Source organism: Camellia sinensis, chromosome 2 (assembly GCF_055761805.1).
Source record: "Camellia sinensis isolate YWXY chromosome 2, ASM5576180v1, whole genome shotgun sequence".
Taxonomy (NCBI): Eukaryota; Viridiplantae; Streptophyta; class Magnoliopsida; order Ericales; family Theaceae; genus Camellia; species Camellia sinensis.
The window spans coordinates 106,098,093-106,170,181 of record NC_138962.1 but is presented as its reverse complement, the minus strand read 5'-3'; the positions used below and the strand labels follow the sequence as shown (position 1 = coordinate 106,170,181).

Here is a 72,089-nt window from a genome sequence, read left to right as displayed (position 1 = left end):
AAGCATATGAGCTCTGTCTACGGAGTTCATCCCCTATCTCCTCCCAATACCTATCCGGTTTAGAGGTACATCCCCTATCTTCCCCTAAACCGCGGAGTACATCCCCTATCTCCTCCTCTACACATAACGTATATAAACACATTGGTTCTATATACAATCACATAATACACACAATTAATGTATTCTATCAACCGTCAAGTTCCATGACACATTCCATTGATTAGTTTCCGTTTACCTAATCATCATGCATTGTCTACAACAATCACGACTATCCTCTACCGATAGCCCCAAAGCAGTTATTTCTAAACAGAAAATAAATGCACAATGGATATTCAATCAACATTTCATTCCTTCATTCCTCTCAATTAATTATCCCAATTAATTAAACAATGTAATTAGGTCAATTCCCATAATTAACATTTCAACCCTTAGGTCCCATTTTCATCAATGATTCAACATTAATTCCATTTTCCATGCCAAACATGCATCTAGGTTTATTATGAATAAAACCCCAACTTTTGTAAAATTACGCAAAAGTCCCAAACTTTCACCAAATTACCAAACCAAGCCCAACATCTCAAATTACCAAAATTTAAAGACAAAACCCATAGAGAGGAGTAGGTTATCCCTACCTCAAATTCGGAGTCCCAAAGGAGAAGACGACAAAACCCAACGTGCTCCAAAACCCGAGATTTTCAGATTAAAATGAAGCCCTCAACGATCAACAACTTTTTTGTAAAGGCCAAAGGTGAGTAAATCACTCCTACTAGATCAAAACCTAGAGAGAAGGTAGAGTCTAGAGTGAGAGGCTCAACAATGGTGATTTTGGAAAAGTAAGAGAGAGAAAAGAAAGTGAAAAAGTGATTTGAAAAGTCACAATTTCGGGACTTTAACCCAGGTCTTCCGCTCGAGCGTAAAACACCCCGCTCGAGCGGCCACTCACAGACTTCCGCTCGAGCGGCCAACCTCCCGCTCGAGCGCAGAATGCACTCGCTCAGCACTTGTGCAGAACCAGACCTCCGCTCGAGCTCCCAACCCTACGCTCGAGCTCACAACACTGCACAACAAGATACTGGATGGATGTAATCTACGCTCGAGCGCCAGCACCTCCGCTCGAGCGTACAGGCCAAAAATCTGGGCAACTAGTTTTGGTTTCTAAACTCAACCAACCTGTAACAAACCCGCTCAACACATCCTATAACTCAAATACAAAGTAAGAAAGGATGTAAACAAGATAATAAACAACCACCAACATCCACGGACACATGTCCGGATCACTATACAACAAGGGTAAACCCGGGATCGCTATATGTGTCCGTAGATGTTAGTAGTTGTTTATTATCTTGTTTACATCCTTTTTACTTCGTATTTGAATTATAGGATGTGTTGGGCGGATTTGTTTCAGGTTGGTTGAGTTTAGAAACCAAAACTAGTTGCCCAGATTTTTGGCCTGTCCGCTCGAGCGGAGATGTTAGCGCTCGAGCGGGGAATACACCCATCCAGTATTTGTTGTGCGGTGTTGTACGCTCGAGCGTAGGGTTGGGAGCTCGAGCGGAGGTCTGGTTCTGCAAAAGTGCTGAGCGAGTGCATTCTGCGCTCGAGCGGGAGGTTGACCGCTCGAGCGGAAGTCTGTGAGTGGCCGCTCGAGCGGGGTGTTTTACGCTCGAGCGGAGACCTGGGTTAAAGTCCCGAATTTGTGACTCTTCAAATCACTTTTTCACTTTCTCTTCTCTCTCTTACTTTTCCAAAAACACCATTGTTGAGTCCCTCTCTCTAGATACTACCTTCTCTCTAGGTTTTGATCTAGTAGGAGTGATTTGCTCACCTTTGGCCTTTACAAAAAAGTTGTTGATCGTCGAGGGCTACATTTTAATCTGAAAATCACGGGTTTTGGAGCACGTTGGGTTTTGTCGTCTTCTCCTTTGGGACTCCGAATTTGAGGTAGGGATATCCTACTCCTCTCTATGGATTTTGTCTTTAAATTTTGGTATTTTGAGATGTTGGGCTTGGCTTGGTAATTTTGTGAAAGTTTGGGACTTTTGTGCAATTTTACAAAAGTTGAGGTTTTATTCATAATAAACCTAGATGTATGTTTGGAATGGAGAAATGGAATTGATGATAAATCATTGATGAAAATGGGACCTAAGGGTTGAAATGGTAATTATGGAAAATGGCCTAATTACATTGTTTGATTAATTGGGATAATTAATTGAGAAAAATGAGGAAATGAAATGTTGACTGAATATCCATTTGTGCACTTATTTTCTGTTTAGAAATAACTGCTTTGGGCTATCGGTGGAGGATAGTCGTGATTGTTGTAGACAATGCATGTTGATTAGGCAAACTGAAACTAATCAATGAAATGTGTCATGGAACTTGACGGTTGATTGAATACATTAACTATATGTATTGAGTGATTGTATATAGAACCAATGTGTTTATATACGTTATGTGTAGAGGAGGAGATAGGGGATGTACTCCGCGGTTTAGGGGAAGATAGGGGATGTACCTCTAAACCGGATAGTGTTGGGAGAAGATAGGGGATGAACTCCGTAGATACAGCTCATATGCTTATCTAGTAGTGAAGATAGAGCTTATATGCTTATCTTTGTGAAGTATAGATAGAGCTTATATGCTTATCTTTGTGAAGTGTGGATATAGCTTATATGCATATCTGTGGATATTGTGGTTATACATATCTGTTGAGAATGTGGATATAGCTTATATGCTTATCTGAATGTGGGATATAGTTTTTATACATATCTGTGGAAATGATGATAGAGCTAGCATGCTTATCTGTTGAAAAAGGGAAAATGAAAGGTAACTTAAGACTCATAAGTTGTATGACATAAATGTGTAATTTATGTGATTGTATCAGTGTTGGCCATCTATCCATTGCTAATATTTTAGTCATTGTTCATGGTTGGTTTAGTGTATTTCTACTGGGCTGTGGCTCACCCTATATGGGAACATCATTTTCAGGTACAGGAAGCATGCCACCTCCAAGGACATAGCTGGGAGGCTAGAGGCGGACATATTTTTGTCGCTTAACTTTTGATGTATTACATGTGACTTCAAGCCAAGGGCTTAATATGTAAACGAGTTAGTACTCTTTGTTGTAACCAAGTGTTAACTTGGAAAGTTGTAAGCCCGTAGGGCATTTTTGTTTTGATGTTAACATGTAATACTTATGTAATGGAACTCTAATGTATAAAAGAATGTGGTTAGTTTATATATAAATGCATGTCTTATCGGATGAGTTTAATGTTATTTTTTTTTGAGGGCGTTACACAAAATAACGAAATATATAAAAGGGATTAACCCTTTTTACAACACATTGGCATTTTGCCTATATTTAGAAGGCCCCATTGTAACAACCCTCACTTCATCTTAGTCATGCTCTCATGCATTTATATGATTTTGTCTTGTTAAGCTTGCATTTCAAATCTTGTCTTTGTTTTGCTTAAGTGTTACTGTATGCTTTGTTCCTAGCTTGGTGTGAGTTTAGCCGAGGTCATCCTAAGCCTGCGTCGCACCTTTGAATCTTTTATACCTAGGACTATCTTGGAATCTTTTGGTCAACCTCCACTCGCACCTTGGCATATTGGCCGAGATGTCACTATCTAGGCCGAGGTGTTCATCACCAAGGCCGAGATGTGTGTTATCTAGGCCGAGATGTTACCCTTGCACCTAAGTGATCTTATTCCTGGATTGGTATGACCTAGACCGAGGTGTGGCACATCTAGGCTGAGGTGTGGCACAGCTAGGCCAAGTGTTATCCTTCCTAGCCGAGATCATTATAGCATTTCTAGCCGAAGCCTTGTATTAGCCGATGTCTTTTCTTGCCGAAGCTCTGTCCTTAGCCGAGATTATTACTTGCCGGAGTACCCTTGCCATCTAGCTTGTTGAACACGCTTTGTCATAGTCTTGTCTTGTCTTGTCTTTCAATCACCTTTTTTAGGAGAGCCAACCAACCGTTGCCACGTGTCCGAGCTGAATGTTAAATCAGCCGGCAGAGAGAGAAATGTATCATTTGTTATGTGTCTTTGTTCTTGAGGAGAGAGAAGCTCTAGAAGAGGGAGAAGGAGTTCTTAGAGGGGCAATAGATTTCCAAGCTTGATCTTTGGGTGCTTGAACCGTTAGATTCGAGTTTTGAGGTTAGAATCTTAATCTACTATTGTTGTTCTTATTGATCATCTCGCTGCATTGCATGATCGAACCTGATTTGCAAGTCATGCATCGATTTAAAGTTGGGTTTAGAAAGAGAAAGTGGCATTCATGTGTTCTTGAAGGAAAAGCCTTGTTTGATCCGAAAGGTTGCATTAAGATTCATGTTTTTGTGTTTATTTTCATAAAATCTTCGAGTATGGGTACCCAGGTCCATGTTTTTGAATTCATAGTATGAAATCTTATACTTTGTAATGATAAGTTATGATCTTTGCATCCATGTTCTTCATGTTCATGTTCTTCAAGAAAGGGAAACCCAGATTTTCCCGACTTCATTTCCTTGAATGTGGCCATCGGGGCCACACCTCGGCAAGGAGGTGAGGGACCTCGGCCAAGATCTGGTTGGTGCCCAGCAAGTTTTCCCCGAGATGAGAAACAATGTTTTGTTTTGGTTCGACTTAGTTTTGAAGGAATGCCGAAATCATTTGCATACATGTGGAGCTTGTTTGAAAGTGCATTCAATAGACTTTGCCATGTGTTTGTAGGACTTGGACTCTCGCTTGACCCGACGTTTGAAGAACTATGTGAATAGTATTTTTAATAAAGTTATGTTATAAAGTTTTGATAAAGCTTTGCTTCGTTTTGTAAAAGTATTTGACCAAGCATGAATGATTATCCCTATTTTGTGTATCAAGTATTAGCCTTGTTTTGGATGACAATCTTTGAAAGTCCGTACGTGCTAGGGGACTATAAGAATTTGTAGCACAAGTCCGTACGTGCTAGGGGACTATAAGCATTTGTAGCACAACCTTTGAAAGTCCGTACGTGCTAGGGGACTATAAGAATTTGTAGCACAACCTTTGAAAGTCCGTACGTGCTAGGGGACTATAAGCATTTGTAGCACAAGTCCGTATGTGCTAGGGGACTATAAGCATTTGTAGCACAACCTTTGAAGGTCCGTACGTGCTAGGGGACTATAAGCATTTGTAGCACAACCTTTGAAAGTCCGTACGTGCTAGGGGACTATAAGCATTTGTAGCACAAGTCCGTACGTGCTAGGGGACTATAAGCATTTGTAGCACAACCTTTGAAGGTCCGTACGTGCTAGGGGACTATAAGCATTTGTAGCACAACCTTTGAAAGTCTGTACGTGCTAGGGGACTATAAGCATTTGTAGCACAAGTCCGTACGTGCTAGAAGACTCTAAGCTTTTGTAGCACCTTTGTTAACGTCATCTCTTAGAACTTGGAAGCCTTGAAAGATTTGTTAGATGAACTTGTTTGTCTTTGAATTTGTGCAAGATATAATGTGTATCGCTTTGATAAAGATCTCGGATATTATTCATGCAAACCCTTTATTACTTGTACCATTCACTGAGTATCCAAGCTCACCCTCTCTATATATATGTAGGTGATGAGCAGGACGGCGGTGACGCCTAGATGTGCTTTGCAACTTGTTTTGGATTCGCATTTTGTAGCATCTTGATGATTATGCTTCTTAGCTTGTAATTCATCGTGTTTTGTATATGATGGCTTGAGAAGCCTTTTGGTCAAGATGTATTTTGTATTTCATTTTATTGTATCCAAGTTGTAAGACCTTGATAAGATGTATGACATTTCATTTGATATATGCACAACTCTTATGGACTTATTAGATTTAAATTTATTGCTTCCGTACATGTTAGCCCCATATGTATACTCTAATTGCGTGTGAATCCTTGTAAGTTGGCCTTTGGTAATCTCAGATTACTGGCCATCATGGCACCATTTTACTAGGGGCGGAATGGGGTCGTGACACCCATGGCCAACAATTAACATGATTCAAGTCTCGAGCAACTCTTCACTCCATACCTGAAAAATAATTAGCAACGTGGGATGAACATAAAGGTCCAGTAAGAATCCCAATAATCTTAAACAATAGCAACATATAGATAGCTAGAATTATGAATGCTCCACACACACACACACACACACACACATATATATAGGATATGTGACATTTCATCCTTCAAAATATACTTACATAAATACAATTTTTCAAAAGATTCTCTTTAAAATAACAAGAAACAAAGGCCAATTATTACCTTTCAAAACTTTTCATTTGCATTTAAAAGAAATCTCCACCATTCATCACATTACCATGATCTCCTAAGATCGATCTAAACAATATACTTGTCCTACATTCCAACTCATTATGGCTACAAAGGCAATTACTATATATTATGGTCTTAAGCACAAGTGTAAAATGAATTTTCACAAATACATATATAAGATGCCAAGTTTGGGAAATTAGGCTTCTTATATGATGTAGAAATTTGGTGGACGGATCTCTTTCAAGACTCATGTGGAAAATATTGTTGTTGAAAATGGTCGAGCTGTGGGTGTAAAGCAAAGAAGTGGTCAAAATATAAGCGAAGAACTTGATGTATGACTTCTTATCAGGAAAATCTCGAAGAAAGGGAAGGTTGCATAGCCTGAGCAGGGGTCAAATAATGGACTAGGAATCAAATTGCTTGGGTTAATATTTATGATTTGTTTTATACACTTCTTGTTTTGGAATATTAATCATCAAAAGAACAAATAACTAGAAATCAAATTGTAAAACTTTTCTGACTTAGTGGATTTTGGTGAGATGAACCACTAAGGATAATTATTGGGTAAGTGAGTTTTAAATCAATTTTTATGATGCTTATCAGTTACCAAAGGGAAGAAGTTGGTGAGAGCAAAATTTTGACTGGTAGAGATTAAAATCCGTCAAGATCGAAATTTGGATTTTTGGCTTGCTTCCTCTTCTAGCTTGAGGTAGGGATTTTCTTTGAGTTATATATATATTTTTGCAAGATCTAAATGATTTTAGAAATCATCATTTGATGTGTTTTGAAAAATGGATTGTTGATTCAAGAAGGTGAATGATTTTGAAAGTGGGTTTACTTTCTTTTTCCTTCTAAAAATAGAAATTTATATTTTTGAACTATGTTGATGAAAGAAAGATGTTTTTGGTGAGATCTTCTCAAATATTTGAAGATGAATGACTTTTGGTGAGAAAACCTAGAAATTGGGAATTTTTAAGAAGGATGTTGAAAATTTTTAGAAGTTGTTATATTTATTTTGTGTGCCAAAATAAATGACGTTTGAAAATTGTTTCTTTATTTACACATAAATGATGTTTTCATGGAATATGGGAATTGTTAAAGTTTTGGGAATTGTTGTTTAAAAGTATTAATATAGTCTTGAGATCACTAAATTGTTAAGATTGTTTGAATTGTGGGAATTATGCTATCCCTTGGATGAATTGAAATAAAAGTATTTATTCATCTTGTAAAATTGCATTGAAAGGAGAATTTTGATCACAATGGGAATATTGTGTGAGAGTATTGAAAGTGGAAGAAATATTGCATTGCATTTTTATCATGGCATTGACATATCAATTCATTTGATAATGAAGAGTTTTTAAAGTTGATTTGAAAACTTTACATTGAGAAAAGAATGTTGAGAAACAAGTTTTCATTAAATGGTTTTGGGATAAATACGGTGGTAAGTCTTGACAGGTAGTGTGGATTAAAGGTGTCCAGCCTTCCAGTTGCGATTAGTAAAAATGACAAATTGGTAGTACTTGTATAGTCTACTTACAGACACCAGCCTAGTGATTGATAAGTGGTGTAGATGATAGGTGTCGAGCCTTCCGGTTGCGATCGGTAAAAATGACAAATTGGTAGTACTTGTATAGTCTACTTGTAGACACTGACCTAGGGATTACCAAAGTTGTATTTACCGTCCCTTGAACAAAATTGATAAATGTGGAATAGTTGAAATTGCATGGCATTATTGAGCATGATGATTTTTGAATAAATGAAGATGTGTTCTTATTTTTCAAAAGAGCATGGCATGGCATATGCATCCACCTTTTAAGACTTGTATAAAATGTATATACTTTGTGAAGGATTTTCCTACTGGGCTTTATGCTCACCCTACGGGATTTTTGTGCAGGAAAAGATGTGGTGATCCTGCCTAACTGAGGGTGTGAAAGTGTGTGAAGAGAGCATAGTGTGCTCGTTTGCTGTGACTCTGATTGTAAGCCAAGGGCTTTATATATGTGGGTTTAAATAACCATTTTGTGTAACCAGGCTCAGGCCTTGGAACTTGTAAACCCTTGGGGGTATTTGTTGTTTAATTAATGGTTGTTGGATTAATTGTATTATCGTATGAAGACTATTTACATTATGTAATGCAAGTATGAGGATTTGTTATCAATTTTACTTTAAAGAGCCATGACTAGTGTATCACCATTTGGGCATGAAAATGGGGGCGTTACAGTCCCCGTCCTCGGCCCCGATCCCCGACTAGGAACCTATTACCGTCCCCGTCCCAGTCCCATAACGGGGATCGGGTTTCCCCGAACCCGAAAATTTTCCGGATAAAAAAAAAAAAAGTAGCAACAACAACAACGATTCAATTCTACAACAACATCCTCAACATCTACATCATCAACAACAATATCATCAAACAACATCAACAACACACAAATCTGAGTAGAGAGAGATAGATCTAAGTAGAGAGAGAGATAGATCTAAGCTGCAATCTAATATATATATACCACACAGAGAAAGAGAGATGGAAAGAGTCGGGCGGAGGAGATCGCGGAGGAGGGCGGTGAAGAAGATCGGCAGAGGAGAGCGGTGGAGGAGTGGCGCTGTGAGATCAGCGGAGGGGGGCGGTGAAGGAGATCAGCAGAGGAGGGCGCTGGAGGAGCGGCGCTGTGAAGCCGTCGTTTTGGACACTAGCAGCAGACACACAAATATATATAGACAGGGGTAGAATTGTAATTTTATTTCGGGGGAAAAACGGGGAGGGGGTCGAGGGTAGGGTGGGGTGGGGCAGGGCGGGGCGGGGCCGGGGACGAGACTGGGAAATGTATCACTGTCCCCGACTCGAACATCATCGGGGATTTATTTTTAAATACCATCTCCGGCCCGTCGGGGGTATTTTTCGGAAAAAAACCGCTCTAATCAGGGTCGGGGGGTCGGGTCCCCATCAGGTCGGGTTTAAATTGCCATCATTCCTTATTTTACCTTTGTTAAGAACTTCCCTCCCTTTCCACTTCAACTGCCACCCTCTTGCCCTTTTCCTAACACCATTTACACGAGTCTGAATCCTCTGCCGTAGGCCTCTACCGTGATTCTTGCGGTGCCCCAATCGTTTTGGGGCAAATTTTCACAAAAAAAAAAAACAAACAAACAGAACCCTTCCTCTGCATCTCTCTTCTTCTTCTTCTTCATTTCTCTCACTAAAACTCCCAACCCACCAACAACCCACCACCGCCACCCCCAAAGCCGCAAGCCCCATTCTCTCGCCACCACCTCGATCTTTTCTCCTCTTTTCTTTTCTCTCACAGCTCTCAAACCAAAGAGACGAGATGGATGGCGAGGCGACGATGGAGGAGGAAGTCGAGTGCCGCCGATGTACTGGAGGGAGTTCATCGGTCATTCTGGTTGCCAGTCATTGATTGTCTCCCTGGTTTCAACCTAGATCTGAAATGCAGAGAGATGGGTTTATGAAGAAAAGAAAATTTTCAAAACCTCTATGAAAGATTTGAGATCCAAAATTAAAAAAGAGAGGAAAAAATTTTAATTGTTTGTTCTTTGCTTTTATTTGTATTGATCTAATTTTTAGTCAATTTTAATTTATGATTTGGGATGTTCAAAGTGTTAATATGCATATATACATATATATATACACATCTCAAATTTTTTAAGCTCAAACTTTTATTTGAATGGTTGTTAATGTTGGTATTCTTTTGAGTAGTAGTGAGAATTGAGGGTTTTGGTCAGAAATCCTCTGCCGGTGCCATAGCGGCCAGAGGTCGTCAGCTGTGGGGTTCTTTCCCTCTTTCTTTTTTGCTGGTTCTGTTTTTTTTTTTTGGGTTAAATTTTATCCCAAAACGACGTCGTTTTGGACACTACATGAACCATCGCAGGAGATCATCGCAGAGGATTCGGACTCCCGTTTACACTAGTAACCACTTTGCTGTATCGCAGAGCGCTAACTAGAATTATTGCATTCAAAAGAAAAATATATATATTGGAGTCTATTTAGGCTTCATTTGGGAAGTGGGTTAACTTTTTAGTTTTTTGGTTTTTTTGACTTTTTTTTTGTGAGAGAAGAGTGTAATGATTATGGGTTGGATGTGATGTTTTGTTTGTTATGGCTAAAATAGTCTATTTTGTCTTTTGTGACTAAAATAGCCAAAAAAGCCCATAAACCAACTTGCCAAAGGTGGTGTTTGGTTTACATTTGGAATTACATTCTAATTAAAAACATTTAAAATTATTTTTAAAACTCATAACCAAATACAAAACTCAAAACTTAATTTAAAAATTATTTTCAAAACTCATAACCAAATACACAACTCCAAATTCAATTTAAATTTTTTTTCAAAACTCATAACCAAACTCTTTTCAAAACTCTATTTAAAAAAAAATTCAATTTTTTTATTTTGTTTTTTTAAAATTATTTTTTGAATCATGATTTGAGTGTGGAGTCATATTTTGAGTAATGAGTTTTGAGTTGAGTTTTTTTTTAAAATTTTTTTTTGTTTGGTTATGAGTTTTGATTTATTTTTTTAGGATAAATATTTAATGTTTATTTATTTATTTTAATGTGCATTGTATTTCATACATTTATGCTCTGTATTTTTTAAAAATATTTAAAATTTTAATTTTTTAATATATATTTTTTTTATTTATTATTTTAAACATTTAATTTAATTTTATAAATATCTTAATTTTTTGAAAAATTTTAATTTTTAAATTTTTTTGAAAAAAATTAGATCATATATATATATATATATATATATATCTCTAAATCATAACAAATTATTTGACCAATACTTCAAAAAACTAACAAAAATTATTTTTCGAATTAAGTACCAAAAATAAAAAATATGTTTTGAAAAAATAAAAATAAAAAAAAATATTTTTTCATGATAATATCAGATAAAAAATAATTTTAAAGAACAAAATAAAAAAATATTTTTTTTGAATTTTTTAATAGAATTTTGAAAAGAGTTTCGATAAGAGTTTGGTTACGAGTCTTGAAAGAAAAAAAAAATTGAATTGAGTTTTAAGTTATGTGTTTAGTTATTAAGTTTTGAAAATAGCTTTTGAATTGAATTTTAAGTTATGTATTTAGTTATGATTTGAGTGTGGAGTTGTGTTTTGAGTTTAAAATATTTAAAAAATAAAATAAAAAATATTTAAAATAAAACTTTTATATTTATGATAAAAAAATAAATCCAAAAAATTAAAAAATACAACTCAAAACTCAAAACTCAATTCAAAACTCTTTTCAACATTCAAAACTCTTTTCAAAACTCATAACCAAATAAATTTTCTCTATTCAAAACTCAACTCACAATTTCACACTTAAATCACAACTTCATACTCAAATTATGATTCTAAAACTAAACCAAATGGAGCCAAAATATTTGGAGGTGACTTCTATACAAAAAGTTTATTATTCTTAATTGAAATGATAAAAATAAAAATAAAAGAAAAAAGAAACAAAAACAAAATAATAAAGGCAAAAGTGAAATCAATGTTTTCTAATTTTTTTCCCAAATAGTATTGTTCTAAAAAAAAAATGTTTTGATTCGACTTGTAATGATTCTTATAAATTCTTTTATATCAAGGGGTTTTACACTGTATGTCCAAAATTTTTTGTTTTTAAATTCTTAGGTTGTATTTGGTTTAAGGATTTGGAAAGAGATTTGGAAAGAAAAAGGAAAAAAAGCGACGAAATGTGAATAAAATATATTTATATTTCACTTAATTTCATACATTTTTTTCCTTTTACTTTCCAAATTCTTCCTCAAATTCTTGAACCAAATACAGCCTTATGTCGCATTTGATTGAGAGATTTGGAAAGAGAAATAGAAAAATGTGTGTAAAATTAGATAAAATATAAGTATATTTAATTCATATTTCACTTATTTTTTCTCCTTTTCTTTTCAAATCCCTTTCCAAATTTTCTAACTAAACCCAACATTAATGATTATTTCTAAATGCAAATCAATCATTAATACCTGCATTACATAACTATATACAAAATAGTGACAAAATATTAGTGACACATAATATTTTTGAAAATGTAAATTGTGGGACAAATTCAGCTCACAAACGAACAAAATGTGAGTTTTGAGTAACCAGATCAAACGACCATCCCAATATGCACCAAAAGAGGATCTCCATAGGGTCTTAAGCTGGAGGGTGGCTCTGAGTAGGGGTGCTTAGCGGATACTTTGATTCAATTAAATTGATTGAATCCAAGAAGAGAACTATTGAGTGGTTCCATTTTTGTATTGAAAAGCTGATTTTTATTTTTATTTTTATTTTTATTCCACAGAGAACAACTTCCTGACTCTATTACAAACCTACAGTTGTGACTTTGAATGCAAACTTCTTTTTGTTGTTCAGCTTGTAAAAGTATATTTTTTTCTATTTTTCTCAGTGTTTTGTGAAAAATATATACAAAAGATTTGTGGATGGTCTAAATAGAAAAACCTACTAACTGTTGTTGTCATTACCTTTTTGTTCTCCAAGGCTTCTTTTGTTGTGGAAACAAACTTTAGGATGTATTCATACTCACTGCTGCATTGCGAGATTTTGTGTGTCTTTGCAAGGTATGCCAAAAAATTTCGTTGACAATAAGGCTTCTTGTCTTCGGAGAGAACTACAATTTAGGATGCAATGGGTTGCTATTTTATGAATATATTGATTTACTTTTGTACGGTCATGTTGAAAACTCTTGTTAGTGATACATAAATAAGAGATATATTAGAAAATTGAGAAGGAAGTCCTTTCCACGAACTATAATTGAAAAAACCTCCCTACCAGACACTCTTCAAAGGCAAGAACTTTGATCATTGAGACGTCAATGAATTTGTTTAATATCACGTTGTATTTTAAAACCTTTCTCCTTGCATGCCAGCCACGTAGTCTAGACAAAATCCACGTGGGAAATCTGTTGTAGTTGGAGGGATTTAGGCTTCCTTGATTAAAAGGAGTTCAGAATCCAAATTCAAGTCTATCATTTGTTAACCATGTTAGTTATTATTACAACAATATTGTCAAAAATGGTTCTCATCAAGAAATTCAAAAAGTTGGAAAAATTGCAATATTACACCAATCCTGCATCTCATAGGAACATGAAATTTTGTAATATTGTTACCACAAGAAGGCCCTATTTATTCCAATAATTTGACAAAGGGGGAAATTTGTCTAATTGTAAAAATTGGCATTATGGCAGAACATGCAATAAATCAATTCCTAGTTGTCTTTTGAGACCTTTTAAGAAGTCATTTAATATGAGATGAAATAGCTTAATTAAGCTAGAAAAAAAATGAAATGACTTCCAAGTAATGACAGTTAATGAATTGATAAAGTTTGGTCCTTTACTTGTGCTTTCCTTCAAAAGAGCTTGAGCTTGGTCGCTAATTTGAATTTATTTTTTTTTAAGAAAATTCGCTTGCCTTCTAAGTTCTAGGGTAAAAAATTAAAAATTATCTCCACTAAATTTAGGGTAAAAAATTAAAAATTGCCTTCTAACCTTTTGTATTGGATTTTGATTAAGTCATATTGAAGCCCTGTGCTTCGTGGTATAAAGTTTTGCACTGGAGATTCTGCTTTAGAATTGTTCAGGAGATATTTCAGTTATTGGTGACATTGTGGGGGAGATTAATGTAATTTGGAACAGCTTGAATCCTTAAGGGTGTTCTTGGAAGAGTTTTGGATGGACTCTGCCTGCTAAACTTACTATCCTTCTAGAACATTCCTATTATTAGTTGTCTTTGTTTTTTCCAAATAAAAAGAAGAAGTTACTCATGCAAGGGGTCCAACACCATTCCATTAGCTCACATTTCAGTAGTTAACATTCCATGCACTGTCAACATTCACAGCTTTATTGCAATTTATTTGGCACTCCAAATTATGGAATGTAATCAGACAGTAATTTTTTCTTTATAGAAACCACGATACTTCTACTGCATGTTATTGCTTGCTGCCTTAATAAATAATTGGAGTGGTAGCTATTTGATTGTATTGTAGCTAAATCAACACAAATTTTGTTTTATCCACTTCTCTAGTCCATTAGACATCCCATTGATCAATTATTGTAGCTATTAACTTGTGCATTAAGGGCAAATTATTGCTTTTTTTTTTTGGCAGTGTAGCAGTTTCTTTATTGAAACAACATGAATACATATGAAAGAAGTCCTGAGCCTTGTTTTAAGTCCCTGGATACACATCTTCATTTGTAGGTGGCTAGGTTACTGATTTATTAGAATTTAACTTTCTTCTACTGTGCGCCACATGGCCTAATTGATTGTTCACATGGTATTCACTTTTCAAGAGCATTCTTGAGAGAGTATGTTTTGTTACTTGATCGTATAAATGATGTAGAAGCGCAATTACTTGAATAAAGTTTGATTCTGAATTCAGTTTAGTAGATGTTCCCAGGAAAAAATACTAGTTTGGACCTTGGAATATAATACCTGCCAAAATAAATAACTGTGGAGTCAAGTATAAAATTGTCTAAGGGAAAAGGACATAAATACATATATCTGGCCATGCATAATATTTGCACCATGTATATATATTCAAAGCCTTAAACTCATTTATCTCATCTAATTTCATCCCATAACTGTCGTATAGGCTGAGAATATTATTCCTCATTCTATGGCTATCAACTTTTATGTGGAAAAAAAAAAAAAAAAAAAAACAAGTCCCAAAGCTACAATCTTATTATGGACTTGGACTTGTGGAATGATTCTTCTGCAACATAGATATTGATATAATGCTGAAGGGCCTCCTGTTTATTATGGTTATATGGCGAGTTAAAGCACTCTCAAGCTGAAATTATAGCAGTTTGTTCAACTCTTTAAGAATAGACTCAGTTTTTTAATTTTAGGACTCATTTCTCAACACTTAAGAACATGTTACTATTCGAATTTTCAGAAGTTCGAAGAATCTGCTTGATATTCCCAGGTCTCATCTAAAAATTAAAGAATTTGAAAAGTTTTCACAATTCAATTTCGGGCATCAAAGTAACAGCAGGAGGACAATGATCTGAACCTATAGGATCCAAGAACATCTTCGACTTCTTTGAGAGTATTTCATCCCAAAGGGGGATACAAAACAAGACTTCACATTATTATCCAGATATTCAGCTCTGCAAGTAATGATTGTTCAGAGGTTTGCAACTTTGAAACTCTTAGGTTGTGTTTGGATAAAGAATTTAAGGGGGTATTTGTGGAGGGAAAGTAAATGAATTATGTCCAAACAATTTGTAGTTTTAGTGTATCCTAGGCTTCCAAGGATATTTGATTGATTTAACCCAAGAGAACTGCCACTTTATTTTATTTGAAAATATAAAATAAAACCCACCTCAATTGTAGATTCTCAAAAAGATAAAATCTTTTACAAGGTTTGGTACGTCAACCAGAATACAAAGGTTTGCAAATGACAATAGCAATGTTACTGAGTTCTTTCTCAGTCCAAAATTTTAAGCATATATTACAAAAACAGTGCCTATACAGGCACCTTCTTCAAATTTTCTTTTAACAATTCTGTATTAGACTTCTATTTTCTTGCAAAATGCCGAGTACCCTATCCAAGACTTTGTCTAATAGCTTTTTCCTTATTGAATTGAATCTGCAAGAAGAAAAATCCATTTTCATCTGACAAAATATTTTAACAATCCAAATCTACCCCCAATTTTTTGTGGAAATATTCTTTACAAGTAACATGGAATGGCAGCCTTTTGTTCAAAACCTTCCCAATAGGCAGTCCTTCAATTTATCAATTTCTCCACTTCCATGAGAGATGTCAATAAATACTATTCAGTATGTTTGGTTTTAGTTTTCTAAATTTAATTTTTTGTATCTTGAGTTTTTTATTTTTAGTGAATATTTTTGAAATTTTAAGAAATTTTTTTACTTTTTTACATGCACCTTACTTAGATATATCTAAATAGTAAAATATTTGTGAAAAAGTATTTAAAAAAATTAATAAATACACAAAAATATGAAAAATATACAGAAATTTCATATTTTTTTTTTGTATTTTTGGTATTTCGTAAATTTTTTAAAGATTTTTTTCACAAATATTATACTTTATGTTAGGTGTGTCTAAAAATTTTTAATTTTTTTTTAAAATATTAAAAAAATTCATTGAAAATAAAAAATATATGAAAAATAAAAATGTAAAATTTTCTAAAAATTATTTTCTGAAAACCAAAACTAAACAAGCTGAACTACTCCTTGATTTGAAATTAATGCATCAATTGCTGAAGCCAAGTGTGAAAAAGGAGACAATTTGTTTGGCTGGGTGAGTAATCGAGTACTAAATGAAAAAAGTTGACAATTTTAGACGTATTTCTTGAAACAAAATGGTAAACTATTAATTAAATTTTAATAAGCTATTAGATGAGGTGACTAATAAATTATTGGAATAGAACACACAACTCAAATCTAGAGAAGTTACTAACTTTTAAATGTTTAATTTTTCAAAAATTTGATTATTATAGAGGCACTTATGATGGAATATATATAATTAGTGAGCGATCATACTCTTACATTTGTACCTAATCCATAAAAGAACTAGAAAAATGATTTACAAAAAAAAAAAAAAAAAAAAAAACAAGAAGTCCAAGGAGAATGAAAATTCAGCAATATTAAACATTATTCATAAAAAAAGGGTGGCCTCTCTCTCTCTATTCCTATCTTTTCGTAATCACAGCCACCAATCAAAATGTAGTGTTGGAATAGAGAAGTAGGTAGCAATGAGATGAGACTCCATTATTATTATTGACTTCTTTTTTCTTCATACCCTTTCTTTCACCAATTCCTCATTTGCTTTTGGTCACAACTTACAATCTTCAACTACTACTCATTTGCGGAGCTTCTTCAAACTGTTTGTTTTTGATGAGTTTCTGACTTTTCAGATCCTTTACAATTCCAAAGTCGTTTGAAGTTTGCAGAGTTTGATTCTGTTTTCGATCTCTGTATTGCTTCATTTCTTACCTTTCATATGTTTTATCTGCCGAAGTTGTTCCAATTTTGTAGAGGTTCTGCCTGTTCTTGATCCGTGTATTGCTTCATTTTGACTCAATTTCTTACCTTTTCCACCAAAGTCTGTTCCAAGTTTTTTGAGGTTCTTCAGTCTGTTCTTGATATCTGTATTGCTTGGTTTCATTACCTTTCCTTCTTTCAAAACAAACACCATGGATGTATTTGGGATCTTTATCTCTCCATTCGTACAAGCTATGGTTGATAAATTGTCCTCTTATTTTAGCAACTTAGTGAGCACAGCCGACGTTGGCACTGGCATCCAGAATCTGAAGAAGGCATTAGAGGATTTAGAGACTCTGTTGGCTGATGCAGAGAACAAACAAGTGTACGACAAGGATATCAAAAAGTGGCTAGAAGAGGTTCAACCTTTGGCTTACGATGCAGATGACTTATTGGATGATTTTGCCACTGAAGCTCTCGAAAAGAAGCAATTGGAGGAGGAGACGACTTTGGGAAGAAGACCAACTAAGTTTCCACGTCTCTCTTTAAAAACTGGGTCAAAGCTAAATGAGATTACTAGTCAATTACAAGAAGTTGCTACAAAAGGAAAAGATCTTGGTTTAGATAAAAGACTTGCTGGGAGGATGTCTACAGATCTATGGCAGAGATCACAAACTACATGTTTGAAGGAGCCTCACATTCATGGCAGAGATGAAGACATGAAGCAAATTATCGAATTGCTACTTGGGGATGCACCCACTGCAAAAAAGTTTGATGTAATTCCTATTGTAGGCATGGGTGGGATCGGCAAGACTACACTAGTTCAGCACATTTATGATCACGACAAAGTGGAAAAGCATTTCAATATGAAAGCATGGGTTTGTGTTTCTGTTGACTTCGACATTCTGGGAACAACAAAAGCAATTCTCGAGTCATTCACTCACCGTCCATGTGATTTGGGCAAGTTAAATGAGGTTCAAGTCCAACTAAGAAACGCACTGGCAGAAAAAAAGTTTTTGCTTGTTCTAGATGATGTGTGGCACTATGGACATGATGGGTGGAATTCGCTACGATTGCCATTTGAAGCCGGAGCACCTGGAAGTAAAATCATTGTGACAACGCGAGAAGGAGGTGTTGTAAAGCAGATGGGTATGGATGAATATCTCAATTTGAAAAACTTATTATATGATGATTGTTGGTTAATCTTTGCCCATCATGCATTTGAGAATAGAAAAATCATGGAATGCCCACAATTGGTATCAATTGGGAAGAAAATTGTTAAGCATAGATGCGGAGGCTTGCCCTTGGCAGCTAGGGCCCTTGGCAGCTTATTACGATGTAAACAAGAAGAGCGTGAATGGAAAGAAATACTAAATAGCAATATATGGAATGAGGAAAGTGGCATTCTCTCAGCATTGAAATTGAGCTACCTTCATCTCCCTTCCCATTTGAAGAGGTGCTTTTCTTACTGTGCAATTATCCCAATGGACTACGAATTCAAGGAGGAGGAATTAGTCTTGCTATGGATGGCTGAAGGTTTAATTGAGCAACCAAAAGGTGGAGAGCAAATGGAGGATTTAGGCCGCAAGTATTTTCATGAACTGGTATCAAGATCATTTTTTCAACCGTCAAGTGGTAACAAATTGAAATTCACAATGCATGACCTCATCAATGATTTGGCTCAAGATGTTGCAGGAGACAAATGTTTTAGGTTTGAGAATAATTTGGAGTATGGTAGGCATAACAAGATTTCAGAAAAAACTCGACATTCATCTTACGTTGGTAGCCATCATGAAGGAATCAAAAAATTTAAAGTTTTTGATGATGCCAAATGCTTACGAACATTCTTACAGTTTTTTCCACAGAGTTTGTATGCATCGAGGTACTTGTTTCATGATTTGTTGCCAAAGTTAAAATGCTTACGTGAGTTGCGTTTACATTGTAGTACGTTGGATGAACTACCAGATTCCATTGGAGATCTAAAGCACTTGCGGTACCTTGATGTCTCCCATTCTAGGATTACAAGGTTACCTGACACAGTGGTAACTCTCTACAATTTACAAGTCTTGTTTTTGAAATTTTGTATTCAACTTCGAAAGTTGCCTTTAAACGTGGGGACGCTAGTGAACTTGCGCCATTTTGACATGACTGGAGTGCATATTCCATCATCAGAAGAGATGTCACTACATGTAGGTAAATTAACTAATCTCCAAACATTGTCAAATTTTATGGTGGGTAAAGATTGTGGGCATAAAATAGGAGAGTTGAAAAACCTATCGCACATTCAAGGGGCAATACACATATCAAGACTGGAGAATGTTAGTGGTGCTAAGGATGCAAGGGATGCCAATTTAACGTCTAAGGAGGAATTAAAAGAGTTATCACTAGAATGGGATGAATCTCATAGTTCACAGAATGACATAGTGGTGCTTGATGTGATGAGACCTTTCAAATTGTTGGAACGACTCACCATCAATGGGTATGGCAGTAGAAATTTTCCAAACTGGGTTGGAGATGTTTCGTTCTCCAAAATGGTGTTCATGCGCTTAAAAGGTAGCAAATGTTGCACATCTTTGCCACCACTTGGACAACTACCCTTGCTTAAAGACCTTTACATTGAAGGAATGAGTGCAATAAAGTGCTTGGGTTGTGAGTTCTATGGGCAGCAGTGTGGTGCCAAACCTTTCCCCTCTCTAGAGAGACTATGCTTTGAGTTTATGCCAGAATGGGAGGATTGGTCTGCTTTTGAAACAGAGGGAGTTCAGCCGTTCCGTCATCTCAGTGAGCTTTCCGTCATAAATTGTCCCAAACTTGTTGGAAGATTACCAAATGATCTTCCTTGTCTCAATTCTCTCAAAATTGATGGTTGTCCGCAGTTGTTGATTGATGTTTCGAGCCTTGTTCAGCCATCACTTGCATCTTTGTCAATGAATAATGTTATGCTCCCAAGCCTTCTAGCACTCTCAGGGACGAAGAACACGATTGAACTTGGTTCCCTCACCTTGGATATTAGCCATGTTACAGTTCCCGACTCCCTCTGCGATCCAAGCACAATTGATGAAGAGTTACTGGCCACTGAAATGTCTAAGCATTTGACTTCAACAACTGCTTTGAGCATTTCTCATGTTGAAAAATTGGCGTTCCTACCATCATGGTTTACTCGAGATTTGATGGGACTCGAGAAATTGGACATTGGTAACTGCAAAGAACTCATAACATTGTGGCAGAATAAGGTGGGAATACAAGTATGTCTCCCTTCCCTTTGCCATTTGCAGATTTCTGATTGCCCCAAACTGGTTTGCTTGTTTGAAGAAGAGCAAGAAAAAGGAGGAGAAGGTTCGAAAAAGCAGCAACATGAGGGGCTTCCTTGCATGACGAGACTCGAGTATTTAACAATTGAAGAGTGTGGAATGCTGAAGAAACTGCCACAAGATCTGCACACATACACATCTCTTGGGGTGCTTAGAATCTGGGATTGTGCAAGTCTGATCTCTTTTCCAATGAAAGGTTTGCCATCTATGCTGAGAGAACTTAGGGTTTCAGGGTGTGATGCTTTGGAGTCCCTACCCGAGTTGATGACACTCAATAATCTGCAAGAGTTAGAGGTTTCTGGCTGTGCATCACTCACATATTTATTGTCAAGAGGTGGGCTACCATCCACACTAAAACAACTTCGGATTTGGGATTGCAGAAATCTGGAGTCACTTTTTGCAGAGGAAGGGATCAAAATTGATTGTCCATCGCTTGAAACTATTTGTATCGGATTTTGTGGGAGTCTCAAATCTTTACCTGTAGCCAATAATCTCAGGAATCTCAGAGAATTGCTGATAAGATGGTGTCCTAATCTGGAGCCCCTGTCACTTGGTGGTCGTGATGAGAACAACAACATCAACCAACTCACTTCGCTTCAAAAGCTGGTTTTAGTTGGTTGCAGAGCAGGAATGGTCTCCTACTTCGTCAAGGCAGGGAGTTTCCCCACCAACATCACTTCACTTGAAATTGGGGGTTTGAGAGTGGACGACGTGGGTCAACTTCCAGTTCTGCCTCCATCTCCATTAGAGTGGGGTTTGCACAAACTCTCTTCTCTTACAAGACTCGACCTTCATGGCGGAGGTTGGCCGTGGGGAGATACGGTGTCCTTTCCAGAAGAAGGGATGTTCCTGCCCACCTCTCTCATCACTTTGACAATCCATGGCTTCCCGAATCTGGAAAGACTCTCTTATGAGGAGTTTCAAAACCTCACCTCTCTTGAAAGACTCGAAATCTGGACTTGCCCTAGTCTCGCGTCCTTTCCAAAGGAAGGGTTGCCTCCCTCTCTTTTGCGTCTACGGATCTTTTCCTGCCCTGAGCTTGCGACCTTTCCAGAACAAGGCTTCCCTCCCTCGCTTTTGTCACTGTGGATCTATGGATGTAATCCAATACTGAAACAGAAGTGTGAAAAGGGGAAAGAATATTGGCTCATCATCCAATACATTCCTCAAGTAGATATCAAAGTATAAGCAGCCACCTGCAAGGTACAAACAAACAAACAAATTCAAAATCTGTCCTACCATTTTTAAAATCTGTCCTACCATTTTTATTTATTTATTTATATTCTCATTACCAATTTCAGATTTTTATCACAAATGAGGATTTATTTATATTTGCATCCCTTACCATCACAATATAAAAATTAAAAAAATACAATTAAAAATAATAAATTTTAAATTTAAACTTTGAATTTTAAATTTGATCTTATACATATTAAATAATTTATTTTAGTTTAACATTTAAATTTTTATCAAACAACTTTTCAACTTACAAACAAGCAAACACAAAATCTATCATACCTATATTGGAGCATGTATATATTTTATATTAAATTATTAAATATATAATTATATTCTAAAAATTATTTTTTTCTATTTAGTTAGTTGTAATATATTTGTTAAAATATGAATTTTTGTTGGAGATTGATATCAACTACAAATTGTCTTTATTAAGTATAAATAAATATTATGTAAATAAAAAGTACTATAATAAGTTTGAGTTGTTTTTTTTTTTATTTCTTTAAGATTTGTATGCTTGAGAGATTCGATCTCACTTGAAAGCGAGTTTATTCCTAGAAATGAGCGAGTTTCTTGCTGGTTTCTTATTTGAAAGCGTGGAATTGTGTTTCTTAGTTAGCCATGAAGCATGGGTATTTCGAAAAGCATGGGTATTTCGAAAAGCATGTCGTACCCCGTACCGAGTATTTGCTGACGTATGGTATCTCGCATGATACTTCTACATACGCACCAGGTGCACAAAACACATACCCAAATTTTTCTTCTTAATTTTTGGCATACCCAAACGTACCTAGTATATACCCAAGCCGTACCGTACCTTAGTTGAAACAATATTTTCCTTTACTACATAGATAAAACTCCTTTTACTAGAATTCTTTTTTATTTTTAGCTTTATGGTTAGTATAATTTTAAAATTAAACTATGGTTTGTAAGTTATTTAATATATTGACATTTAATTTTGATTTATACGTTTATTTTTGGCATTAAATGTTAATTGTAGGTTATTTTAACAAATTAAACCATTTAATTAATTTCTACATTACTCTAAATTAAAAATAAATATTTTTTTTACAAGCGTACCAAACTGTACCCGCACCCTACTTGTTTTGGATTTTACCATATCAACGTACACGTATTGTACCAGTACCAGTACCAATATTCGTACTCGTACCTGTGCGTCATAGTTAGTAAGAAACATCACCAAATTAAGATTTCCTGCTACTATGGTCTAATCAACTCAAATTGATCATTTTGTATCTTCAACTACATCTCCACATCAGCTCTAATAATTCTGATTTATAGCTTCTATTTTTCACCTGTATCAACACACAACAATGTTTTTACGTTCATTCCTTGTCTTTTTCTTTCAAATATTTTCTTTTCCTTTTTTATCTATATACCTCTACTGAATGGATGAATTTCATTCTCATTTTTATTTCATTTTTACCCTGACTCTACTTACAGACATGTAGTTGTGACTTTGAATACTATGCTCTTTTTGTTGTTCAGCTTGTAAAAGTGTATTTTCCTATATTTTCTCAGTTTTCTATGAAAAAAATATAGAAAATATGCCTTGTTAGTTTTAGTTTTGAAAAAAAAAATTGAGAGCTCAAAACCCAAAATTTATTTGGTTTTCAATTTTCTCAAAATTATTTTCAATCACTTTCTCTATCTCTTCTCTCATTCTCTCACATCCTACACATCAATTAATCACTTTTTCTCTCACACCGATCTATTCAACTACAAAAAAATTTCAAATCATTCCAAACTACAAACCTACAAAACTAATTTCAAAATATACAACCAAATAAATTTTCAAATTTTAAAAACTCTTTTCAATCTTGTCTTTCAAAATTATTTTCAAAACTAAACCAAACACAACCTATGTGGACAGTTTAAATGGTGAATCCCACTAACTATTTTTGTTATCACCCTTTTGCTCTCTAGGGCTTTGTTGTTGTGGAAACAAACTTTAGGCTGTATTCATACTTACTGTCTAAGCTGCACTACGAGATTTGTGCCTCTTTTCAAGGTATGCCAGAATTATGCTTGATAAAGACTTTGGCTGCTCTGATTTAACTAGGGGTGCAACTTGGTCAGGCTCAACCCAAATCTAACCCGAATTTTTTTAGGGCTTGGACAAGATATTTTCAAATTTGATACGAACTTGGGCAAAAATTTAGAAGCTTGAATTAAATTTGGACAGGCTTGGGCAAAGACATCAAACAACCCGAGCAACCCGAAGCCTTAATTATACATATATAAATATATAAAATATTAAATATATATATATATATATATATATAAATTATTAGTCATTACCTGATATTAAAGTAATTTAGATTATTAAATCATATTGAATATATATTATACATACAAATAACATAAAATCTTACTTTTTTTTTTTTTATTTTCACTCATAAATTGTAAAGATTACTATAGCAGTATCTCTCTTACATTATATAAATTATTTGTTTTGATGGTATTACTGATTTTCTATATATAAAAAAAATGAAAATAGAGTCAAATTTTAATAATTTAATAATGTAGCTGCAAAAAAAAAATAAAATACAATTCGGGCAATTCAAGCAACTCGGGCAATTCGGGTTTAACTCAAGTTGGGCTTGGACAGGCAACCTCGGGTTACAATTTGGGTTTGGGCGGGCCTGGATAGATCTCAGCACAACTTGGGCTGGGCTTGGACAACCTTCCAACCCGACCGAACCCGCCTGAGTTGCACCCCTAGATTTAACTCAATGCTTCTTGGCTTTGGGGAGAGATACAATTTTGAATGCAATGGGTCGCTATTTTTTGAGTTTTAGAATTGTCATGAGTTTTTTTTTTTTTTTTTTTGTAGAATATATTCATATATTATTGTCCAGTCGTGGCGAAAGCTCTCATAAGTAATAAAGGAGCAAGAGATATATGAAGAAAATTGAGAATAAAGTCCTTTCCTGAGACTATAATTATAAACGCCTCCCGACTGCACATTGTCATGCAAGACTTTTGATCATTAAGACTTCCATGCCTTGCAAGAAGGGATTTTTTTTTTAATATCAAGTTGTATTTTTAAACCATCCTGCTTGCATGCTGGATTACATTTGACAGTTACAAAGCCACACATAATCTTGTCAAAATCCATGTGGGCAATTTGTTCTAGTAGTTGGAGGGATTTAGGCTTCCTTTATTAAAGGGGAGTTGAAAAGCCATCTATCCTACTTGGAGTATTATTTAGAATTCAAATCCAAGGCAAATATTCAAAAAATTATAGGAAACGATTAGAAATTGGTATACCGTATAGAGTTTTTGTGAATTTACATGTTGATTTGTTTAGACTTGTCATGAAGTGGGCGATATGGAAAACAATAAGAAGAAAACATAAGGGGAAGTTCATCTAATAGTAACAAATAGTTCTCTAAACTTTGATAAAATCGGGTTCTTTTCCGGATGGGGTTGACCAAAGACTAAAGGATCTTAGCGAGAAATCCTCGCTACTTTGCCACTCCAAAAATCTTCCGGCAAACTCCAAAACATGAAATATTAAAAAATGTTTGGAATGAGAGTCTTAGCTTTAGATATATTTATTTTACTAGATCATAGGCTATTTAAAAAATAGTCGATTACACTGTACAAGCTTGGTGCCACATTAGGAAGATATTTCTCATAGTTTGTATTTGCCTAAATCCTATGCATCAGTGAAGGGATAAGTTTGTCATTCATCAATGAAGGGATCAGTTTTGGCTTGAAAATGTAGGGTAGACTATCAGCTTCCAAATCTCATACAGTTTCTGAAATTACAAAAGAAAACCTATATAATGCTTTCAAAAATGGTATTACGACAAAACATGCAAGTATCAATTTCTAGTTGTCTGCAATTTTTAATCTTATCTTTTGAGACCAAACTTTTCTTAGCTACTCTAACCGGTAAAATAGGAAATGACTTCTTAAATGTCTCAGAAGATAACATGGGATGAAATAGCTTAATTAAGTTAAAAAAAATGAAAGGACTTCCAAGTAATGATAGTTAATGAAATGATAAAATTTGGCCCTTTACTTGTGGTCTCCTTTAAAAGAGCTTAAGCTTGGTTGCAATTTCAATTTATTTTTTGTTAAGCAGATTTGCTTGCCTTCTAGGATATAATTAATTTCCACTACAATTGTGTTCATGTATATTTCTTCGAACATCTTATCAACTTATGGATTTGTTTCCATATCTTGCAGTAAGTTTTTGAGGATGCTTGCAACTTTGCAGGAGAATATGGAGGTTTGTTATGGAAAGACTCAAGATAGATGGCAAAGAAGGCAGAAATACTAGTGCACATCTGAGAATTCCCACGTGATCGAAGGCAATAGAAAGCACGGAAAAGGAAAGAAAGAAGCAGAGAAGAGAGAAATTGTACATAGTTGCTTTTTGGCTATTTAGCTTGGTGGGATTGGATTTTAATAAAGCTCTTTCAGCTAAGCAAGGTTGGTGGTTGCTTACTATCCAAATTCAAATTTTCTGAAGCTAGCTTGAGGAGTAAACCATTGACATTGTTTAGAGGAGTATTTGGAGTGCAAAGTATTTTTTGGAGGCTGCGCTGCACTGGCATATTGGGAATGGAAGGTCTATGAAAATTTGGAAAGATATATGGATTCCAAGGCCTTACTCTTACAAACCTATTTCTATTACAAAATTCCTGCATGCTAATGCTAAGGTTTGCTCTCTCATTTATGAAGTTTTCATCAAAAGTGCTTTTTTTTTTTTGGATTTTGAAGTTGAGTTGATATGTAAAATCCCTCTTTGCCCAAGGCTTGCTTATGATATATTGGTTTGGCGCTTTACTAAAAATGGCCTTTTTTTTGTTTAGTTGCCATATCATTTGAAGATGGTTTTGTGAAGCAGAGAAACACAACTCAAGTCAGATGCTGGGAGTTTTGAAAGGGCATTTTCAAAAAAGATTTGGTTGCTGAAAATTCTGCATAAAGTGAAAATCTTTGCATGGAAAACATGTTCGAATATGCTTCATGTTCAATCAAAGTTGAGGAGGTGCAAATTAATTCAATTCAATGACTGTTATTTCCCTTTTGCTGCAGAAGTTTGGTCTTTAAGCCCTCTTTATTCTGTTCTAAACATGCCCTGCTTAAAATTTTCTATTCTTGATCTGGAGTTTAGCCAAAAGATGGATGCATCGCCTTTGGGATTATTCTTTTTTCATTTGCGGGAGTATTTGGAACAATCACAATGATTGGGTTTTTTGCTAGGTACGTGGCTGATTGATTACTTACAAGGTTATAACAATACATAGCTCAAGGTGGCAACTCTTGTTAAAAAAAAAATCTTTATGTTGGGAAAATGGTTTATAACCATGAGGTTTTGCTAAATTTAGAGCCAAAATTAAGTGGAACCCACTTATTATTTTTGGTCGATCCAAAGGCAAAGTTGTTCATTGCTATGTGAAGATAAATATTATGTATTTGGTTGGTGAAAACCATTTACGGGTGAATGCGAAATCGACGCCAAAGTGAGCCATTGGAAATGACTCATGTTGGTTGGTTTTTATGTTTGTTGTTATTTCCTTGTCCCACATAGGAAACAAGAAGGAAGATGAAAGGATTTACATAATCTAAGTTCCTAGAAAGGCTTGGGCACTAAGGGCACCGAAGTTTTGTAGAGGGAGAGGATCTAGACAAAACTAACCCTAACTGGTGACCACCATACCCACTGGTTCAGATCCGGGTTGGGTCAAGATTGTGCATTGGGTCAAAAGATATTTGTGTATATATTTTTTGTAGAGAATTTTTTTAATTATTTTTTTCAAATTTCCCTTCAGTTTTATTTCTTCTTCTTCCTGAACAGGTGTGTCTGTTCAGATTCAAGCAAAACGTTTTCAATGGCAACCCTTTGCCATTGTTGCATTGGTTCAGACCTTTCTGAACAGGTTCCTAACAGCCTATATAAAGGCTACCCATTTCCAGAATTTATTAATTCAATTCCATCCTTTTTTTTGTCCTCTCTTGCATTATTCTTCATATTAGTTTTTGAGAGAATTAAGAGAGTTATAGAACATAGGTTTTGATTCGCTGTGCATAATTGAGTGTAGTGTTGCTTCAATATTGCGAAGATCATTGTATCCTGGGAGATAGACGCCATCATACCGTAAGCACTTGTATGGCGGCGAATCTATCTTAAAGACAAAGTGTCATACACTCAACTTGATCATCAACTTTGTTAAATATGTTTTCGGTAAATAAATTCTATAAGAAAATTTATTTTATTTGTTTGATTTGTTTCTATTTTTCTTATTATACACAGAAGATCGTTCTAACAGTTTCCAATTGTAAAATATATTTTTCTGTATTTTCTAAGTGTTTTGTGAAGAAAATAATAGAATGGATATGTGGACAGTTTAAATAGCGAAATCTACTAACTATTTTTGTTATTACCTTTTTGTTCTAAAGGGTTTTGTTGTTGTGGAAACAAACTTTTGGATGTATTCATAATCATTGTCTACACAGCATTGCAAGATTTTGTGCTCTTCTCAAGGTACTTTGGATGCTCTGATTTAAATTAAGGCTTCTTGTCTTTGTAGAAAACTACAACTTTAAATGGAATGGGTTGTTATTTTACGAATCATAGAAATGCCATGAGGTTTTTCATTGAATATATTGATTTACTTTTATCCAGTCATGGTGAAAAATCTCATATATGATAAAGGAATAAGAGATATATTAAGCAAATTGACAAGGAATTTCTTTCCACAGACCACAATTGAAAATCCTCCCTAAGACACACACTTAAGCAAGACATCTGATAATTTAGACTTCCACGCCTTTGCAAGAAGCAAAACTTTGTATAATATCACGTTGTGTTTTTAAACCTTTCTCCTTGCATGCTAGACAACATTTGACAATTATGAAGCCACCTAGTTTGGCCTACAACACACTTTTTGTTTAATATATTCTTATAGAGTTTTTTTTCTTCTTCAAAATTACATGTTGATCTGTTTAAACTTGTTGGGGAGTGGGCAATATGACAAAGAACAAGAAGAAATCAAAAGGGGAAATTCATTTAATAGTAATAAATGGTCTCTAAATCTTTGATAAAAATGGGTTTCTTTTCCAGATAATGGGGTTGACCAAAGACCAACATCTTAAACACTGAAGAGAAATCCCTGGTTACTTTGTCATTTCGGAATTCTTTTGGCAAACTCCAAAACATGACATGGTAAAAAAATGTTTGGAATGAGAGACTTTCCCTTTAGATATACTTATTCTACTAGATTGTTAGATATTATATATATATATATATATAAATTGAAGTCATTGACATTTACCATTTACTAGCTTGGTGCCAAATTAGGAAGCCATTGCTCATTGTTTGTATTCGTCTAAATTCTATTCCTATATTTGCCATTCATTGATGGAAGAATCAATTTTTGTGCTAAAAAGGCAAGGTAGAATATCAACTTCCAAATCTTATTGTAGCTGCAATTACAAAGAAACCTTGTGTAATGCTTTCAAAAACGGCATTATGGAAAAACAGGCAAGTATCGATGCCAAGTTGTGTAACACTTCGTATTCCTTGGACTAATGGGATTGCTCTTAACACTCTTATTATTGTACTTGGGGCCTCTTTGGTTCATTTTGGAATATTGATTGAGATGGTATCATAATGGTAAAGTAGGATTGAACTAAAAACATTGATTTGGATAATTACTCTTTTGCCTTTTTTTCTTTCCACACTTTGAATCTAGATATGAGGCTAGAACCATTGGAAATCTCGTTTCCGGGGCTTCGATTTAGACACAAGAATGACCCAAAATGGAGTTTGAATGAAGGAGTTATGCCCATTTAAAATTTGAGTAACTGTGTTAGAAGCAAGTCCACTCGAGCAAACTTTTGATTGCTCGAGCGGTTTTTATGAATTTCAGAGATTCTGGGAGCTTTCTTTCATTGCTCGAGCCAAGCTTTGACCACTCGAGCGGTCAGTTCGAAATCTGGCACTTTAAAGTCACTTTTTGGCCCAAACTCTTCATTCTTTTTTCCTTTATTTTCTCCCTTTGCTCCATACCCGAAACCCTAGACCTCCAAATCTTGATTTCATCCATTTTTCACCAAGAATCCACCATAGATCTTGTATTAAAGGTGAAGAACAAGAGAAGATCAACATTTTGACCGATTAGATTGTGATTTCTTCAAGGTGTTTCTTTGGGTTTGCATCTTCTTGTCTTCATTCTTGAGGTAGGGGTACTTTTAACGTGATATATTTAGGATTTGAGATATATATGTGATATTTTCTTAGTTATAATAATGTATGAGATGATTTTGTGATATAAAGTGGGATTGTTGAATAAAAAGTGGTTTTCCTCCATATTTTGGAAAAGTTTATGTGTTTCCTTCTTGATTATTGTTAGAAATGGTGAATATTGACTCTTTATGTGTAAAGGAGGGAAAGCTCTAATTTTTCCAAAAACCCTAGTCTTCAAATTTGATTTAATAATGGGTTTGGCCAAATTGACTCTTGAATCTTGAAATTGGGTGAAGGATTATGGAAATGGTGTTAAGATATGAGATTTTTGAAGCTCTTTGAGTATATGTATTGAGATTGATAAATGTTCAGATTAGAGAAATCTTTTGGTTGTTGATATTATTAATGTTGTTGTGGATTGAACAAATCTTAGGGAAAATTTATTTGAAACTCATGCATCATGTCCATCATAATTTCTCTTGTGATCCTAGAATTTTGTGGATGATTGGAAAGTATTAGAAGGAGGGGGTAAATAGCATATGAGTCTAGGTAGTTGAGTCGGGGTTTTGGTAATTGGTTGTGTGTTATATTTCGTACCCGCTCGGGGAGTTAAGGTGCCCAATTGCCCTGTCTTGTGCATATATCACTGGACGAATGTGGGAAAGGTTTTTGGGTGTCCACGAGCCTGTCGTTTATAGAGTCGGTGAATGTGGAAAAACTTCATTTTGGGTGTCCACGAGCCTGCCATTTATAGAGTCGGCGAATGTGGAAAAACTTGATTTTGGTTGTCCACAAGCCCACCATTTCAAGAATCGGCAAAAGTAGAGAGGGAAGGTTTTGGGTACCTATCGCCCCGCCATTTTTAGAGTCGACAAATGTGGAAATATTTTCTGTATATAAATCTATATATATATGTATGGTTTTGCAGCTCTTGCGTAGGACGTCATAGCGTATTTATCACCCCATGTTTGTGGACGAGACTTTGAATGTAAATCATGCATTGAACATTTTTGGTTTTAAAAGAGAAAATATGGATTTTATCCTAACAAGTGCATGGCATGATCATATGCATCTCAATTAGTTATATGTCTTGTTAATTGTGATATCCCTGTCCCGTAGTATGCTAATTGGTCCTTAATATAAATATGATTATGTGTTTGATATGATTTTGTATGCCATCCATGTGAAAATATGTGGTTTTGAATTTCTATCTGTTCACCATAGGAATATTTGTTTGATTATCTGCTTTGGAAATTAAATTGAAGGCCTTATCGGCCACGAAACCCGAAATTGATTACACCATTGTGGTTAGCGTAATTTTTAGAGCCTACAGTGAAATTTAATTGAAAATTGATTCAGATCAAAATAATTAGATTCAGAACGATTAATTAAGTGCTCAATTATTTAATATTGATAAATTGACTTAGTGGGGCTATATAAAGGGCCATATACACTCAATCTCTCTCTTTTTGATTCATTTTTTGGGCTCTTGAGTGTGAGAGAGCCGAATTAGAGGGAGAGAGTGTAGAGAATTGAGGGTTTGCTCAAGAAGCTTGGAAATCTTGAAGATTAAACTCAAGAATTGGCTAGAGCTTGGAGAGATTGAGCTTCTAGGTGAGCAATTGATTATGAAGTTATGAGTTTAATGTTGTAATTTGTGAATTCAAAGCTGAATGATGATAAAGAATATGAATTGAGTTAGTTTTGTTGAATTTGAAGTCAATGGACACATGCATGTAGGAAATTGCTATGAATTTCCATGTTTGAGCATAAAGTGTATAATCCATGTTGAATTTTGGTTGAATTTCATGTATTTGATCATCTCTTCACCAATTAAGTTGAGAATAATGTGTATCTCCCACATGCATGTGCAAATCATGGAAGTGTGAGTTTTGAATGTTTGAGTTTAATGTATTGGTGATGAGTTTGGGTCAATTTGAGGCATGCATGTAAGTAATTCAAGAAATTGAACTTCAAAATGTTGTAATTTGGTGTTTGTACCATGTTAGTACATGTTTATGTGAAGTTTGAGCCATAGTATGCAAGAAATGTTGGTTGGAATGTTGAATTCGAGCTCAAGAACACATTCTGGAAAACCCAGAATTCATGATGTCCGCTCGAGCAGGGAAACCGCCGCTTGAGTGTAAAATACGAGCTCCTAGTATTTTCTGCAGACATGATGTCCGCTCCAGCAGGGAGCTACGTAGTGAGGCCGTTAGCTCATGCGCCCAACTCCACGCTTGAGCGTAGATTTGACATAACCAGTACTTTTGCAGGCCTCATGGGTCCACTCAAGCGGGGACCCTGTTTCTGAAAATTTTGAAAGTGCATTATGTGTTTCGTTTTCCGTTCTCTTTCACTTCTAAGTACTCTTAGGCATGCATTGAGCATTATGAATGAATTAAAAAGGGGTAAGAAAGAAGCCTAAAGAGGAACATTTGAATTAAGAACGGATTGAATCGGTTATGACCCATATGTTATGTGATGTGTAGGGTCAAGCTCCAGGGCAAATCAATCTGCCGATCACTGTGAGTAATATCTCAATAAAGATATCTGAAATATGTTGTTTGTCCAATTGCTTACTTTTATGTAAGTTTCATAAGTTCGTTAATTTGAATTATGGACAAATATTTGCTATGCCTAAAGAATGAAAATGAGAATGGGCCGAAGGCCAGTTTGACATGAATGAATGGGCCAGAGGCCAGTTTGACATGAATGAATGGGCCAGATGCCAGTTTGACATGAATGAATGGGCCAGATGCCAGTTTGACATGAATGAAAGTACGGATGGGCCAAAGGCCAGTTTGACCTGAATGATACAAATGAATTGGGCCCGAGGCCGTATGATGTGTTTGGAACCATAATCACTTGACCTAAATCATATATATATATACTAAATAGAAATACGAATTGGGCCTGAGGCCGTTTGAAGCATGTTATTCTACATACCATTTGTATAACTTCTTTATTTGATATTATTCACTGGGCTTTCGCTCACGCTCATTCATGTGTTTGTAGGTAAGCCTAGAGAAGTCCAAACCCAGCCTCAGTGAAATCTGTGTGGAACAACCAAGGTTTTGAAGAGTCAGCCCTTGCGTCTTACGCACGAGACATACCTTCGCCCTTTTGCCATTTGCGTTATGTTGTCATGCTGACGAAGACTTTGCATCCGTTGTATATAGTTGGTTGGCTGACCTAGACTTAAATGATCCTATCTGTACAAAATTTTATGTTACTGCATTTTCTGTTGTGAGTTATTAATATGTGTATGTATGGTTTGTCATGACATGCGATGTAAGCACAGCTCTATGGACAAAGTTTTAAATTTTGCTTCTGTTTGGCCCCTTTACTCTGATGAGTTATGTCTGATTTGGTTTGAGGCTGTAGGTAATCTCAGGATTACTGGCCGGTTATGTCCTTAACCCATGGGGGCGGGTTTGGGTCATGACATTAATAGTATTTCCTGCTGGGCATTAGCTCACGCCAACTAACAACATTTCAGGAATTAATGGTGTGACTCCGCCCAAGTGACAAGGCAGTGAAAATTTTGAATGGAGCGCGTGGGCTCATTTGATATTATTTGTTGAAGCTCCGAGCTAATGTGTGCTGGGACTGAATGTCCACCCTTTTGTGTAACCAAGGGGTTTCCCTTGAAACTTGTACGCCACTAGGGCACCTTTATTTTTTATTTCTTTAATTTTGTGAACTCTTGTATCGTGAACGTAGGATGTAATAGTTTAATAGTTCAATGAGAACGAGATTTACTTAATGAGAGATAATATTTTTCTTAAAGCATTATCTTTCGAGAAATGATTTTATTTGATGGAAACTGGTGAATAATTAATTGAAAATTGACTATATAAAGGTTTATAATTTTTGGGGCGTTACAAGTTGTCTATAACTTCATGTTATCTTTTGAGACCTTTTAAGAAATTATGTTATCTTTATTAACCAAATTCTCTTGCCTTTTTTGGATTTTTTTCGTAGGACACAACTATGCCCTTACAAGTGCATGGGACTCTCTTGCATGTGGCCTTGGTTGCTTTGAAAATTTAGCAGGTATGTTTTGTTCGAAATAGGAAATGGGTATGCTCTAAGAAGCACATACACAGACACATGACACGACACTGACACATGAACATACAAATTTTCAAAAACTGCAGGACACATCACATTGGGGATACATGTAAAACATATAATTTTATACATTTGTTATATGTTATATATTTAAATATTTAATATGTACTTTATGTCAAATATTTAATTTATCAAATTTATCAACCTTAGATATGTTTTTTTAATAAACTAAATTATTATTGTTATTTTTTTTTTTGAAAAAAATAGTTCTTAACGTGTTCTTAGAGTGTCCTCAGCGTGTCCCTAACGTGTTCTCAGAGGGTTCCTAACATGTACTTAGCGTGTCCGCAACGTGTCCCAGCGTGTCCGACTCTTTCCAACGTGTCAAACACCTGTATATGACCTCAGAAGAGGTGTCTGTGCTTCATAGTATGCTTTATTTGTTTTGTATTCTTTTTTTGATAAATAGTTTTCTTTTCTTTTCCTTTCTTTTATTTGGGTGGTTTTTGTTTTTTGTTTTCTTGGTACATATGTTTGCGTGTGTGTGTGGGTAGGTGTGAGGTGAGTAGTTGATAATAAACAAAGTTTTTTAAGTTATAATTAATGGTGAAATCTTGCTCCTTTTTTTTTGTTGATCAATATGAAATCTTGCTTTCTTTGAAAGCCCTGAATGGGATGCTCTAACCTGCTGGAATGTGGGTGACTTGGATGGTTATATAGGACTAACTTTACGACTTATATGTAATATGTCGATATTGCTGCTCAAATACCATGTGTTCCACCAAATATATTTTTACATTTTCTATATTCTCTAAGGTGCAGAATGGAAGTATAAAATGTAGCCCAATTTTTGTTCTTGTATAATTTTTTGATCTTAGATTTTTGTTCTTATAAAATGTAGCCATAATTTTCTCGTTATTTACAGGGGCTAAAAAAAAAAAATTTTTGTTTGTTTGTTTGTTTGTTCTATTAGAATATAATTTGCTTCTTTGAAATTTGAACCTTTGTATTTTTAGATAATTTATTTTCTTCTTGTTAGGTTTTTATTCTTGGCAATCCCGTTTGACAAAACTCCTTTCAGTTGTAATTTTATTCGATCTTTTATTTCAGTGAGGCTATGAGTTTTAGATGCGAATCCAACCTGAATTATGCCTTGCAGAGATGTTTTAGAAGTTAATTCTTTCATGTTTGCCACTTCGTTGACTATGTCATGGATTGAGCTGCCCGATCAGCTCGCGAGGTCCAGGGGGCAGCGCCCCCGAAGCAAAATATAAAAATGCATTCGAAGTTGCTTGTCCACTCAAGCAACCATTTGTGCGCTCTAGCGGAGAATGTTTGGTTCCAGAAGTTTGACCTGTTTGTAAAAGTACTGGAAGTTGGGATTTTACGCTCGGGTGAACTTTCCTATACTCGAGCGAGGTCCGCTCTAGTGGCCATTCCTGCGCTCGAGCGCAAAAAGCGATTCAGTTTTCTATAAATATGTGTTTCAGTCAGATTTTAGGGTACGACATCCAGATCTTCTTCGAGGGTTCTAGGGTTTTCCTCTGGGGCTGTTTTGCTAGTTTTCTTTGATGTTTAATTGAGTATTTAACTCATGGTTTAAAAAGTATATATCAAAGGATTGTTTGTTTATTCTATGCAAAAGAAAGAGTTGTTCCCCGGTGGATTTCGTGGAATTTGGGCCTGAAGCTTTGGTGGATTCTGGAGTGGCTCGTCGTCATGGATTTGGCATCGGCATTGTGGATTCAACGTTGGGCAAGACGATTCCAAGGTGAAGATCGTGGTGGAAGAGACATTTAGGGGTCGGTTCAATTCGGGCGTAGGTTCGCTAGGTAATTGAGAGTACACTTGTGTAATTTTTTTTGTCTTTTTAGTGGACTGTTTTGTGGCTTTGGCCCGTGGTTTTTTTTTTTATCACAATTGGAGGCGCTCCAATTGTGGTTTTTCCACGTTAAAATCGTTGTGTTGATTTGTCTCGATTGATTGATTGGGATTATTATTTACTGCTTAAAATTGATACATAACCACAAAATCAATATCTAGGGGATTTCTAGATTTTTCAATTGGTATTAGAGTCGGTCGCTTTATCTTTTTAAAAATATTTTAGAGCGAGATCTTGTTTGATTTGTGATAATGGATTCAATTCGTGAGGGAAATTCTATGGTTCGATCACCCCTACTTGACGGATCCAATTATTCGTTTTGGAAAGCTCGGATAAGATCGTTTTTAAAATCTATTGATGAAAAAGTTTGGCAATCTGTCATGTATGGGTGGACCGAACCGATGATCATAGTTGATGGAGTAACTTTCCCCAAACCAATTGATATGTGGGACACAATTGATTACCAAAATAGTAGCTGGAATAGTAAAGCTATCAATTCTCTCTTGTGCGCCGTCATACCTTAAGAGTTTAGTCGTATTTGCAATTGTGAAGTTGCAAAAGAGGCTTAGGATATCTTACAAACTATTCATGAGGGCACTCCTTCGGTTAAACACTCAAAACTTCAAAGGCTCACATCTAGTTTTGAAAACCTTTCAATGAAAAATAGTGAGACCATTGATGAATTTTATGCAAAGTTGAGTGACATTGCAAATTCCAGCTTCAATTTAGGTGAAAAAATACCTGAATCCAAGGTTGTGGGAAAAATTTTGAGGTCCTTGCCCGATCGGTTCCAACCAAAAGTTACGGCTATTGAGGAGGCTCAAGATGTTGACAACCTCAAGCTAGATCATTTGGTTGGAAATCTCCAAACTTATGAGGCACATAGAAATTTCAAAAAGAAACAAAAAAATGATATTGCTTTGAGTAGTGCTCATACAGTTGGAAAGGATTCTGATGAGGATTGTGAGATTGACTCCAAGATTACTGATGCTTTCGTAAAACAATTTAAAAAGTCTTTTCTGAAAAAGAAACCTAATCTTTTGGAGTCAATTCATAAATCCAAAGACAAAGATAAATTCAAAATTAATTCTATAACCCAGAAAAAGAAAGGAAAGATACAAGGGAACTCTGAAAGAGTCCACTGCTATGAATGCCAAGGATTTGGCCACTTTGCTCAAGAATGCCCTACTTGTTTGAGGGAGAAGAAAGCCCTCGCTATCACCTGGGATGATGAATCAGAAACTGATAAAAATGAAAGTGACAACAAAGATCAAGGTGAAGAGGGACATGAACAATTTCTTGCTTTCATGGCGGCTTCCGAAACTGAAGGACGAATAGAGTATTCGAAGATGTCGGTTGAGAATGCCACTGATAATGAATCCTCGGGGAGTGATGATGAAGAGCTTCCGCAATCTTATGAAAAGTTGTATAAGGAATCTCTTAACTTATTCAAATTAAATGACAAACTCACTACGAAACTCAAAGCATGTGAAATTGAGAATGTCAAACTAAAGGAGGAGATTTTCGAGGTTAGGAATGATGCTATCAAGATATCTGTGCCAAACTCTTGACTTGTGAGACAGAGAGGAATGAGCTACAACAAATCTATGCAACATATGAAGGAAAGATTGAAACTCTTAGATGTCTCAAGGTGCCTTAGAAGAGATAATCATCAAGAAAGAGGAAGAGCTCAAGTGTTCTATGGCAACCATTGGTCTTTGGAACAACGGATGAAAGACTTTGGACAATATCATTGGGTCTCAACAAATTTGTTCTGACAAGAGTGGCATTGGTTTTGGTGGTAACAAAGAGCAAAAACGGAGTGCATCCACATCTCATGATACAAGAACTCAAGGACAAGGGGAGAAAAAGATTCAACGAGAGGAAAGACTTCTCAATTTTCCTAGAGTTGGTAAGGCCAAAGAAAGGAAGGTAAACCCTATTTTTATTTGTCATCATTGTGGTATGTATGGTCATATTCACCCTTATTGTTATGAGTTGCATGGGAGAGTGTCTCATAGAGATGGAAGAAATTCCAACATCTTGTGGGATTGGAGACACTTCATTAGTCGTAATGAGGTTAGGGGTTATAATAGACCTTGCTATTTTGATGTGCTTGAGACCAAACATGGAGCGAGTTTGCATTTGCCTAGACTTAGGAATAAGAAGTTGGAAACCACATCGAGACGGGTTCCCATTGAAGGGGAAAGAAATGACAACATCAAGACATCACCCAAGAACCGCAATTCTCACAACATTGTTTATACTAAAGCAGTTTGGGTGAGAAAACTTGACTTGTGTTAAGTTGTTTATTCTTTTTTTTTTTTTTGGGTTTCTGTGTTTTTTTTTCTTTTTTCTTTTTGGGTCATTTAATGTGTGGTATCATTTAGTGTGTGCTTGGTCATTTTATGTCTTGCTTTATTTTAGAAAGAAAAAAAAAAGAAGAGATTTTCTTAGTATAGTTTTGCAAGCTTGAAATTTTTGAGTAGTTCTTGTTGCATATTGGATTTGATGAGAATATCCATTGTATGGTAATATGTGTGTGCTTTCTCTGGTCATTACTCATTTTGGAGTGTGTGTTCTTTGATTAGTATGTCTCATTCTGTACACACTCTTGGATTAGCAAATATCGGAGTCTTCCGCCTTAGTGATCATTTTTCTCTATGAACTTCTGGCATTGTATCTTTTGCTTTTCTAGAGGAATTGACTTGTACTAGCATATCATGGGTGATGTTGAGTCTCTTAACCATCTTCCATCTTTTTGCATCTCCGCAACTTTCCCCTCAGTTCTTTGTTGTTAAGGCATGAGGAAAAGACTATCTCAAAGTCACCAACCAGGCTATCCTTATTGTATCCATGCTTCTTTGGTTCAGTTTCCATACTCTTGAGCATGTCAGCCGCCAATGAGTGTGCAAAAAAATGAAAAAAAAAATGTGAAAAAGAAAGAAAAGAAAAAATGTGCAAAAGAAAGAAAGAAAGAAAATCATTGATCGAGGGGGAGCCTCTGCTTTTACTCAACAAATACCCCTTGTTTCCTAGTGGTTTGACTTTCCTTAATTGTGCTTAGATTCTCTTGTCGGAGGTCTAGCTTTCAAATCACTACTAAGATTTGAATCTAGTGTTTGTCGAATTCCAAGAGTCACACACACACTTTTTTCATGGGATCTATGCTTTTCATATAATACATCACTTTCTTCTATGAGGAATCTTCTAGAGGCTGTGCACATTGTGTTTTCAAGTAATTGTACTTCTTGGATAATCTTGTGTGTTTTAAGGTACAAATATGAAATTCCTTGCTTGCTCTATCATATTATTTTTCTTCTTGTTCATTGTTTTCAGTGTTTGTGGTTGCTTTTTAGTGAGGTTGAGTTTGGTTCATCTTGGATTGGTTTGGTAATGGAGGTTGGCTTTAGTTGTTTTGTATGTTGTTATGCACTGCTTCTTTATTATTTCCTTCTTGCATGCTACTGCTAATTACATCATCATATCCTTGCTTGTGTGGTTTGTGCTCTTGCTTTCGTTGATTGAGCTTCCTTTGGCAATTCATGACAAAAAATGGGAGAAGGTTGAATCACAATCAAAATGGTTTTTGAGCATGTTTGCCTGTTTTTTAGGATTGTCATCTATTCATGCTACATGTTCTTAAAATCTCCAATTTACATCTATTCATATTTCTATCTCATGCTTCATGATAATCTTGTCATATGTTTATTGCTTTTCCATATACTCTTGTGGCATTAATAGCTGTTTTGCAGATCTTGACATTGAGAATGAAGTTTGTTTTTGTTGGCTGTAATGGGTTGGGGTGATTAGGATTTTATTTGTTAGGTGTGTTTTGTCACGACATTGCCAAAGGGGGAGATTGTTAGGTTTTTATTCTTGGCAATCCCGTTTGACAAAACTCCTTTTAGTTGTAATTTTATTCGGTCTTTTATTTCAGTGAGGCTATGAGTTTTAGATACAAATCCAACCCGAATTGTGCCTTGCAGATATGTTTTAGAAGTTAATTCTTTCATGTTTGCCACTTCGTTGACTATGTTGGGGATCGAGCAGCCGTTTGTGCGCTCGAGCAGAGAATGTTTCGTTCCAGAAGTTTGACTTGTCTGTAAAAGTACTGGAAGTTTGGATTTTACGCTCGAGCGAACTTTCTGCGCTTGAGCGAGGTCCGCTCGAGCAGCCATTCCTGCGCTCGAGCGGAGAACGCGATTCAGTTTTCCATAAATATGTGTTTTAGTCAGATTTTAGGGTACGACTTCTAGATCTTCCTTGAGGGTTCTAGGGTTTTCCTCTAGGGCTATTTTGTTAGTTTTCTTTGATGTTTAATTAAGTATTTAACTCATTGTAGACACCCCATTTTTGACCGACCTTAAGACTCAAACGTCACCAACTGAGCGCTCGGTGATGTTGCATATTGTGCTCGTTCTGAGGTTTCAGAGTCTCGGCTGCGAGCCTTGCCTCCGGACTTCGGGACTCTTTTGTGCTTTGCCTCAGTTTGCGAACCAGGTCCTGTTTTCTCCGTTTTCTCTTCCCGAAGTGAAGGAGAGGTCTCGTAGACCATCTCTCAGTGGCCGTAGGCTACGTTTCGTGGTCGTAGGCCATTTTTCCCGTTTGGAGCCCAGTTTCCGATTTTCAGAGCCGTCGGCCGTGTGCTTCGGTTCGGGACCGCTCAACTACCTCTGTTTGCTCCGGTTTTTGGCACACACCTTGTTTACTCTCTTTTGGGGGACACTGTGGCTCGAGAGACCAACTTCGTGGTCAAATGCCACCTCCGGTGCTTAACAGTCAGTTTTCGGGGCCCCCGGGCTGCGCGTTTTGGCCCCCGAACCTTTGTTTTGCATCGGTTTGGGTCCATTTTTGGTGGAGACCTTATTTTCATTGTTAGAAGGGTTGTAGAAGGGTGGGAGGCCAGAAATTGTTCTGAAGACCAGCTTAGTCCTTCATCGCTCTCCACCACCTGTTTTCCTCCCTAGAAAGTTGGTGTTGACCACTCCCGGGCCACTTTCTTGGGCCCTCAACCACATATTCGTGTTGCACACACCTGGGAGGCCACCAATATTGGTAGGCCGACCAGTAATTTTCTCTGACCCTTTTGAACCCCTCTAAAAAGTGGGTTTTTCTCTCTCCTGGTTCACATTTTCTGGGTTTTGACCACATATTTGTGTTGTGCACACATGGGAGGTCACCTTCTTTGGGTGGCCTGCCAGCAATTCTAATTGACCCTTTTGACCCCTGGCCGGCCGGCCTGGGGGGGTGGCCGGCCGGCCCCCTGAACCTTTTGAACCTGGCCGGCCATGATCCTCTCTCCGAGTGTATTCCAGCTGTGCCAGCTGTTTCCCCCCAGATCCTGTATCCGAGGGGCTGCCTTTTTGGAGGGAAAATTTGAATTTTTTTTCCCCCCCTTTCCTTGGCCTTTCTCCCTCTTTAAAACCAGCACTCTACCATCATTTTGAAGGGTTAGAAAATCAGCTAAGGCACCATTATAGATACAACCATATATCTATCTCTTCCAAACTTCAAAACATCCTTGACCTTGCACCATTTACCCTACACCTCATAACCTACCACCTCTATCACTCATTCCAGCACCTTGGAGGCCATTTGAAGAGGTTGAAAGCTCAGAATTTTGGACCAAAAGCTCCTGATTTGCTGCTCTTCAAGGGTAAGCACCTATTTCCCTTAAACTTGCATTTTTTTGCTTCATCTATAAGCTATACTTACAAGCATTTTTGGGCTCCGACCCGAACTAGAAATAGTCTTATTTTGAGCTTATCTTCATGTTTGATCAAGGACTTTTCTCTGTTTGAGATCTCCTCCTCACCCTTTGTGTTTAATCTCTCTTTTAGGACTTATCTTGCATGATATTTTAGCCTTGTTTTTGAACATTTCTGGGCTCCAAGACAAACTGTAAAGTGCCTTATTTTGAGCCCCTCTTCAACTTTGTTGAAGGGATCTTCACTGTTTGGGGCCAGCTACTGCCCCTTTCCCTTTATCTCTCTTTTAGGGCTATTTTTTGCATCATATTTTAGCCTTACTTGTGAGCATATTATAGATTTTCCATAAACTGTAAAGTATCTTATTTTGAGCCCGTCTTCAACTTTGTTTAAGGGCTCTTTGCTGTTTGAGGCCTTTTGATGCCCTGTTTGTTCAATCTCTCTTTTAGGGCCGTTTTTGCATGATACATTAGCCTTATTTGTGAGCCTTTTTGGACCTCGACCAAAACTGAAAAAAGTATTGTTTTGGAATCATATTCATGTTTGATTAAGGTCTATTTTCTATTTGGAGTCATCTTCCCCTATGCATTCTTTATCTCTTCACGATTAGGGCTATGCATTAGAGCACTTGCATTGGCCATGGTTTGGACTCTTAGCCACTGAAATCCAGTGGATTTTTAGTGGCTTTGACACATTCTTGAAGGCCAAAATCAGAGGGGGGTGACCCCCTCTCTCCTTGTCTTGTTTGGTGGCCTTTTTGGCCTTCCAAAGGACCCCCTATTTGCAAGCTTCTAAACTTTGTTCCAGGCCTCTTTTAGTGGGTTTTAGGACCCCTATAGGCCATTTCCAGAGTTTGTTTGGCCTTGTTGATTGTCCATCTTGCATGTGCTTAATAACCCCTTGTATGCCCTTCCAAAGGAGCCCCTCATTTTTGCATGTGTTGGCTTCATTTTAGTGGTTATTTGAGCATATTTTGGCATGTTTTATTCACTGATTTTTTCTGGTTTGGTGAGATTTCATATTTTTGTCCACCATGCTAGCATCTTTTGGCCATGTTTTGAACTAGAAATGTTCATGTTTTGGGACTGCTTTGGCTCTGTCTTCGTGCTTCATGATCAAATAATGCATGCTTTGTATAGCTATAGGTCAATTCATGTGCCTAGTTTTGAGTTTCGGGGCTCATCTCATGCATCGGGTGCCATATTTCCGTGATTCAGGACCATTTTGTATCATATTTCAGTGTTGAAATTTGCATGTTTGCATACCATGTTCCATGCCTTGCCATGCTTTGGGTAGAGTGGCATTTGATGCCTTAGGCTTGGTCCTCAGTTTGCGTGCATGTGTGCACGCATTTCGAGTGTCTCATTTTCATCTAATGGCCACTGATATGAGTGTGGCTGAGGTCCACTCATATCGGTGTAAGTCCATTGTGCATTGTGTATGCCATTTCATTTCATAGCATTGCGTATGCTAGGTTGTATGTTAGAGCATTGTGTATGTCTCGCTACATCGTGCATTGTGTATGCTAGGTTGCATGTTAGGATTACATTCATGCATGTCATGCATATTGCATTGTGTTTGGGATAGGAATTAGCCCAAGCACGGGAAACGAGGGACGTTTCGTACTCCGAGTGACGGAACATGTCTCAATTCCCGGTCGTCGACACTCCGGATTACCCATGATGGAGTTTAGGTCTTGTTGTGTTTTCATGTGCATTCATTTCATATTGAGACGTGCAATTCGACTCCTCAGCCATCATGCATCGAGATGCGTGATTGGTGGCACGAGGATCGAGGACTACACTCCTTGAAGGGTAGTCGCGCATACATATGTGAAAATACTTTGCATGCCCCTTTCTTGCTCTCTGTTGCAGCAAATCAGAAACTGAAAATCTTTTGGAGCTTCGTGCAATACTCCGGGCTTAATTATAAACAGAGGCTAATTGGGGCATCGCAATGGATTTCCGTGCAAAGGCGACTCGAGCATGCATCATCCACCATTTGGAACAGAGCCGAGGTGGTCCATAGCTTGCATGCTAATTTATCCGCTTTCCTAGTTAATTTGTTAATTAATTAGGATTTTGTACTTATTCGGACTGTATTATTTATTAGGGACTGTATTATTTATTCAGAACCTCCGAGCGAGGGCACAACTGTAATAAGTGTGTGTGCGTGTGATGTATGTTTTCCAACCCCACGTCTTTCTCCCTTTTATTTACCAGCTTATGATGGTTAGTTTAAGGCATGTTTCAATTAGCATACAGTATGATAGCATGTTTGCATTCATTCATCTGTCTTGCATGCACCGGGCTCAGCGCATCATACTAACTGCATCTGTATTTCAATTCCGAGTTGAATACTTGTTAGTTGTAGCATTTCATATGCCATCTTTAGAATAGCCGAGCCTATCTTAGTTGCATTTTGCATGTGTTGCATTAGGCATTTCTGTATAGTTAGGATCATGCATGGATTTTTAACATAGCTTCTGTTTTGGCTTGGAGTACTCGGAAAGTGTTTATGCTTTAGCATCCTTTCATGTATGTGAGTGACTGCCATGATAGCGTGATTACCATGAGGCTAATTGCTTATGTGAGATATCTGCCTGAATGCCTGTGGGTGAAGGTTGGATTATCTGAATTGGAATAATGCATTGACTGTGAGTTTTAAGCCCACTAGATAGTGGCAAAACCATGTTTTCTAAGCCCACCCGAGGGTGGCAAGATCTGCATTTTAAGCCTACTTGCGAGTAGCAAACCGCTTTAAAAAACAAACATGAAATGTTTTGTTCCAATTTAGACAATCCAGTCTATACGTGTATGCTGTGCGCATCACATAGTAAATCTAGGCTAATAACTGGAATAAGAGCACATAATGTTTTCAAAACTTGATATCATGGTTAGTAGATGCCGATCTTTGATCGGGCGAGCGGGGGTGCTCATGAAGTGACCTTCCCCGATCGTACCTAAGTTCCCGAGCCGAGGCAACTCTGGTGATGACGGACACGTGGCCTTAGGCAACGAGTCAGGGTTTCCTAAATTTCCCAAAACAAAACATTTAGATGGCGACTCTGTATCTGGCAAAGCAGTCCATGTTTGGCACTTCTTTCAAAAAATCTGTTTTCAAAAACGATTTGCCGGATTTGGACTTTTTGATGATTCATCGGTCTTGCATTGCACTCTGCGAGATTAGATACAAGACCGTGACATTTTGAGTCCTGAACTGTAATGAGCCCAAATGAACAAAACCCGGGGGGGGGGGGGGGGGAATCCCCCCGGGACGTTCGGGGACGTCTATACTCATGGTTTAAAAAGTATACATTAAAGGATTGTTTGTTTATTCTATACAAAAGATAGAGTTGTTCCTCGGTGGATTTTGTGGAATTTGGGCTTGAAGCTTTGGTGGATTCTGGAGTGGCTCATCGTCATGGATTCGTCATCGGCATTGTGGATTCAACATTGGGCAAGACGATTCTGAGGTGAAGATTATGGTGGAAGAGGCATATAAGGGTCGGTTCAATTCAGGCGTGGATTCGCTAGGTAATTGAGAGTACACTTGTGTAATTTCTTTTGTCTTCTTAGTGGATTGTTTTGTGGCTTTGGCCCGTGATTTTCTTTTTATCACAATTGGAGGCGCTCCAATTGTGGTTTTTTCATGTTAAAATCGTTGTGTTGATTTGTCTTGATTGATTGATTGAGATTGTTATTTACTGCTTAAAATTGATACATAATCACAAATCAATATCTAGGGGATTTCTAGATTTTTCACTTCTATAGAAAGTACATCCTTGTGTTGCAGAAAGAATGCCATCTAAACCAAACCAAGCCTTAAGTCCCATCAAATGGGGTCGGTTATATGAATCCTTTTCTATACTCGACTCTATCAAAAGTCATATTGTTAGTCAAATTAAGGAGACTCATATTTCTATTTACTACGCTTGTCCACGTCAATTTAGGTTTATCTCGTTGTAGACACCCTATTTTTGATCGCCCTCAAGACTTGGGCGTTACTGATGGTTTACTTGGTGGAGAAAGGTGTGCAGGGCAAAGGTTTAGTTTCTTCGGCAAGGAGAGAGACAAATCTCAACTTCACACCCTATTTTGGACCAAAGTTATTTTGGATGGTTTTTAGACCTTAAAACCCTCTCTTTCAAAACATTTTTGAAATAAAGTTTCTACAATGTTCCGAGGCTCACATTTTGACAAATGATGCGCTTTTCGATAAACCGAGCAAGGACAAAGTGGAAATGAATGAAAGAGAGATGAAATCTTTGAAAAATCTTTCAAAACACCTTGTTCGGGGGTTTGAAGTTGAAGAAAAGAGAAGAAGAGAGAAGAAGCCTAGCTGAGGAAGAAGTTGGGTATGAACCGCTAAGAGAGAGTCGAGCGGTGGCTTATCTCTCTATGCACTTGAAGTTAAGCTATGAGGACACCACTGTTTGAAAGAAGACTTCTAGGGCTTCATTTTTCACTCAAGAATCTCCTAAGGCTGAGTCTGGATGAGGGAGATATGATTGGTTGAAGTTGGGCATCATCCCGGTTGGACCGAAACTGAGCAACCTTCACCAAAACAAGCATAACTTTTTACACAGTTTGAATTTTTATGCAAGGCTTGTGCCATTGGAAATCTTACTTCCGGGGCTTCAATTTGGACACAAGAATGACCTGAAAAGGAGTTCACATGAAGGAGTTATTCCCGTTTGAAGTTGGACCTGCAGAGCAGATTTTTCCTGCCGACCGACTAGAACAGATGGCCGACCGACCAAATAGATGGCCGACCGACCAGTTAAAGTAGCTGGCCGACCAATTTTGCTAGCCGACGACCTTCCGGTGTATTCTACAGATTGAATGGATGCCAGATGTGCCAGCTGGAGGGCACAGACTGGATCCTCTATACACGTGTATGGAGGGATTTGTTCCTTGAGTTAGCTTCCCTTGGAAGCTTTGCATTGCATTTTTCTATAAAGAAGAGCCTCCCTCTCCTTTTCTAGGGTTCTGAAAATTCCAGAGGCATACATACACTCTCTCCCTTTGTATCTCTCCCTTCTAACTTCAAAGTGTAAGGTTCTTGGCTCCATTACCCTACACCTCATAACCTAACCTCTCCATCATCCATCCAAGAATCTTGGAGCTTATTTTTAGAGGCCAAGGGACTGGTTTTTGGGACCAAAGGCTACTGGAGTTCTTGGCTACAAGGGTAACACACTCATCTCCCTTTTTAAGGTTTATCTTGCTTCATAGCTTAGCCATACTTGCAAGCATTTTCGAGCTTTGTCATAAACTGGAAAAGGTCTTATTTTGAGCTCCTCTTGAAGTTTGTTTAAGGACATTTTTCTGTTAGAGGTCATCTACACCATTGTATGTTTCACCCCCCTTTTAAGGCTTTATTTTGATCCATATCTTAGCCATACTTTCAAGCTGATTTAAGCTTAGATATAAACTGAAAAAAGTCTTGTATTTGCATGCTTAAGATGTTTGTTTAATACTATTTTGGTGTTGGGGGTCATCTCCCCCCTTGCATGCTTGTTTTGGCGTTGTTTTGTGCCATTCTTTGAGACCTTCGAGCAAGCCCTTGCTTGGACTCCTAGCCACTGAAATCCAGTGGATTTTCAGTGGTAGGTTTTCTGTTTTGACGGTCGAAATCAGAGGGGGTGGCCCCCCCTCTCTTTTGGTTCTTGTTTGCTTGCATTTTGGTCCATCAAAGGAGCCTATGCTTAGATCATTTGGAAGCTTGGTTCAGGCCATTTTTGGGGACTTTTAGGACCTGCCTAGACCCTATCTAGGGCTGGTTTGGTCCCCTTGGGTGTCCCTCTTGCATGTGTATAACAACCCCTTGCATGGCCTTCCAAAGGAGCACCTCATTCTAACACGCGTTGGCTCTATTTCAGTGGGTATTTGGTGTTTAATTAGCATGTTTTATCTTTGTCCCATGTTGGTTTGTCGACCCTTGGCATGCACCATACACTTGCTTTGTATTCCTCTATTTTGCCTAGAAATGCATCTTGCCTTTGGACCACCATGCTTGCATATTTTGGCTTAGCTTTGTGAAGTTTTTGGTCATGTTTTAACATGCTTAAAGTCTGTCTTAGGTCTTTGGAGTCATGCTTTCCATGCTTTGTATAGCTTCTTTGTATTCTAGCTTACTAGCCTTGGGTGTATGGGTCACTAGCATGCTTTACTTGGCTTGTTCTCATGATTTGGCATCATTGGAGACCATATTTCAGTCCATATTCCATGCTTGCATGCTTGCATTTTCCATACCTTTCATGCTTTGGCGAGTTGATGGCTTATGCTCCATGTTTTAGCCTTTGTGCATGCATGCCTGTGTATCTGTTTTCATGCCTTAGTTGCATCATTTTGGCCGTTGATTTTGTCATGCTTGAGAGCTACCTATATTGGTTTAAGTCCATCTTTGCATGATGTTGCGTGCTTGTCTTGCATATTGTCACATCCTTGCTCCATTTTGCATGATTGTTGCATGCTATACATATTCACATGTTCATGTTGCATACTTAGCTTCCATGCCTAAGTTGCATAGCATTTTGCACGCATGCCTTGTCTCTTGAATCACCATGATAGAGGTTGGGCTTTATGTGTTTATTTGGTTTGCATGTCATTTGAAATCAAAATGCACAACTTGGTTTTCTGGGCCATCACGCATTGAAATTCGCGATTGGTGGTCCGAGAATTGAGTACCATCCCCCTTTGAGTCATAAACATGATAAGGGGTGTGTTGGTGCACACATTTTCTTGAAATGCATTGCCATGCCTTGTTTTTCCCTCTGCTGCTGTCAAAACAGGATTCTGCAGGAAGCTTTGGCCGGCCGGCTATCTTTAGTGCCGACCGACCAAATATTGGTGGCCGATAACTTAACCTGTGGCCGGTGATCATTTCCCATGGCCGGTGGCCATTCCTCTTAGCCGGTGGTGTTCCACAGTGTCCATGGAGCATATCTTGGGAGTTATGCCATTTCCAGAGGAGCAGAGCAGGGAAAACAGAGGCAACAGTGGCATGGCATTGGGTTTCCGAGCGAAGCCAATCCGAGCGAAGCCAATCCGAGCATGCATTCATCCCTCTTCCTGAGGCTGTTTCACTACTTTAGTAGCTTAGTTAATTTGTTTAATTAATTAAGGGTTTGTAATAATTAATTAGCTTGTAGGTTAATTAATTTGTATATTCTTTTGGTCCCTCCGAGCGAGGGCGGATTTGTAATAAGTGTGGGTGCGTGTGTGTATGTCTCCCAACCCCACATCTTTCTTCCCTTTTATTTACTAGCTTTCGATGGTTAGTCTAGGGCATGTTTCAATTAGCATACAGTATGATAGCACGTTTGCATCCATTCATTCGTTTTGCATGCACCGGGCTCGGCGCATCATTCTAACTGCATTTGTATTCCAATTCCAAATTGAATATGTGTTAGTTGTAGCATTTCACATGTCATTGTAGATTAGCCGAGCCCATCTTAGTTGCATTTTGCATGTGTTGCATTAGCCATCTTAACATGAACTAGGATCATGCATATGATTACTAACTAGTTTCTGTTTTGGCTCGGAGTACTCGGTAAGCATTTATGCTTTAGCATACTGCATGCGAGTATTGCCATAATAGCATGATTACCATGAGGCTAGCTGCTTATGTGATATAACTGCTTGAGTGCCTGTGGATGGAGGTTGAATTACCCAAATTGGAATAATGCATTAAAGCTGTGAGTTTTAAGCCCACTAGATAGTAGCAAAACCATCTTTTCTAAAGCCCACTTGAGGGTGGCAAAACCCGCATTTTAGCCTACTTGCGAGTAGCAAACCATTTTCAAAACAAACATGTAATGTTTTGTTCCAATTTAGGCGATTTGGTCTATACTTGTTTGCTGTGCGCATAACATAGTAATTCTAGGCTAATAACTGGAATAAGAACACATAATGCTTTCAAAACAAGATATCATGGTTAGTAGAGGCCGGTCTTCGGACTGGGCGAGAGGGGGTGCTCATAGCTGTGCTCATAGCTGACCTTCCCTAATCGTACCCAAGTTCCTGAGCCGAGGTAACTTTGGTGATGACGGACACGTGGCCTTTGGCACCGAGTCAGGGTTTCTTAAATTCCCCCATAAAAAATATTTAGGTGGTGACTCTGTATCTGGCAAAGCAGTCCATGTTTGGCACTTCTTTTCTAAAAATCTGTTTTCTCAAAACGATTTGCCGGATTTGGACTCTTTGGTTTAGATTAAGAACCGTGACTATCTGAGAGTCCTGAACTGTAGTGAACCCAATATGAACAGAACGGGGGGGGGGGGACCTCATCCTCCCCGGGCATTCGGGGACGTCCACACTCGTCCCCTAACACTTCCATCTACCGTCACCACATCGTATCTCTTCATTATTGCCTCTGTTGGTCTCCGTTGTATATGCCCAAACCATCTCAATCTATTCTCTCTCAACTTATCTTTTATCGGTTCTACCCCTACCCATTCTCAAATATACTCATTGCTAATTCTGTCTTTTTTAGTCTTGCCACACATCCACCTTAACATCCTTATTTCAGCAACACTCATATTATCTACATGTTGTTTCTTAGTTGCCCAACATTCCGTCCCATACAACATCACTGGAATAATAGCCGTTCTATTGAACTTTCCTTTTAGTCTTGTGGGTACTTGTTTATAGCACGGTACTCCAGACTCACTCCTCCACTTAAACCACCCTACCTTAATTCCATGGACTATATCCGCTCCAATCTTCCCAGCCGTTGTGATAATCTATCCTAAATAACGAAAATGTTCATTATTAAGTAGTTTTTGGTTCTCAATCTTCACTTCTCCTTTACTTCCATTGTTATTGTTACTAAAATTATACTCCATGTACTCTATCTTAGTTTTACTTATCCTAAATCCTTTAGATTTAAGTGCTTCTCTCCAAGTCTCCAACTTAGTGTTAACTCATTCTCTAGTCTTATCTACTAACACGATATCATCTGCAAAAAGCATACACTACGGCACATCATCGTGAATATTTCTTGTCAACTCATTCATAACTAAAGGTTGATAACTAAAGCAAAAAGATAAGGACTTAAGGTTGATCTTTGGTGTAACCCTACAATAATTGGAAATTCATTTGTCTCTCCAACAAGCGATCTAATAGTGGTCATCACACCATCATACATGTCCCTAATCACATTAATGTAATATTTTGTCACCCCATTCTTCTCTAACACCCACAAGAAAGAATGCCCTCTGTACCAGAAAATGTTTCTAATAAGGTTTACATTTTTCTCAATGTTTAGATACATTTGCAAACCAAAATATTGTTGATTCTATTTAGATTCAATATTTAGTACATGTTAGCTCCTAGTGAAAAGTGAATTTAGTTATGTTGTTTTTGTGAATCATCAAGTTCTTAAAGACATATTGTAGACACCCCATTTTTGACCGCCCCTAAGACTCGGGCGCTTTGCTCTGTGCACTCAATGATGAAAGTTACATTGTGTGTGATTCGAATGCTCAACGAAGGACTCCAAGGTTGAGCTTTGAAACAGTCCTAACACCTTCCTATTTACCTTGTTTATCCTTCAGAGGTCCCTTTTGAACATTGTGCCACCCTACATTGAGCTTGAAACAGAGAAACAAGGGAGCACATTGGGGCTCGGCCATGCCTCATTAGGAGCCGGCCGTAGCCATTTGGGGCCGGCTGTGCCTTGGTGGCGATAAACACTGTTCTGGGCGGGAGCCCGCCAGCTGCCTATTTTTGAAGATATTTGTGACCTATTTTGCTCAAATTCTATAAATACAAGGTTATATCTCTGTTTTGAGGGTTAAACAATTTCGAAAGAGCCTATACACTTACTTGAGAGCTCCTTCTTCTTGTGCAAGCCATCTTTGAGCAAGCTTGCCATCTTTGAGTCATAGCTATACACCATACAAACCCTTAGACCTTAACCTTGGAGCCTTGGTTGAGCCTTGAGAATCACAATTCAAGCTTGAGAGTGTGTTTGGACCAAGTTTGATTCACAACAAAAGCTTATCCTCTCTAAGAGGAATAAGCTTACCATCTTTTCTCTTGCTTTCATTTCTGTCTCTTACTATCAATTTCTTGTGTCTTTATATTATTTTGGATCCATTTCAAGTGTTGAAGCTTGGGTTTGAATACCTACCAAAGGTAGAAAGGTTTAATACCATTTCTTGCACCTTACTTCATAGCTCCCACCCTTGCCTCTTTGAACACTTTTTTTGAGTCTTCAAATTGATTTTCAAAGTTCAAAATAGGCTAAAAAAACATGGTTTGAGGTCTAAAAAATGGAGGGGCTAGACACCTCTCCTTGCTCTTGTTCACTAGCCTTGTGATTCTTTGTTATTTCCTATCTTTTTCATACTCTTTAACATCATGTTAGTCACTGGTTTTTACATATTAGCGACTGTTTAGACTTGTTTTAATTCATTTAATTGGTTTATGCTTTGAATACTTTGCCTATCATGTTGTAAGTCCTCATTGCTTTGCTTGTTTAGGCCTTAGACATCAAGCCATTTGAGTTGATAGCTTTTCTTTGCTTGGTTTTCATATTAAGAGTCTCATTCTTAAACTCAATCTCATGCAATCATATCTGCAACCTCCCCATTTTCTTTTTTCTTTTTTGTTTGAGAGTTATGTTAAAAGATTGATGGTAATTCAAAGCATGGGAAAGAGACCTATGCTCAATGGCTTAACCTCTACAGGGGTTCATCGTCAACGCATAGTCCCTCTTTCATGCCTCAGATCACTTCTCATTTGACATTTCTTCTCATATAGGGGACTTAACTGTCACTTTGGACAAATTGATTAAAGAATGGAAATGACTAATAAAATGGGCTTAAAACTAATGAAACTGACATAACGAAAACAAGTAAGATTGCTTGGATTCAGCCGGATGTTATGCTGAGTCCATAGTGTCAAGAGTCGTCACACACCAATTCACGATGTGTTGATGAAACTTGAAGCGTCTCTACCTCCCTCTTTGAGTTCACGTCATGATAGGAGGGAGGAGTAGTTGTTGTTCATTGCATTTATTGATTTTTGTCCAATTGTCTCCCAAATCATCAAGCGATCAACTTGCTTATTGATGGCTTTGGAATCAACTTCGTTCTTTTCTTGAGCCTCTCTATGACAGAGAATAGCAGAAGGGACAAACAGAGCTCAGAAAAAAAAACTCTGTCTGCACTGTTTTCACCTCTAAGCACAAAAGCAGACTTTTGCACGAAATTAGGGCACGACTGGCCTTGTTTGGGCCTGGCCGGGCCTCATTGGGGGCCGACCGAGCTCCAATGTTTGGTAAATAGTGTGTTTTTGCAAAAACAGAGGGCAGTGGCTGAAGGTGAAACATGGCAAATTCCTAGGGAGGCAGACAGAGCTGCTATGCAATCCTTGGGCATCTTTGTTTATATCAATGTTGTTAATTAATGTTCCCATTATTGTTATAGTTAGCATTGTTGTAATTGTTATTAATGTTTAATCATAATTGTCATAGTTAATTAACTTAGCTAGTTAGTTTTATTATTTATCCTTGTTTTAATAACTTAGATAGCTAGTTAGTTACTTAGTATTCATTAGCTTAATTCCTTCATTTGGTTTTGTAATAATTAGTTTATTTCGGACACTTGGACATTCATTCGGACCCTCTTGCATAAAGGAAAATATGTAATAATGTGTAATGATGTGTATGTCTTCCAACCCCACGTCTTTCTCCCTTTTATTTACTTGCTTATGATGGTAGCATAGAATATCATGTTTCTTTAGCATTTCCCATGATTTGCATCCACTGATCTTGCATGCATAGAAACTCGGTTCATCATTCTAACCAAGCATTGTTATTGCTTAAATTCTTTGAATACGTGTTTAGACCGCATACCATCAAATTGCTTCAAATACCATGTTAGTAGCCGAGCCCGTTAATTGCAAAAATTGTATGTGTTGCATTAGTCATATCACATTAGTTAGAATCACGCATTTTGTTTTCTAACTCTTTTATACTTTTGACTTGCCTTGGAGTACTAGGTGAGCACTTATTACTTTAGCATACCGCATGCGTGTGATTGTTGCCATGTCGTCAAAGCATGATTCCATGAGACTAAGTGCTTAAGTGTTATATCTGTTTCAATGCCGGTGGATGAAGGCTAATTGCTTGAATCGGAATAAATTGATTAATGTATATACAAACTCACTTTTTTAAGCGATGCGTATTCAAAATAATTTTCAAACAAACATGAAATCAAAGTGTTCCAATTTTTGCAAATTAGTCTATACTTGTGTCATCACATAGCAATGCTAGCCTAAAATAATGGAAACAAGAGCATATAATGTAAATAAAAATCGCATCATGATTAGTAGATGCCGATCTTTGATCGGGCAAGAGGGATGCTCACTTTATGACCTTCCTCTCTCGTACCTAAGTTCCCGAGCCGAGACAATCTTGGTGATGACTGGCACATAGCCTTCGGCACGAGTCACGGGTTTCCTAAATTTCTCAAAAAAATATTTAGGTGGTGGCTCTTTATCTGACAAAACAGTCCATTTTTGACATTTTGATTCAAAATCGATTTTCTAAAAGAATTGCTGGATTTGGACTCATTTGTGTTTATCTATTTCACATTGCACTTGTGAAATCAGATTTAGAACCATGGGAGTCCGAATTGTAGGGCTATCGTATCCGAAAGGAGCACGAAAGGCAAGCTACACATATATCCTGTTTTTCAAATGATTAAAGTTAGAATGTATAATGAAGCAATTTAGGGTTAGGGTTTAGGAGGAAGAAGAAAAGATAAGAGAAGAGAGATAATTTTTTTATATATATATATCTGGAATGAATCTATTAATTACATCAACAAAATATATATACAAACCCTAACATAGTGATATGACCACCGTACTCTCAACTTAAGTAAATATTAACAGAAAAATAATAAAATAGAAAATAATAACTATTCTAACACTCTCCCTCAAGCTGGAGCAAGAGATCAAACATGCTCAGCTTGATAGATAAACGATGAAACGAAGACCAAGCCAAAGGCTCAGTGAGAATACCACCCAATTGATCTTCAAAACGAACATAAGGAGTCACAAGTTGCTTGCAAAGTAAGAGATCACGAATGAAATAGCAGTCAACTTCTATATGTTTGGTTCGTTCATGAAACACTAAATTGTTGGCAATAAAGATAGCCGTCTAATTATCACAAGACATGCACATAAGAGTGGGAATAGAAAAGAAAAAATCCCAGAGAAAATACTGAGCCCAGAGCATCTCAAAAGTAGTATGAGCCATGGGACAGTACTTAGCCTTGGCACTAGAATGTGCAACAAAGGTTTGTTTGTTGCTATGCCAAGTAACAAGATTACCACCAACAAAGGTACAATAGCCGGAGGTGGAACGGCGGTCAATCTTATTACCAGCCCAATCAGCATCACTGAAACTGATGACAGACAACAAGGAAGACGGGTAATAGAGCAAACCCCAACTAAGGGCATTCTTCAAGTACTACAAGATACGACACACAAAAACAAAATGAGGTTGGCAGGGAGGATGCATAAATTGACTAACCACTCCTACGGCATATGTAATATCGGGACAAGTGACAGTGAGATAGATTAACCTCCCAACCAGCTGACGATAATGACCAATATTAGGAAACAAGTTCCCAGTTTCACCATCAAGTTTGACACTAGAATCCATGGGAGTATCACTAGGACATGTGCGTAAGAGGCCAGTCTCACTGAGAAGATCAAGAACATACTTCCGTTGAGAGAGAAATAATCCTTGAGAAGAGCGAGCAACTTCAATCCTAAGGAAATACTGAAGATGACCTAAGTCTTTGGCGTGAAATTATTGGCCTAAATACCACTTCAAATCAGCAATACTAGTGGAATCACTCCCAGAAATGATTATGTCATCGATATAGACAATAAGAACAATACTCCCAATAGACGAGTGGCAAACAAAGACAGAGTGATCAAAGGTGGAACAGTGAAAACCATAGGCGATCACAACCGCATTGAAATGATCAAACCAGGCACGAGGGGACTGCTTGAGACCATACAAAGCTTCCACAATCGACAAACAAGATCCTCATAACCGGGAACAACATAGCAAGGGGTTGATCCATATAGACCTCCTCGTGGAGATCACAATGAACAAAGGCATTCTTGATATCAAGTTGATATAAAGGCCAAGACTTACTAACGGCAACGGAGAGAAGGATCCGAACGGAGTTAAGACGAGCCACAGGAGAGAAAGTCTCTAGGTAATCAACAACATAGGTTTGTTGGCAACCTTTGGCTACCGAGTGAACCTTAAGCCACTCAACAGTCCCATCAGAAAGATACTTACAGTATAAATCCAACGATAACCCACAATAAATTTAAAAGAAGGTAGAGAGGTAAGTTCCCACATCTGATTCTTATAAAGGGCATGCACTTCCTCATTCATGGCATGCTTTCAACTAGAGATGGACATAGCTTGCTGATATGAATAGGGAATGGTAATACTAGACAAGCTATAAGCAAAGGAGTGAAGACCAAGAGAGAGGCGAGCATAAAAATAAAATAAAATTAAGCAATAGGATGTTGAGTGCAAGTTCGTTTACCTTTGCGAAGGGCAATAAGACAGTCATCAAAGGGCACATCGGCAGGTGGAACAAGGGAGTTCGGAACCTCACACGAAGGAGATGAACTGGTCAGGCTATAAGACACAATGTGACGAGCTTGAGACTGTTGATAAACCTGCAAAGAAGGGGTAGAGGTGATACTGGAAGGAGAAGATATAAAAGAGGAGAAAGGATCATAAGACGAAAGAGTAGGGGTGAGGGAAGCAGGCTACCCTTCGCGACAAGAAAGAAGATCAGTGGATAATTGTTACTTAGAGGAGGAGAAAAAAAGGAGTGGAGAAGGAAAAAATAACATCAGCACTAACAAAGTGTTGAAAAATAATGGTTTTTTGGCAACTTTAATTCGAAATTAAAGTGGGACCCAATTGTCGGTTAAGGTGGGTCTGAGTGGTTTTGTATCCTTTCAAGTGAGAAGATTACAATATAAAAATGATGGGCCGAAACTATTGAGTTGTGAATGAGAATTGTCTCATAAAGTGGGCATCAATAGAAGTTGGGCTTGGGCCTAGGCTTGTACTTGGACTTGGACTTGGACTTGGACTTAGTTTTAGTCTTGGTCTGGACTGGCCTAGGCTTGTGTATGTGCATATGTTCGACTTAGTCTTGGGCATGGACTAAATTGTGCTATGCTGGACTGGGCTTGTCTTATGCATATGTTTTAGACTGGGTATGGATCGGGTTATGACCCAATACCTGTATCCATTTTGCGACCCATCTAGTTGGATTATTTAAATAGCATTATATATATTTATTTATTTATTTATTTATTCAACCTTTGTAACTCTCATCTTTTGACAATAGAGTTGATGAGCATTATGCACATGAGAGTTTTGCACCTTTGTAACTTTAGCCCTAACGGCTAGAGTTGATGGCCATTGATGCTAGGTTTTATGGCAGCCTTCATGGCTAAGACCTCTTCCCTACAAGTATAAAAAGGGCCTTTCCCCTCCAACTTAGAAGAAGAGTTTTTGAGAGATTCTGATGGAAAATAGGGATGTTGCTTTAAGATAAAAAAAAGGTTGGAGATGATTTTTTACACCAAAGAAAAATTTTCTTATCTTTTGCTAGTCCCTTCTTTGGGTCTTGTTAGAGAGAGTGCAACCATTATCAAGTTCGCCAAAGCTAACAGAAGGTGATTCTGCGTTACCCGATCTAAACTGTCGTATCCTGGAAGACAGAAGTCGACGTTCCTCCAGCAGCCACGGTGAGGCAGTTAATTTGTTTTAAGGACACTGTGGTATCACACAGGCTTCGGTTTGCTTCCTTCTACTAGTTTTATTTTATTATGAATTTCTGTAAATTCTAGTATGTTCTTGTTTTGAAATTCAAAGTGGTTGTTTAATATGAATCTATTTATTTTATTTAAGTACACAATTTATACAACAAACTTAAAACATATTAATTTATGTTTCTTATGAAATTAGATAATTAGATTCACACGTTATGTGTAATAATTTTCCCTAGAAGGGTACACTATTTTGCTTTGTTCATTGGAAAATCAATAGTTATTCAAAATGGCTAATAATATACTGTTTCTTTTACACCTCTTATTCTGGAGCCTTTATGTATATAGGAGTTCACTGTTTCGCACTTGGAGTTCATATTTCCTTTAATCAAATTTATATATGTGTTCTGTACCTAAGAGTCTTACATAAGTCCACTGTTATTCATGAGGAAAATAATGGGAAGGAAAAAAAAAATATAGTCTACTAATTGTTTCATGTTGATTGATAACTGTTATTCAATTTAATTGGTATGGTGTGCCACTAATTACATATATGAATTCATGTTTACTAATCCCTGTTTAGATTAGAAAATTTATATATGTAATGGTATGTGTGAATTTTATGGTTTTAATTTAATTAGAATGCTTAATCTCTCTAACATAATTTGCATATTTATTTGTTGTTGGCATGATTCATAATTTTCTACCATACTTTGCATGTCTTTTTATTTTATAATGTTATAATATAATTTGCATGTTAAAAAAATTTCCTAGATTTTAATTTTTGTTACATGCTTGTTATCTCTAGAATTATTTACATGGTTATTGTAACAAGTTCATGTATAACTCTTGCCAATAAAAATAATTATGTACATGTTTAATGTGTAATAAGTTCATATATAACTCTTGCCAATTAAAAGTTTTAATTTTAATTGTGAAGTTATAAATTTTATTTTTGTAACTCATCTAGCATTTAATTAATTGGTTAATTTTATTATTCAATAGTTGGCTAGATGGTTTCAATTAATTTATTATATTTACATTTTGTTTAGATTGTTTGGCTTGTATTTTTTTTGTGTTTTTCTGCTAACTTTCTTTACAAGAATACCTATGCGAAAGGGATTGGGAAAACAAATACAAAACCAAATGAATAGTCTTTAGGATGTACAATCAAAAAGTATGGACGACTAACCTTTGTGATGAACGAGAATAACTAAGCGTGGAAAGGATTTTGGACTATATAAAATCCTTATGGATTGGTTACTCTTGAGATTTAGTAGTGGTTAATTGCAAAGTTTATTTTAAGCAAGGTTGTTTGCTTGGCATGTTGGAAGCATTTTATATGTGTGTAATTGTTGGAGCAATTCTTTTTACATTGTTTGTAATTTGGTTAGCAAATTTTAAATTGCTTGTAAGTTTGGAAATTGGTTTGGTTTTCTATAATAGAAACCAAAGTGTTTAGCATTGGCTAAAGAGTAGCTCTTATTTGTTCAGAAATGACAGCTAAGACGGATTTAATTTCAAACCTTTGGGGTTTGAGGAAGTTTTTGGGTTTAATCATTTTGTTCCCAAAGTGTTGAAAAACCAAGTTTGGAGAAACTCTTTGGTTATAATTTGATTATTTCCAATGTGTTTTGGTTTTGAGAAAAGAAACCAAATTTTAGCATTAGCTAAAATATTTATGATTTCTTTTTCTGTAATAATGGGCTCAGTTTTGGGAGTACCGGTTAACTTTTATGAGTGGTGTAATTCTAGTAACAAATTTTATTTGCTTGGGAATTGGTTTGTTTTAGCCCGGTTTATCCCTTGGAAACTTAATTCTAAAATTGTTTCCCATGAACAAGGAGTCAACATGCTGTTGAAAGTTTTGTCAAAAGGTTAACTACGTTTTAAGTGGGACCGACGTGACCCCTCCAACCTTCTTGGGAACATTCCTGACCATGTTCGATTCTAGGTTAAGTGGTGAGACTAGTTTTTAATTAAATTTTCAACTGTGAGGTTTTCTAGTGTTAAGTGTATTTCTGGAAACACAGAAAGTGAAATTCTGTTGTGGTTTTTTCAGAAATGGCTTCAAGAGGTGACAACAGAAATGTTGTTCGACCTGACAACCTTAAGCCTTGCGAGATTCTTAAAGGAAGATCTAGAGAGATCAAGTGTCATTAAAGGAAATCATAAGATTGCATGATAATATCTCTGAATTAATTAGAGGCGATTAGTATGTTATCCTTGTGTCAATTATAGCCTATATGATTGTTATGTGACTTTGCTTGAAAGCAAAGATGAGACAACCCATTAGGGTGTGTGAATATATTTTTGAAATTTTAAATTCCAAATATATTCTTAAATTGGTGGCTCCTAGTGAGTACAAGATCACTAATCACAGAGATAGAAAAATTGGTGGTTCCTAGGAGATGTTAGACCACTGGCTACACAGTTGTGAGATTATGGTTTCTAGTAGTGAACAGATTACTGATCACATATCAAGACATGATGGTTCCTAGTAGTGGAGAAGCTACTGATCATATGTCAAGGCATGGTGATTCCGAGTAATGAAAGAGTCTATTGATCCTATGTCAGGACGTTGTGATTCCTAGTAGTAAAGTGACTACTAATCACAGGTTAAGACATTGTGATTCTTAGTAGTAGAAAGTCTACTGATCACATGCTAAGGAATTAGTGATTCCTAGTGATAAGACTACTAGCCATGTTATGAAGTTCCGAATAGTAGACTATTGAAAACTAGATTTGTGTTTCCTAATAGTAAGACTAATGGCTTCAGAGTGATAGGTTGGACCAAATATGTTTGGGTGCCTAATTCAGTTGATGACATTTTGGGAATGTATTTACTGTGATATGATTTTGAGAGTTTCATAATCATTGTGACACAAGGAATTGTTTAAAGACCCTGTATGAATTTTTGGAAAAGGCTGAAAGCCTTTGTATAAATTTTACAAATGTGGGGGTGTCATGCAAAATGTGATAATACCTAAACCTAAGAGGGTTATGATAAGCCTAAAGATCCGTTGACTTTGTAGTCAACGGTTATGCACAGTATAGGAGTGCATATCGATTTCTTGTGTTTAAGTTTGTTATTTCAGATATATACAAGAATACTATCATGGAATCCAGAAATGCATTTTTCTTTAAAAATGTATTTCCTTATTGTCTACAAGAAGGGGTTTTGAGTTCCATGAAAGAGCTTGAAGGTGACAATGATCACATAGATGATCAAGTAGATGATCAAGTCGATGATCAAGCTGAGGAAGTAGATGAGCCAAGAAGGAGTAAAAGGGCTAGGACCACAAAGTCCTTTGGTTCGGACTTCTTGACTTATATGTTAGAGGGAGAACCTCGAACTTTCCATGAAGCTGTGACTTCATTTGAAAGTCCTTTTTGGAAAGAAGAAATTAAGAGTGAGATTGACTCCATCTTACAAAACCATACTTAGAAGTTGGTTGATCTAAACCTAGGTAGTAAGGCCTTGGGGAGCAAGTGGATCTTTAGAAGAAAGATGAAAGCAGATGAATCAATTGATAAGTATAAAGCTAAGCTAGTTATCAAAGGATACATGCAGCGAGAAGGCCTGAATTACTTTGATACGTATTCACCTGTGACAAGCATTACATCCTTTCGCATGGTGATTGCGATAGCAGTTTTACGTGGTCTAAAGATACATCAGATGGATGTAAAGACAACTTTCTTAAATGGAGATTTGAATGAAAAAATATACATGGAGCAACCCGAGGGGTTTTCAGCTCCAGGACAAAATAAGAAAGTCTGTAAGCTTGTCAACTGTGGTATAGCGAGATACCGTGGTATATTAGACTATTGAACTTTGGATTTGTGTCTCCTAATAATACGACTATTGGCTTCAGAGTGATAGGTTGGACCAAATATGTTTGGGTGCCTAATTCGGTTGATGACATTCTGGGATATGATTTTGAGAGTTTCATAATCATTGTGACACAAGGAATTGTTTAAAGACCTTGTATGAATTTTTGAAAAAGACCAAAAGCCTTTGTATAAATTCTACAAATGTGGCGGTGTCATGCAAAAGGTGGTAATACCTAAAGCTAAGAGGGTTAAGATTAGCCTAAAAATCCATTGACTTGGCATTCAACGGTTATGCACAATATAGCAGTGCATATCGATTTCTTGTGTTTATGTTAAAACATTGTGATTCCTAGCAACAAGCTTTATGGAGTTATAAAGTTTTGTAACTTGTCTAACTTTATTCACATGTTTATTATGTAATAATTGATATATAACTCATGGCAATAACTTCTTCTCTTTTATTTTTTTTTGTAACTTGGCTATATTTATTTACATAATTATTGTGTAATAATTTTCTATAACTCTTGTCAATTATTTCATTAAAAATAACCAAGTCATCCGAGAGTAATCATCCACAAAAATAACAAAATAAAAAAATCATTAACAGTGGGAGTTCTAGAAGGACCCCAGATATCCGTATGGACAAGAGCAAACGACACAGGCACATGACTAACACTACGACTAGGAAAAGAACTGCGGTGCTCCTATCCAAGTTGATAGGCTTCACACTCAATCTTAGAAACATGACTTAAACCAGGAACAACTAACTTAAGCTTGGCCAAAGAAGGATGACCCAAGTGAAAATGCCACTAAAAAGGAGATATAGTAGCGCTCAACACAGTAGATGAAGGAGGAGGAGAAATCTCAATGTCCAAAAAATATAGGCCATTCTTCTCATGCCCCGAACCAATCATCTTCTTGGTCCGGAGGTCCTGTAAAACACATGAATTGGGAGAAAAGGTTATGGAACAATGGAGAGCTTGAGTCAATTAGCTAACAGAAAGCAAATGAAATGGAAACTTAGGAACATAAAGACCAAAAGGTAAGGAAATGGATGGAGTGGGATGAAGAGGACCTTGACCACTGATAGATCGAGAAGATCCATCAGCAAGTATAATCGTATGATCAACAGGCCTAAGAGTATCAAAAAGAGAGGAATTACTAGAGATATGGGAACTAGCACTAGAGTTTAGAAGCCAAGGCTGAGTAGACTTGGCCACACATGCAACATTACCTGAACTAGCCATAGTAGTAGTAGAGGATGAAAGTAGACTAGGCCGGAGAGATTGGACAAGAGCGGTAAGCTCACTAATCTGAGTAGTGAGAGTCTCATAACAATCAACTAGAGAAGCAACAGAACCAATGGAAAATAAGGATGACTGTGAGGATAGCGCATCCATAACCTAATGCACATGATCAAGTTTGCCATACGTCTGCCAACACCAAGGTTCAGTATGACCTTGGGAACCATAATGAGTACACTTGCGATCACCACATGTGCTGGAACCAGGTTCACTACTATCACCTCCATGTGAACCACCACCACGAAATCTCCCACCACGGGAACCACCTCCATAAGAACCTCGTAAACCAAAATAAGAACCTCGTGAACTAGAAGAGCCATGAGAACCCACATGAGTAGACCTTCAATCACTACTATTAGAGATCAAGGCAGAAGAAGACAATGTAGAAGACCCAAATAGGGGTTAGGACTGGCCCAAGGAAGAACATAACAACCGAGAATACGCATTAGTAGCAGACGGTAAAGTCTCACTGGCATGAATCTGATCGTTGAACCCCTTCAATTCAGGATCTAAGCCAGAAAGTAAGGAAGCCATCATAAATTCCTCCCAATGTTGCTTCTGCTTGTTCACATCAGTAGTGAAGGACTGATGCTGCAATAACTGATCCCACAAGGTCTTGAGACTACTATAATACTCAGGAAATGATCGGCCAGATTGACGTATAGAAAAAATCTCTCATATAACTCATAGACTCAAGAGACATTACTCTAATTCGAAAAAGATTCAGCAAGGGAGTCCCAATTTTCCTTAGAGGTATCAAAAAATTCCACGGTAGTAGCAACATGTGGTTCTAGACTATGCCAAATCCAACCCATAACACAAGAATCCTTACACAACCAATCATCATATGCTTTATCATCCTCAGTGGGTGGAAGTTCAGTAAGAAACTGTGACTTCTTCTTGCCACGTAAGAAAATTTTAATAACATGAGCCCAAGCCAGATAATTTAAACCATTTAATTTCTTAGTGGTAGTTGACTTGGGTATTTCATCATCCTTAATTACAGAGGATTGAGAAGCAGGAACAATCAATCAAGAACTCTAACAATTAAACAACAACACACAACCAAGCATCAACACAGCAACAAGAAGAGCCGAAGAAGAGAGTTCCAAGTTACAGGACCAATTCAGAGAGGAAAAACGTCCTATTTGTCAAACAGGGAGAAGCCAAAATCCACAAAAACTCTAAGAAAACACCACCAAATCACAAAACAACACTCAAGAAAGGTGTAGACACTAATTTCGGCTCCTAGAGAAGACAACCCACTAGGTAGATATAGCGATCCCGGTATTCCCTGTTGTTATTGAACTGTAATCCAGACTTGGTTCCGTAGATTTGTTGTTGTCTTATCCTCTTTTCTATCCCTTACTCTTTATCTTAGAGTTTTGGATTGTGTTGGACTTGTTGGGAATAAATTGGTGATGTTTTAAAACTTAGAAATCCTTGCCCAGTTTTTGGTCCCTCCGCTCGAGCTGCTCTTTTGACGCTCGAGTGGGACTCTGTTGTTGCTTGTCCACTCGAGCGGGGGAGTTTGACGCTCGAGCGGGCACCATGTCTGTAAAAGTTTTGGGAGCGTGCATCCGCCTCTCGAGCTGGGGATTGGACGCTCGAGCGGGGATCTGTGAGTGACGCTCGAGCGGGGAGTTCGACGCTCGAGCGGGTCGACCTGTATAACACACCGAGATTCAGCTTTTTGAATCACTTTTTGATTTCCTTTCTCTCTCTTACTTTTTCGAAAAAGCCATTGGAGAGCACCTCACTCTAAAACCTAACTTCTCTCTTAGGATTGATCTAGCTAGAGTGTTTTCCTCACCTTGGGCCTTTGTAAGAAGTGTGTTGATCGTCGAGGGCTTCGTTGTGATCCAAGAAATTTGGGATTTGGAGCACTTTGATTTCGGGTCATCTTCTCCTTTTGAGTTCTCCATTTGAGGTAGGGATTCTCCTTGTTCTTTTTCAATACTCCGTCTATAGATAGACATGTGGTAATTTTTGTATTGCATGAAAATTGTATCATGTTAGATTTGTTTGAAAATCATGAAATAAACCTAGGGTTGGTTGTGTAGAGAATGGGTTGGCTTCATTGATTGTTGTTTTGGCTAAAATAAATATAAATTAGCATGTTGTAGTTAAATGAGGAAAAGCCCTAAATTATATTTTGGTTGAGTAAATTATAATGGGGGTTTGTTGACCATTGTGTGTAAATCTCTTTTGTCAAAATGAGTGTGGTAAGGGTGTTAATACCTAAAGGATTAACCATGGCTTTGGAGTTGATTTTATGGAAACAAGATTAGTGGAGTTGGTTTTGTGATAACAAAAAGGAAATGGAATCGTTTTTGTGAAAAAGAGGGAAGTGTTTTCGAAATAAGTTTGAGAATTGGATTGTTGTATCTTGAGTGTTGAACACACATGTAGAAGTTGTATCTTTAACTATCATGTTAATATTGTTGTTGGGTTTATGATTCATGATATTTGAGTCTTTTAATAGATGTACTAACTATATGCATCTAGAGGTTTTGTCCTTGGTCATCGGTGGAGGATGACACGGTTGTGTAGAATTGTCGGGTTTGCATTTTTCCATTGATTAATTGAACATCGTATGTGATGAAGTGCTTGATACATTATATATATGTATATTTGCTCGGAAGGAGATGGTCATGTGTTCTTATGCTTTAACACATTGCTGGTGTCTTGATAGTTTATGTATATGCATTATACATGTTGGTTATGCCTTGATGTGCTGTGATTGTTGGTGTTATGCCCTGCGCTGAGAATCAAAGGTATCATACCCTTCCAGCTAGCGACTGGAGAACTGACCGCGCTTAGAATCAAAGGTATCATACCCTTCCAAGTAGCGCTTGGAGAACTGACTGTGCTAATAATCGAGGGTACCATACCCCTCCAGCTAGCACCTGGTAAACTGGCTTGTTGTTAATGTTGTTGAGTGGGGTGTATTGTTGGCTTACTACGCACATAGCTAGTAGAGCGAAATGGGATTGTTGTTGTTTCGTTGTAACTGAAAATATCATGGATTTGATTGGTTACAGTTCGGAGGACCGAGTTACTCCATTGGTTGATTGTATACATGTTGGTGGGTTGTAAATTTATATTTTTACACAGATATACATGTATAGTTATGATAGTAATGGAAACGAACCAAAATGTCATTTTTGTCTTTTGGAAAGTGTGGAGGAGAACGAATGTTTTTAAGATAAACATGTTTGAAAAGGTACATCTGAGTATGTATAGGAAATGGAAGAGAGTATCGGGCTTAGTGTGATTACTTCCTAAGTATTTGTTAATGTTATGAAAGATTGGGAATGGGGGTTAATGAAAGGAAAAAGGAAAGACAAACTACTTGTAGCGTTGAATGAAACGGTTGTTTTCGAGAAAAGTTCATACATATATATTTTGTATAAACTGTCACATTACTATTCTAGTATGAGAATGAGTGTTCATGATCATAGCTATCTGTAAGTTGTTATTGTTGAGGATCATGTTGAGTTCCCTGCTGGACTATATGTTCATCCCACGTTGTTGAATCTTTTTTTCAGGTGTTAAGCAGGTTGAGTTGCAAGATTTGGATCTATTTATTTACTGGCCACGGGGCCACAGTTATGTTGGCGGAATGCCATTGTTGTAAAAGGGTTACACCCTTCTTCTTGTACCTTAAGTGATGTAAGCCCAAGGGCAATTTATTAAGTATGTTCATGTAATATTTACTTTGCATACGAATGAGAGTATTGTTAATCACTTCTACGGATTGAATGTATAAGTTTATTTCCGCATGTTATCCTTGAAATTGAATTAAGTTAATGAATTTGGTAATGACTTCGAGTAATAAAAAGTGGGGCGTGACAGTAGAAATCGTAGATAGCTCGCAGAATCACAGATCAAAAAAATGATGCCAATAACTCCAAAATCATTCAAAAATACAAAACTTACATCAGATGGTCCAAAAAATTATGGAAAAATCGCCATTAACATCAGGGAAGAGAGGCGACCAAGGAGGGAGCATCTCGTCCGTCTAGATTGTGACATCACGCTGACGTCATCATTCGCAAGATGACGTCAGCACGTCGTTTTTGCCTCAGAAGAACTTCAAGAGTTTGACAAACACTAGACAAAGATGGATTGTTGCTCTGATACCAAGTTAGAATGAATAATGAAGCAATTTATGGTTAGGGTTTAGGAAGAAGAAGAATAGATAAGAGAAGAAAGAGAGAGAGAGAATTTTTTATATATCTGGAATGAATCTGTTAATTACATCAGCAAAATATATATATACAAATCCTAACATAGTGATATGACCATCATACCGTCAACTTAAATAAATATAAACAGAAGAACAATAAAATAGAAAATATTAACTATTCCAACAATTAACATTTTCAAAATGATTTATATCTTAATCTGTTTGACAATGATCTGAAATTCAATTTTCTTTAATAGATTATGTTGTGCATAAGGTTGGGATGACACGAGCTCATCTTTATGATGGGTTCCCTTCTAGGGTAAAAATAAAACTCATCCTCCACTACAATAACATTTCGTGTATATTTGTTCTAATCTTTTATCAACTTAGGGATTTGTTTCCTTGTCTTGCAGGAAGTTTTTGAGGATGCTTGGCAGAGACACTCATGAAGGAATTTGAATACTTGAAAAAGCATACCTTTTTCCATTAGAGGACGCAAAATATTAGAAATGAATGAGGAAACAAAAAAAAAAAAAAAAAAAAAAAAAAAAAAAAAAGAAAAGAAGAAAAGGAGGAAGAAGAGATATAAGAAAATGTACAAAGTTGTTTTTTGGCTGTCCAAATTGCTGCCTTTCACTTTTGTTTTTGTCTGTACTTTTATTTACATACTTGTGAACAGCACCATTGGCAAACCCATTGTTAACTTCTTCCATTTCAAATTGTGAAGTACCAATTGGCACCCACGATCTCAGGAATTATTGTGAACCTTGGTTTGTCATGCTTCTTTACTAGGTCTGAGGTGATCAAATATATAAAAGAGTTTTCCATTTCAATTCTTTTCCCAATAAAATTTGGGTGCGTCTGTCTATTTGTTCTCCACTTGAATCTTCATACAATCCAAAATGACATAACCATATTAAATTTCCTGAATATTACCCTACCCATATTTTCTATCATTTTGTGTGTTGTTGGACTATTGGAGTATGTTTTTTCACTTCTTACTTTGAACAAGTAAATTGTAAGTTATAACAGACTTGTATAAGTTCACACAATGCTATAAATAAGTTAGCACATATTCTGGTTATGTGCAAAGAAGAATACACTAGTATAAGTTCTGTCCTCTTTCTTTAGTTTTATGCTCATGAATTAGCTTTGATATTTTCTCTTTGTTTCTTTTTGTTTGTTTGTTTTCTCCAGTAGATTCGTGTTGTGCTTCTTTACCTCACATTCCTTCAGTAGGGTTAGTATGTTAAGGTTAATTGTTTGGGCAGTTGAAAGGCAGTAAGGATATTCATGTTGGTTTACCTCCATGGATATATGATCTACTCCTAGCTAAGTCTTTTTAACTTTGCAGCTTTACTATGGCAAACAATAGCTTCTTCTCTCAAGCTAAGCTCTAGCTGGTTTTGGGGCTTCATCAAGAATTCAATCAGCTTGCTCCTCTATTTCTGAGATGTTCGGTTATTTTGCTATTCTACTAGTTGTCGTCCTTCGTAGTTCTTGTGATTTTAAAGTTTTTATTCAAAGCTCTATTTTCCTGTTTTGTTTGTTATGTTTAGGCGGTTAAACTCTTGTACTTGGTCTCTTTTATCAATGAAGTTCTTATTGGAGATAAGATTATATTGTTAAAGATATAATAAATTTCCACTTCATCAAAGGCAATAGATTTTGTCTGCAATTTGTAAGATGGTACTTGAAGGGGAAAAAAGAAAGAAAAAGGAAAGAAAGAAGTATAGATGAAAGATATTGTACAAACTTGAGCTTTGGCTGTTTGGCTTCATGGGATGGGATTTTAATAAAGCTCTATTAGCTATTGAAGGCCGGCAGTTGCTTATTCAAATTTTCTTCAAGGTAGCTTGAGTAGTAACCCAACATTTATTTGGAATGCAAAGTCTTTTCTGGAGGCTGGGTTGCGTTGGCATGTTGGGAATGGATTCCAAGGCCTTATCTTACAAACCTATTTCTGTTTTCAGAGTCCTCCATGATGCTGATGCTAAGGATTTCTCTCTTATTTATGAAACTCTGATCGAATAGTACTTTTTGGATTTTGAAGTTGAGTTGATATGTAAAATCCCTCTTTGCCCAAGGCTTGCTCATGACATACTGGTTTGGCACTTCACTAAAAATGGCCTTTTTTCTGTTAAGTTGGCATATATCATTTGGAGATGGTTTTGCAAAGAGGAGAAACACAGATCAGCTCAGACGATGGGAGATTTGAAAGGGCATTTTCAATGAAGATTTGGCAGCTAAAAATTTCGAATAAAGTGGAAATCTTTGCATGGAAAACGTGTTCATATATCCTCCCTGTTCGATCAAACTTAATTGATAACAGGTGCAAGGTAATTTAATTGGATGACTCTGTTATTTCCATTTGGCTGCACTACTTTGGTCTGTAAGCCCTCTTTACTCTGTTCTGCATATAGGCCCAATTCAAAACTTTCTTTTCTTGACCCAGGAGTTTAGCCTACAGATGGATGTATTGGCTTTGGGATTATTTTTTTTCACTTGTTAGAGTATTTGGTACAATCGCAATGATTGGGTTTTTAACAAGAAGAGTTAATCAGCAGAGGAGGTGGCTAGGTATGTGGCTGATTACTTACAAGGTTATATCAATACACAAACACAGCTCAAGGTGGCTGCTCCTGTTCAACAAAAAGAGTGCCCAGTTGGAGGCCCCAGGTGAAGGGAGTGCTTAAAATCAATTTTGATGGTGCTCTTTTGAAGTGTTGGTGCGATTGTTTACAAAGTGGAGGTAATTGTAACAGTAATAGTTTGCCAGGGTTTTGGGTGTTCATGATGTTCAGATTGAAGGGGATTCCTTTAACTATGGTAAGTACTTTGAAGGGTACTAATTCTCTCTTGTCTTCTTTTGGCCATATTATCCAGAATTCTTGTGAGCTTCTCAACAACATAGTACATTTTTCCCCCCCTCATTTTTTGAAAAGGTGAAGTATAAGTGGAAAAACAGTTGTGTAAGTGCATATAATGATATAAATAGGTTAGAATATATTCAATCAATAATTTTATAATATTTAGTTAATTTCAAAAATGTATTGTATATAATTGAAACAACATCCTTATATAGATAATAGATTTTTGCTCAATATTCTTGCACGTTTTTAATTGGTAATGAAATAGAATTATTGTTAGTGGTGCAAACAAATAATAAGATCTCATTGGGTTATATATAGGTTATGATCTCCAATGACACTACGAAATAACCCTTCTAAGTTCTACTCTACCTTTCTTACTGGTTGAAATGAAACGGACTAACTCTGCAATTCTTTCATTTAGTAACCATGCTAGTTATTACAACAATATTGTCAAAAATGGTTCTCATCAAGAAATTAGAAAAGTTAGAAAAATTGACATGTAACACCAATCCTGCATGTCATAGGAACATGAAATATTGTAATATTTTTACCATAAGAAGGTCCTATTTATTCCAATAATTTGACATTGCATTGATATGGAAATGAGAGATCAACATTCGTAAACACAAAAACATTGCCTCTGAATTGGGAGTGCAGTAAAATCATTGCACCCACCCTTCTCCATTCTACAGTATGGGGTATAGGAGGAGTTCATATAAAGTTTCTTTGGTCCTAATTCAAGTGCCTAGAGCAATTATTTATCGATTTGTGCCCCCTCCACATTTGCCATTGGTAGCATCCCATGTGTGTGTGTTTTCCCCCTCATTTTTTAAAGTAGCATCCAAGTGTAATTTCGAGTTTAGGTGATGAAAATGCATCATGCTCTTTCTTTTTACCAAATTTGATGGCCATAATTATGATATTTAAGCTTTGACATTAAAATTTCAATGTTCAGATGTTTGCACTACTAAAAGTTTTGTTGAGCACGCTGTACTAGCTCTGGGGGAATGTGTTACGCTTCATTTTAAGGCCATTCAGTTCACTAATAATTCACAACCAAAGAACATCGGGAGGAAAGATGTCTCAGGTCTGTCATTTCTTCTGAACTTCTGTTCATGTTATTTCATTTTTGCTTTGCTTTAGAAATCATCTCAATTTGTTCACTATGCCGTGATTGTGGGCAGTCGTAACAATGTCATTTACTAGTGCAAACACAACAAAGCATCTCCCTGGAAGTGGAAACATGGAGAAGGGTTTTACTTAATCTGTTCATATCATATACGCATATGTTTACTTTTTCAAAGTTTAAATGTGTTTGCCAAGAACTGTAGATAGTAATGCAATGATATATAAATTAGTTGAAAATTATGGAACACAATCATGTACTTCTGCACCTTTACAAGGAAAGAAGTTACACTTTATTTATTTTATTTTTTTCAAATGTCCAATATGTTGACATAGCAAGGGTTTACACATCATAGCTCTTTTAGTTACAATGTTGGAGCAGCTGGTCCTCAAAAGATTCGTTTCATGCTTGCAACCATAATAATTTCTTGCTGACCAAATAGCTTACCAAAATGGGTATTTTCAGTGAGGAGAAGCATTCCTGATTTGACCTGAGTCTGTTTCTCTTTTAGATGTTCTTTCTTAGCTCAATGGAAATCTTTTTCTTGATAATAGTAACACAACCTTTTGTATGGAATGTTGAGCAGGTCATATTGAAGCCCTATGCTCTGTGATATAAAGTTTTGCACTGGAGATTTTGCCTTAGAATTGTTGAGATCTTTCAGTTATTGGCGACATTATGGAGGAGATTAATATACTTTGCAACGGCTTGAATCCTTCATGGTGTTCTTGGAAGGGAAAGAAGCAAACTATTAGGCTAATGCTTTAGCATTTGAGGCTCACAACACAGTGGATGAATCTTTTTTATTAGTAGCTCGCCTGATATTTCCTATTCTTCTAGAGTGTTCCTATTATTAGCTCTGTTTGATTTATCCAAACAAAAAACCGTTACTTGTGCAAGGCGTCCAACACCATTCAACTTGCACACACTTCAACAGTCAACACTCTGTGCGTTGTCGGCATCTAAAGATAAGTTTAAGCAACATTATGTAGTTGTCTTGGCATTCACAACTTTATTACAATTTCTTTCGCACTCCAAGTTGCAGAATGTAATGAGACAGTCGATTTTTTCCTTGTAGAAACCACGACACTACTATTATATTTCATTGCTAGATAGCTTAAAAGTAGTAATAGCACTTGTCCAAAATAATTGGAGTTGTAGCGATTTTATAGTATTATAGTTGAATCAACACAATTTCTGTTTTATCCACTTCTCTAGTCCATTAGACCTCCCACTGATCAA

The 72,089-nt window shown here is 36.9% G+C and overlaps 1 protein-coding gene and 1 long non-coding RNA gene across 11 annotated transcripts; both read left to right on the top strand.

Moving 5' to 3' along the window:
• Positions 1-16,983: 16,983 nt before the first annotated feature.
• On the top strand, positions 16,984-33,771 carry LOC114287351 (putative disease resistance RPP13-like protein 1). 10 transcript variants are annotated; one of them, XM_082915396.1, is made up of 5 exons: positions 16,984-21,743; positions 25,998-26,473; positions 26,627-26,805; positions 26,932-27,020; positions 33,025-33,758. In XM_082915396.1, exon 1 carries the CDS (start codon positions 17,442-17,444, stop codon positions 21,726-21,728), a length of 4,287 nt encoding a protein of 1,428 aa, XP_082771522.1. In that variant the 5' UTR covers positions 16,984-17,441; the 3' UTR covers positions 21,729-21,743; positions 25,998-26,473; positions 26,627-26,805; positions 26,932-27,020; positions 33,025-33,758. The 10 variants fall into 10 exon arrangements, with proteins under 10 accessions (XP_082771522.1, XP_082771526.1, XP_082771525.1 ...); XM_082915400.1 differs by having other exon boundaries at positions 25,998-26,243; positions 26,318-26,473; positions 26,627-33,771; XM_082915399.1 differs by adding an exon at positions 23,724-23,808 and having other exon boundaries at positions 26,029-26,473; positions 26,627-33,771.
• A 35,750-nt stretch (positions 33,772-69,521) lies between these two features.
• On the top strand, positions 69,522-71,951 carry LOC145819641 (uncharacterized). Its single transcript, XR_014360404.1, has 3 exons — positions 69,522-69,677; positions 70,677-70,808; positions 71,434-71,951. It is a non-coding gene; the product is annotated as an uncharacterized LOC145819641 (long non-coding RNA).
• Positions 71,952-72,089: the final 138 nt, after the last annotated feature.

Coding starts and splice junctions, on each gene's coding strand:
- LOC114287351 (XM_082915400.1), top strand. CDS start 17,442: ATGGATGTATTTGGGATCTTTATCTCTCCATTCGTACAAGCTATGGTT.